This window comes from Manihot esculenta, chromosome 11 (genome assembly GCF_001659605.2).
Source record: "Manihot esculenta cultivar AM560-2 chromosome 11, M.esculenta_v8, whole genome shotgun sequence".
Classification (NCBI taxonomy): Eukaryota; Viridiplantae; Streptophyta; class Magnoliopsida; order Malpighiales; family Euphorbiaceae; genus Manihot; species Manihot esculenta.
In genome coordinates, this window is record NC_035171.2 from 20,860,530 (window position 1) to 20,932,618 (window position 72,089).

A 72,089-nucleotide genomic window follows, 5' to 3' on the forward strand; every position below is an offset into this window, starting at 1 on the left:
TAGAATGGGCCTCACTGGTCTTTCTCTTACATAATCATAACATAGCATAACATAACATTCCAACTGTGCCAGGGGCGTAGAATGGGCCTCACTGGTCTTTCTCTTACATAATCATAACATAGCATAACATAACATTCCAACTGTGCCAGGGGCGTAGAATGGGCCTCACTGGTCTTCCGTACCGTATCATCATCACATCATAACATATGAGGACTAAAGGATCATTCAACATTCATCCGCATCATCAACATATATTATGCAATGCAACATATTCGTGAGTTCTAATGCAAGCACCCTATTATATCTCATGGCATTCATGATGCGTGAATCATGCTAAAACTGGTTTATTTATTTAAAAGCATAAGAGTTATTCCACTCACCTCTGGCTGAAGCTCTACTAACTCAGAAGCAGCTGAACTCACTGCTGGGGTCCTCGGTTCCTCGGGTCCGAACCTACACAGGTGGACTCAAATGAGGGACCAAACAACTAGAACATAACTCTAAAAACATCCCCCAAAAACCCCCTAGAACATCATGAAACGATCATAGAAAATCATGCAAAAGAGGGCTGGACAGGGCACTTTCGGCGGCAGGTTCGGCGGCCGAAAGTCCCTCCAGAGCCGAAAGTCAGGCAGGTTCGGCGGCACCTTCGGCGGCCGAAACTCCCAGACAGAGGCGAAACTCATGCATGTTCGGCGGCACTTTCGGCGGCCGAAACTCCCAGACAGAGGCGAAAGTCCTCTTTCGAGGGCAAGCTTCGGCAGCCGAAGGCTGCTTCCACAAGCATGTTCGGCGGCCGAAAGTTCCTTCGGCTGCCAAACCTGGTTTCTCCCTTAGTGGCAGAAACCCAGCTCTCCTATGCATATACGCCTCCAAAACTTCCCAAATATGCATAAACCTATTCTACAACACATATACACAATCATACCAGCTCCTAGGGGCTTCAAACCATCCTAAGCCCCATCTACAACACATCAAACATGCATTGGCAAGCCACATTGCTCAAAAACACAACATAAACTCATAAACCTAACTATAAGCTAAACATGCATTCTACCCCATAGATCTTCATAAAACTTACTTAAAACATGCAATGAGCTTAAGATCGGCTCTTACCTCTTGAAGATCGAGAGAGAGACGACCTAATCTTGGAGATGGGAGATTTTCAACTTCCTTGGGTCTCCAAGCTCAAAACTTGCTCAAAACTTGAAAATCTTCAAAACAAAGCAAAAACTTGTGAAAATCGTGAAAGATTTGAAGGAAGAACTCAAATATTGGTGAGGGACGGCAGAGAGCTCACCTTGGCCGAAAATGGGGAGAAAAGCTCGCCCATTTCGGCTAAGGGACCCTTTTATAGTGGCTGGCCAGGCCACGTTCGGGGGCCGAACGTGCCTCCGCATGCATGCCATGTTCGGCGGCCGAACTTGAGGTTCGGCGGCCGAACCTGGACTTCCCTCACTTATGCCTTCGGGGGCCTAAGGCACACCCGAAATGCCTGCATGTTCGGCGGCCGAACTTGAGGTTCGGCGGCCGAACCTGGGTTTTCCTCCACGGTTATTTTCATGCAAAAACTCATTTTCTTTCATGCTTAAAACATAAAACACATTAAAACATTTTATGAAAACATGGTTTTACCCTTCTAGAGGTCTCCGACATCCGAGATTCCACCGGACGGTAGGAATTCCGATACCGGAGTCTAGCCGGGTATTACATTCTCCCCCCCTTAAGAACATTCGTCCCCTTATATTCCTCAACTAGCACATAGCATGGCATACAACATAACATACATACATAGCACATAAACACATAGAGATCTAACCTTAAAAGAGATGAGGGTACTGCTGGAGCATAGACTCCCGTGTCTCCCAGGTGTACTCTTCCATATTGTGGTGGTTCCAAAGGACTTTCACCATCGGGATTTCCTTGTTTCTCAGCTTTCTGATCTGGGTGTCTATGATCCGTACTGGCTGTTCAACATAGGTGAGATCCTCTTGGACCTCCACATCAGGCTCACTAAGAACCTTGCTCGGATCTGACACGAACTTCCTCAACATTGAAACATGGAAAACCGGATGGATCCTTTCCATTGAAGCAGGTAAATCCAGCTTGTACGACACATTCCCAATCTTTTGCAAGACTTCAAAGGGTCTGATGTACCGTGGAGCCAGTTTACCTTTCTTCCCAAAGCGAACCACTCCTTTCATTGGAGACACCTTGAGCAATACCAGATCCCCCTCCTGAAACTCTACTTGCCGTCTGCGGATGTCTGCATAACTCTTCTATCTGCTTGCAGCAGTCTTGATTCTTTCTCTGATTATGGGTACCACCCTACTGGTAATCTCTACTAGCTCAGGCCCTGCCAAGGCCTTCTCTCCAACTTCCTCCCAGCAAACAGGTGACCTGCACTTCCTTCCGTATAAAGCTTCATATGGAGCCATCTCGATGCTAGCATGATGGCTGTTATTGTAGGCAAACTCCACCAAAGGTAGATGCTGCCTCCAAGAACCGCCAAAATCTAGCACACACATCCTAAGCATATCCTCGATAGTCTGGATGGTCCTTTCTGACTGTCCATCAGTCTGGGGGTGGAAGGCAATACTGAAATCCAACCTAACAGACTCCGCCAAAACCTGGAGGTGAACTGGGGCCCTCTATCCGACACTATTGAAACAGGAACCCCATGCAGCCTGACGATCTCGTCAACATACACCTGCGCCAACTTGTCCACAGAATAGCCACTCCTGACAGGGATGAAGTGAGCAGATTTGGTGAGTCTGTCCACAATCACCCATATGGAGTCCAATCTATTGGACGCCGCCGGTAACCCCACTACGAAGTCCATAGCTATATTCTCCCATTTCCACTCTGGAATAGGTAGCGGGTTAAGCATTCCAGCCGGCTTCTGATGTTCCAGCTTCACCCTCTGACACACTTCGCAGGCTGACACGAACTGTGCCACTTCTCTCTTCATAGCTGGCCACCAATAAACTTTCTTCAAATCTTGGTACATCTTGGTGGCTCCTGGGTGAACGCTGTATCTTGCATTATGAGCCTCCCTCATAATGTCTCCTTTTAGACCTATGTCGTCTGGTACACACAATCGACTCCCATAGCGGAGGATCCCCTTGTTGTCAAATCTGAACTCACTATCTTTGCCTGACTGAACAGTCCTGGCAATCTTCACTAACTCTGGGTCCTCATGCTGTTTCTGAGCCACCTGCTCCAGAAACACGGGTGTCACTCTCATCTGGGCCACTAAAGCACCTGTACCAGACAACTCCAACTGTAGACCTTCATTAATGAGCTTGTAAAACTCCTTCACCACTGGTCTCCTCTCTGCCGTGATGTGGGACAGACTGCCTAGTGACTTCCGGCTTAGGGCGTCTGCCACAACATTCGCCTTACCCGGATGATACTGAATCTTGCAATCATAGTCACTCAGCAGCTCTACCCATCTTCTCTGTCTCAAGTTCAAATCTCTTTGACTCAGGATGTACTGCAGGCTCTTATGATCTGTGAAGATCTCACATTTTACCCCGTAAAGGTAGTGCCTCCACATCTTGAGTGCAAAGATTACTGCTGCCATCTCTAGGTCATGCGTGGGGTAATTTAACTCGTGCTTCTTCAGCTGTCTAGAAGCATAAGCAATCATCCTCTCATTCTGCATCAGCACACAACCCAGTCCCATACGGGATGCATCACAAAAGACTGTAAAGTCCTCATCACTAGATGGCAGAGCTAAAACTGGTGCTGAAGTCAACCTCTTCTTAAGCTTTTCAAAACTCTCTTCGCGCTGGTCGGTCCACACAAACTTCTGATTCTTCCTGGTTAGTCTGGTCAGAGGAGCTGCAACTTTTGAGAAGTCCTGGACGAACCTCCTGTAGTAACCTGCCAAACCCAAGAAACTCCTGATCTCTGTCACTGTGGTGGGTCTAGGCCAGTTAGCTACAGCTTCCACTTTCTTGGGGTCTACCTCGATTCCATTTTCTGACACCACATGCCCCAAGAAAGAGATGCTCCTCAGCCAGAACTCACACTTAGAGAACTTGGCATACAAGCCATGTTCCCTCAAGGTCTGCAAAACCAACCGCAGATGATGGGCATGCTCCTCTGCATTCCTGGAATACACTAAGATATCATCTATGAAGACAATAACGAAGTGATCCAGGTACTGGCTAAACACTCTGTTCATGAGATCCATGAATGCTGCAGGGGCGTTGGTTAACCCGAACGGCATTACAAGGAACTCATAATGCCCATATCTGGTCCTGAAGGCTGTCTTCGGCACATCCTCTTCCCTTATCCTTAGCTGATGGTACCCCGATCTCAGATCTATTTTGGAGAAACAACCTGCTCCGGCTAGCTGGTCAAATAGATCGTCGATCCTAGGCAACGGGTACTTATTCTTGGTAGTGACTTTGTTCAACTGTCTGTAGTCGATACAAAGCCTAAGGGATCCATCCTTCTTTCTCACAAACAAAACTGGTGCACCCTAAGGTGAGGTGCTCGGTCGGATGAAGCCCTTTTCTACCAGCTCTTGCAACTGTTCTTTCAATTCTTTCAACTCGGCTGGAGCCATCCTGTAGGGAGGGATAGAGATCGGTCGGGTTCCAGGCATCAGTTCTATCTCGAACTCTATCTCCCTAGCAGGTGGTAAACCTGGCAGCTCGTCTGGGAAGACGTCTAGAAACTCTCTAACCACTGGCACCGAGGCGGGTTCTCTGACCTGACTGCTAAGTTCTCTCACATGAGCCAAATACCCCTGACATCCCTTCCTAAGCAACCTACGAGCCCGAAGAGCTGATATCAGACCTCTAGGTGTACCCCTCCTGTCTCCCCTGAAGACAACCTCTGACCCATCCTGACCTCTGAACCTGACTACCTTGTCCCTGCGTCCAAGGTAGCACCATGGGTAGATAACCAGTCCATCCCTAGAATGACGTCAAAATCTGTCAAGTCTAGAACCACAAGGTCGGTGGAAAGGCATCTTCCCTCAACAAAGACTGGACTACACTGGCAGACTGACTCTGCCACTGATGGATCACACTTGGGTCCACTGACCCAGAGAGGACACTCTAACCCAGAGATCATCAACCCCAACCTCTGGACGGCTCTCGGAGCAATAAAAGAATGAGATGCACCAGGGTCCATCAAGGCATACACATCTGAACAACCAATGACTAAGTTACCTGCCACCACGGTGTTAGATGCATCTGCCTCCTGTTGAGTCATTGTGAAGATCCGTGCTGGAGCTGATGGACCTTCACCTCTGAAACCCGCTGAAGAAGAGGCTGCCCCTCTCCCTCTACCTCTGCCACTGGCCTGAGTCACGGCTGGAGCTGCTGGCTGAGCCACACTACCAGAAGCTGTTTGCTGAGACTGTGCTCCAAAAGCTGCCCTAGGACACTCCCGAGCCATGTGTCCCTCTTGCCCGAATCTGAAGCAGGCTGCTGTCCCAGCCCGGCAAACTCCCCTGTGTGGCCTACTACACTTTGCACAAACTGTATTATCCGCACCAGAGCTCGAGCCACTCCCTAGTCCCAGACTGGACTTGACCTTGTTCCAAAACTTGTTCTTCTTCGGCTTCTTGGTGGTACTGCTCCACCTCTTGCTACCTGAAGCTGCTGCACTAAAAGAAGAAGAGCCTGGGGTCTTAGAACCAGAAGGCTGTGCCACTGACTGCTTAACTGTCCCCTGAACGATGGCACTGGCCTCCATTTTCTGGGCCATATCCACTATGGCATGGAAGCTCTCCCTATCTGCTGACTGGATCAAGGAGGAATATCTGGAGTGGAGTTTCATGATATACCTCCTTGACCTTTTCTGGTCCGAGTCAAGATTTTGCCCTGCAAATGGCAACAGCTCCAAGAATCTGTCTGTGAACTCCTCTACACTCATCTCATCAGTCTACCTCAACTGCTCAAACTCTATCATCTTCAGCTCCCTTGAACTATCTGGGAAAGCCCATCCTGCAAACTCGTTTGCAAACTCCTCCCAAGACATGCTTTCCACTCTCGGGTTCACATAATTCTTGAACCACTCCCGTGCCTTCTTGCACTTAAGCGTGAACCCAGCCATCTGAATGGCTCTACTGTCATCAGCCCCAATCTCATCTGTTATCACCTTAACCCTTTCAAGATACACAAATGGGTCATCCCCTTTTTCATACTGAGGAGCACCCAGTTTCATGTAGTCGGTCATCTTGACCTTGCTCCCACTGGCTGAGCTAGGTCTAGGAGGTTGAGTAACTGGGGCTGCTGGTGCTGTAGGTGGTGGAGGTGGTGCAACATTTTCTGAAGTAGGGTTTGCTGGATTTGGATAGTAAGGTGGGGGTGGATATAACGGGTATTGTGAATATGGTGGGTAGTAGGGTGGGTACGGCATCTGTATGGGATAAGGGGTGAAGCTAGGGTAATCCGATGTACTTCCCATCGAATACCCGGGATTTTGTGAGAAGTGTGGGTAGTGGGGTGGCTGAACAAATCCCGAGGCCTGAGTGCCTCCTTGGAACTCTCCCATTCCCTCTTCTGACATGCTAACTCCCAGACTGTCATCCCTCCTCTGCTCTACATCCATATCATCCCCCATGTCTTCTGACATTCCTCCCTGAACTGTTCCCCTCACTGATCTGCTCCTACCCAGATCCAGAGACCTTCTAGGGTCTCTCACTGCTCTTTCTCTGTTAGACCTACTAGACATTGCCCTAGGCAATGTAGGAGGACGGGCACTCATGCCCTCATCCTCAGGTGGTACTCCAGTCAATCGTGCAGATCGACGAGTTCCTCTCATCCTGTTTTCTGAAAGGCAGCACATAACAGGCAAACATTAGCATCATATGGTTCATGTGGGCACACATGAACCCTCATCACATACATCACATATCATTAATGCACATGCATATAATCATGGCATTTCACATCATCACGCAAGACAGGACTCCACATCCTATCCTAGTGGATATGATCTTCCTATTGTGCTTGACCTTCTATAACATCTATGAGCTCGACACTCTAGGTCCGACCATATGAACCTAGGGCTCTGATACCATTCTGTAACGACCCGAAAATCAGACCGCTACCGGCGCTAGGATCCAGATCGACTTAAGGCCGCCGGGACCCGTAGCAAGACTGACATGCAACCTGTAAACCTGTTTAATCCCATACATGATCAACAACATACATAAAATTTAAAACTTTTCTTTCATTCATTTCTCATATACCAAACTCAACCTGTGCATGCACTATACATACATAATCATAAACATTGACCCCTCTATGGGATCTCATCAATGTCCCCAAAGGGTGACATAACATGTGTTGAGTTGGTTTACATAAACATCATAAAACATCTAAGATCATGTATTAAAGGGGATAACAACATCCAAAGGGTCAAGCACAACTTCTAATCCTCAATATCATTATACATAACATGACTATTCAAACTTTACATCATCTTACAATTTATCATGTCCACTTTCTATCTATTACAACACATGACTTTACTCTTCTTGACTTCTCTAACTAGCCCGTACCTGCAATCCTGGGGGATTAGGGAAAAGGGGTGAGCTACTAGAGCCCAGTGAGCAGAATAATAAAACATTTGAAACATATGATAACATGAAATGCATCACATCACAGCTAATCACATCAAGGATGAATTTGTCACCAATAGTCCTCTACATGGTCCAACTGTGCCAGGGGCATAGAATGGGCCTCACTGGTCTTTCTCTTACATAATCATAACATAGCATAACATAACATTCCAATTGTGCCAAGGGCGTAGAATGGGCCTCACTGGTCTTCCGTACCGTATCATCATCACATCATAACATATGAGGACTAAAGGATCATTCAACATTCATCCGCATCATCAACATATATTATGCAATGCAACATATTCATGAGTTCTAATGCAAGCACCCTATTATATCTCATGGCATTCATGATGCGTGAATCATGCTAAAACTGGTTTATTTATTTAAAAGCATAAGAGTTATTCCACTCACCTCTGGCTGAAGCTCTACTGACTCAGAAGCAGCTGAACTCACTGCTGGGGTCCTCGGTTCCTCGGGTCCGAACCTACACAGGTGGACTCAAATGAGGGACCAAACAACTAGAACATAACTCTAAAAACATCCCCCAAAACCCCCTAGAACATCATGAAACGATCATAGAAAATCATGCAAAAGAGGGCTGGACAGGGCACTTTCGGCGGCAGGTTCGGCGGCCGAAAGTCCCTCCAAAGCCGAAAGTTAGGCAGGTTCGGCGGCACCTTCGGCGGCCGAAACTCCCAGACAGAGACAAAACTCATGCATGTTCGGCGGCACTTTCGGCGGCCGAAACTCCCAGACAGAGGCGAAAGTCCTCTTTCGGGGGCAAGCTTCGGCAGCCGAAGGCTGCTTCCACAAGCATGTTCGGCTGCCGAAAGTTCCTTCGGCTGCCGAACCTGGTTTCTCCCTTAGTGGCAGAAACTCAGCTCTCCTATGCATATACGCCTCCAAAACTTTCCAAACATGCATAAACCTATTCTACAACACATATACACAATCATACCAGCTCCTAGGGGCTTCAAACCATCCTAAGCCCCATCTACAACACATCAAACATGCATTGGCAAGCCACATTGCTCAAAAACACAACATAAACTCATAAACCTAACTATAAGCTAAACATGCATTCTACCCCATAGATCTTCATAAAACTTACTTAAAACATGCAATGAGCTTAAGATCGGCTCTTACCTCTTGAAGATCGAGAGAGAGACGACCTAATCTTGGAGATGGGAGATTTTCAACTTCCTTGGGTCTCCAAGCTCAAAACTTGCTCAAAACTTGAAAATCTTCAAAACAAAGCAAAAACTTGTGAAAATCGTGAAAGATTTGAAGGAAGAACTCAAAGATTGGTGAGGGATGGCGGAGAGCTCACCTTGGCCGAAAATGGGGAGAAAAGCTCGCCCATTTCGGCTAAAGGACCCTTTTATAGTGGCTGGCCAGGCCACGTTCAGGGGCCGAACGTGCCTCCGCATGCATGCCATGTTCGGTGGCCGAACCTGGACTTCCCTCACTTATGCCTTCGGGGGCCTAAGGCACACTCGAAATGCCTGCATGTTCGGCGGCCGAACCTGGGTTTTCCTCCAAGGTTATTTTCATGCAAAAACTCATTTTCTTTCATGCTTAAAACATAAAACACATTAAAACATTTTATAAAAACATTGTTTTACCCTTCTAGAGGTCTCTGACATCCGAGATTCCACCGGATGGTAAGAATTCCGATACCAGAGTCTAGCCGGGTATTACAACACCAGCTATACCTCCTAGCATAGATGACCGTGATGACCTACATATTCCAAAGTTAGTTTCACAAGCTGTTAGAGGTAAGATCCGCGGTCATACTCAAGGTCGTAGACGCAATCAAGTGTAAGCAGCACGAGATGTTAGGGATGAGGATCCAGTACCTCTCCCGTTACAGTATCGCCAGTCTATGTCTGATCAGTGATTTCACAGTGATTTGTAATAACGTTATGACTTTATCACTATCACCATAGTTGGCAGGTGACTTCACAATGAATTGTAATCTTCTTATGTCTTTATCACTTGGAACAAAATTAATAAACGCAATGTGACTTCACAATGAATTTTCATCTTGTTATGTCTTTATCTCTTGCACCATAAGTAATAAATGGCATATTAACACACATAGATTTTTTATGTTGTTACTTATTACTTGCAATATATATGTGATCTAATGGCATTGTAATGACCTAATATATTACATTCAGTAATGAAGGGCCCACATGACAGCAGAGATTTCATCCCATATGACAGTAGAGATTTCATCCATCTAGGACCAGATGACACTTCATTGCTACGTTTATAGCATTCTCATAGGTCCCAAATGGTGTGGAATAAATCACAAGATACTAATGTGATTACATGTCGATGATCTGCTGGAGTAATTGAATGGTCATGTTATCGATGACAAACTCATCCCATATCTCTGTGCTAGTGGATTTTATGGAGCAATTCGACTAATTTTCTTCCAATTAGATCACCACCTTATTATAAATTTGGTTGAGAGATTGAGACCAGAGACCATACTTTCATGATGCCTCATGGAGCGTGTACTATTACATTGCAGGATATGGGATTGACATCTGAATAACCTATTGATGGCACCTCTATTACTGGGTCCACATGTAATAGCCCGGAAACCGAACTGCTATCGGCACTAGGATCCAGATCTAGTTAAGGTCGCCGGGGCCCGTAGTAAGCCTGCTATACTGTCTGTGTACCTGTGAAATCCCATACATGATCATACATTTTCTGTCAAAACATAAAACTTTTCTGTACTCCAGGGCTTCACCTGTGCATGCACTCTTTCTGGTCTATCAACTCATAATGTTAAGCCTGGTTTTCTCATATTCATTAACACTAAAAGAAACATACATAAACTGATCATGTGTCTACAACAAGGGATTACAACTCTTCTAAGTCAAGCACACGTCTATACACTGTACATCTCTTTCCAAGTACATGTCCACACTAGCTATTACATAACTCTTCTTCTTCTACACTCTGCTGGACTCCTTTCTGAACTCTGAACCTGCACAACTGGGATTAGGGGAGAGGGATGAGCTATACAAGCCCAATGAGCAGAACTATAAAACATAATCTGAAAAGCATGATCTCATGGCATGCACAACAACACATCATCTCAGGGATAGACATGACCACCAAAAATCCCAATACTAAAAGGATGCCTGGCCTAGCCAGGTCTTACAACCTCAATCTGCCTGGCCCAGCCAGGTCTTATCAACTCTGCCTGCCTGGCCCAGCCAGGTCTTACTATCTCTGCTGCCTGCTCTAGTCAGGTCTTACCTACAGATGGCTGCCTGGCCCGGCCAGGTCTTATAACAGAGCTTGGGCTATTGGAGTCGCCTTGGTCTATCCACAGCCTCATACGCATCGTATATGCAATGCAGCATATTCGTGAAACTAATGCAAGCATCCTACTAGACTCATTATGATGCATGATATATGCTCAAAGCAGTTTAGTTCTGAAAAGAGAAGTTCCACTCACCTCTGGCTGACTCTAAACTACTTCTGCAGGTTTTGAACTTGTGCTCACTGCTGACTTCCCTGATTCCTCTGGTCCGTTCCTACACAGGTGGACTCAAATGAGGGACCAAACGAACTCAACAACATCTCTAAGAAACTCCTCAAAAACCCTCTACAAGATCCCCAAACAATCACATAAAACATGCAAAAGAAAGCTAGACAGGGCACTTTCGGCGGCATGTTCGGCGGCCGAAACCCCTCTCCAGAGACGAAACTCATGCATGTTCGGCGGCACCTTCGGCAGCCGAAAGTCTCGTCCAGAGACGAAACTCAACCTTCGGCGGCACGTTCGGCGGCCGAACCTTGCCTCCAGAGACAAAAGTCCCAAGTTTCGGGGGCAAGCTTTGGCAACCAAAACTGCCTCCACAAGGGGTTCGGCAGCCGAACCTTCCTTCGGCGGTCGAACCTGGTTTTGCCCGCTGGGCAGAACCCTGCTCTGTTTCATGCAACTTACCCCAAAACTTACCCAACATGCATATCAACTACTCCCAACTAGCACATACCATAAAATAGGCATAAAAAGGCCTCAAACTCCCTTATAACCCAAAACAACACATCAAACAACACTTACACATGCTAAAATGCAAAACCTCAACCAAAACCCTATTCATGCATACTATCCATACAACTCCCATAAAACCTTCAAAAATCAGTAAAAGAGGTTCTGGATCTTGACTTACCTCTTCCAAACAAGAGATCAAGTGATCCTAACGTGGAGATATGAAGAAATCTCTTCCAAAGCTCCAAACGTCCAACCTTGCTATTTTTGCTCAAAACCTTCAAAACACACCAAAACACTTAAAACCCTTGAAAGATTTGGTGAAAAACATGAAAAACATGAAAGTCAACGTGGAGAGGCTTGAACACACCTTTGGCTGCAAGTGGAGGAGAAATATCCTCCTTCCACCGACCCTTGGCCCTTTTATAGGTGGCTGGCCAGACCACCTTCGGCAGCCGAACGTGAATTCGAAACCATGCAATGTTCGGCGGCCGAACCTTTGCATTTCTCCCTTGTTGCTTTTCTTTCAAAACTCCTTTTCGTTTTAACACTTAAACACATTTCAAACTCTTAAAAACACATGAAACCATATGTCTTACCCTTCTCGAGGGTTCCGACACCCGAAATTCCACCGAACTACAGGAATTCCGATGCCGGACTCAAGCCGGGTATTACATTCTCCCCCCCTTAAGAACATTCGTCCCCGAATGGTCCTTAAACAAACAAACACATATACACAAAGAAAAGGGGAAAACTAACTAACTAACTAACCTCAAAACAGATATGGGTATTGCTGGAGCATGGACCCCCGTGTCTCCCAGGTGCACTCTTCGAGGTTGTGGTGGTTCCACAGGACTTTCACCATTGGTATCTCCTTGTTCCGCAACTTTCTGATCTGGGTGTCCAAGATCCGTACTGGCTGCTCTACATATGTGAGATCTCCAAGGATCTCTACATCAGGGTCACTGAGAACCTTCTCTGGATCTAACACAAATTTCCTCAACATAGAAACATGGAATACCGGGTGAATTCTTTCCATCGAAGCAGGTAAATCCAGCTTATACGACACATTCCCAATCTTCTGCACGATCTCAAAGGGACCTATGTACCGTGGAGCTAATTTACCCTTCTTTCCAAAGCGAACCACTCCCTTCATTGGAGACACCTTTAGCAATACCATATCCCCCTCCTGGAACTCTATCTGCTTCCTACGGATGTCTGCATAGCTTTTCTGCCTGCTTACAGCTGTTCTGATCCTTTCTCTGATCACAGGCACCAACTTGCTAGTAATCTCAACTAACTCTGGCCCTGCAAGCGCCTTCTCTCCTACCTCTTCCCAGCAAACAGGTGTTCTGCACTTCCTCCCATACAGAGCTTCATAAGGAGCCATCCCTATGCTAGCATGATGGCTGTTGTTGTAGGCAAACTCCACCAGAGGTAGATGCTGCCTCCAAGAACCGCCAAAGTCTAACACACACATTCTTAGCATATCTTCTATGGTCTGGATGGTCCTTTCTGACTGACCGTCTGTCTGTGGATGGAAAGCAGTGCTGAAATCCAACCTCGTACCCATAGCAGTTTACAGACTCTGCCAAAACCTAGAGGTGAACTGCGGTCCTCTATCTGATACTATCGATACTGGAACTCCATGCAGCTTGACTATCTCTTCTACATAGACCTGCGCTAACTTGTCCACAGAATAGTTGCTCCTGACTGGAATAAAGTGAGCAGATTTCGTCAGTCTGTCCACAATCACCCATATGGAGTCTAGCCTGTTGGACGTCGCCGGTAACCCCACTACAAAATCCATAGCAATGTTTTCCCATTTCCATTATGGAATCGGCAGTGGGTTAAGCATTCCAGCCGGCTTTTGGTGTTCTAGCTTCACCCTTTGACATGTTTCGCAGGCTGACACGAACTGTGCCACTTCCCTCGTCATCGCTGGCCACCAATACACTCTTCTCAGATCTTGATACATCTTGGTGGCTCCAGGGTGAATGTTATACCTCGCATTATGAGCTTCTCTCATAATGTCTTCCTTTAAACTGCTGTCATCTGGTACACATAATCTCTTACCGTGCCGAAGAATCCCCTCACTATCAAATCTGAACTCTGCACTGTTGCCCGACTGAACAGTCCTGGCAATCTTCACTAACTCAGGGTCTTCGTGCTGTTTCAGAGCCACTTGCTCTAGAAACACTGGTGTAACTCTCATCTGTGCAATCAAAGCACCTGTACCAGATAACTGCAACTGCAGCCCTTCATCCATGAGTCTGTAAAAATCCTTCACCACCGGTCTTCTCTCTCCTACAATGTGGGATAAACTGCCAAGTGACTTCCGGCTTAAGGCATCAGCTACAACATTAGCCTTACCCGGATGATACTGGATCTTGCAATCGTAATCACTGAGTAATTCTACCCACCGTCTCTGCCTCAAGTTTAACTCTCTCTGACTCAAGATGTGCTGCAGGCTCTTATGATCCGTATAGATCTCACACTTTACCCCATAGAGGTAATGCCTCCACATCTTAAGTGCAAAGATAACAGCTGCCATCTCAAGATCGTGTGTCGGATAGTTCAGCTCGTGCTTCTTCAGCTGTCTAGAAGCATAAGCTATCACTTTGTCATTCTGCATTAACACACAACCTAATCCCACTCGGGATGCATCACAGAACACTGTGAAATCTTCATCACTGATCGGCAGAGCTAACACCAGTGCTGAAGTCAACCGTCTCTTCAACGCTTCAAAACTCTCATCACAATCCTCTGACCATACGAACTTCTGATTCTTCCTGGTCAGTCTGGTCATAGGAGCAGCTATCTTCGAAAAGTCCTGCACGAACCTCCGATAGTAGCCTGCCAAACCCAGAAAACTCTTGATCTCTGTCATAGTCGTGGGTGTAGGCCAATTGGCTACTGCCTCTACCTTCTTGGGATCTACTGCTATTCCTTCCTCTGATACTACATGTCCCAAAAAGGCAATGCTCCTTAGCCAGAACTCGCACTTGGAGAACTTGGCATACAAGCCATGCTCTCTCAAGGTTTGCAACACGATCCTCAGATGCTGGGCATGCTCCTCTGCATTCCTGGAGTATACCAAGATATCATCTATAAAGACGATCACAAAACGATCCAAGTACTCCCTGAAAACCCTGTTCATAAGATCCATAAATGCTGCAGGGGCGTTAGTCAACCCGAACGGCATCACTAGGAACTCATAATGCCCATATCTGGTCCTGAAAGCAGTCTTGGATACATCTCCTTCCCTGATCTTCAACTGGTGGTATCCGGATCTGAGATCTATTTTAGAAAAACAACCTGCTCCTGCCAGCTGGTCGAATAGATCATCGATCTTGGGTAAAGGATACTTGTTCTTGATAGTGACTTTGTTCAACTGTCTATAGTCGACACAAAGTCTAAGAGGTCCATCCTTCTTTCTGACAAATAAGACTGGAGCACCCCAGGGTGAGGTACTCGGGCGGATGAAACCCTTAGCTACCAAATCCTGTAACTGCTCTTTCAACTCTTTCAGCTCTGCTGGTGCCATCCTGTAAGGAGGAATAGAGATCGGTCTGGAACCAGGCATCAATTCTATCTCGAACTCTATTTCACTATCAGGTGGTAGTCCTGGAAGCTCTTCAGGAAACACATCTAGGAAGTCTCGAACAACTGGTACTGAGGACGGTTCCCTAACCCGATTGTCTAGCTCTCTCACATAAGCTAGGAACCCCTGACAACCCTTCCTCAACATCCTACGAGCCTGAAGGGCTGAGATCAAACCCCTAGGTGTCCCTCTCCTGTCTCCTCTGAAGACACACTCTGACCCATCCTGGTCTCTAAGACTCACTACCTTGTCCCTGCAGTGCAAGGTAGCACTATAGGTAGATAACCAATCCATCCCTAGAATGACATCAAAATCTGTCAACTCTAGAACCACAAGGTCAGCTGGAAGGCATCTATCCTCTATAAACACTGGACTGAACTGACAGACTGACTCTGCCAATGATGGGTCACATCTAGGTCCACTGACCCAGAGAGGACACGCTAACTCGGATACGATCAACCCAAATCTCTCTGCGGCTCTAGAAGAAATGAAAGAGTGAGAAGCACCGGGGTCCATCAAAGCATACACCTCTGAACACCTAATGAAGAGATTACCTGACACCACTGTGTTCGAAGTGTCTGCCTCCTGCTGAGTCATGGTGAAAATCCATGCTGGAGCTGACGGACCTGCACCTCGGGAACCCATCCCTGATGAAGAGGCTGCCCCTCTTCCTCTACCTCTGCCACTGCTTGGTGGTCGGGCTGAAGCTGCTGACTGTACAACACTGCCTGAGGTCATCTGCTGAGATGGTGCAACCAAAATCGCCTGAGGACATTCCCGTGCATAATGTCCCTCCTGCCCACATCTATAGCAGGCTATAGATCCCAACAAACAAGCTCCTTTGTGCGGTCTCCCACACCTATTGCAAACTGGAATCTCTGTGCCAGAGCTGGAGCCGCTACTCATTCCCAGACCCGACTTAATCCTGCTCCAGAACTTGCCTCTCTTTCCTCTGAATTTATCCCATCTCTTCTTGCTCGCACTTGCCATACTCTGTGAGGAGGAACCTGGTTTAGCACCAGAAGACTGTGCCTTTGATTGCTTGACTACTCCCTGACTAATGGCACTGGCCTCCATCTTTCTAGCAGCATCCACAATCGAGTGGAAACTCTCTTTCTCTGCATGGAGGATCAAGGAGAAATACCTGGGATGTAACCTCGTGGCATATCTCTTTGCCTTCTTTTGATCCGTATCATACGCCTGACCCACGTATGGTAACAATTCCAGGAACTTATCGGTATACTCATCAACACTCATCTCCTCCGTCTGTCTCAACTGTTCGAACTCCACAACCTTTAGCTCCCTAGAACTGTCAGGAAAAGCCCACCCAGCAAACTCATTGGCGAACTCTTCCCATGTCATGCTGTCTCTTCTGGGGTCCACATAGTTCTTGAACCACTGTCTGGCTTTCTTGCATTTCAACGTGAACCCTGCCATCTCAATGGCTCTACTATCATCTGCTCCCAACTCACTTGATATCATTCTGACTGCACTGAGATACTCAAAGGGATCATCTCCCGTGTTGAATTTAGGAGCATCCAACTTTAAGTACTCCGTCATCTTCACCTTACTTCCCCCTGACGAACTGGGTTGTGCTTCAACAACAGGGGCTACTGGTTCAGGTGGTGGTGGAGGTACTGTGTGTCTGGATTCAGGCGATGCTGAACTTGGATGAAAAGGTGGGGGTGGATACATATGATATGGTGGATAGAAGGAAGGATAGGGCATATATGGCATGTAGGGTGGATATGGGGCAAAGCTGGAGTAATCCGACGTGCCTCCCATCGGATACCCTGGGCCCTGTTGAAAGGGTGGATAGCCAAACCCCGAGGCCTGTACGCCTCCCTGGGACTCCCCCATACCTTCTTCTGACCTTCCTATACCCATACTTTCATCTCTACTCTGAGCCTCCTCCCTTGCCACTCTCTCTTCTTCTGCTCTTTCCCCTCTGCCTACTCCTCTTCTGCTCTCGTCAGAAGACCTTCTTGGATCTCTTGACGTTCCCTCCCTGCTTGACCTGTGAGTCCTTGCCCTTGGCAATGCAGGAGGACGAGCAGCTGTACCCTCACTTTCAGGTGGGACTCCAGTCAATCTCGCGGATCAAGGAGTTCCTCGCATCTTCACTCTCTCTCTGGAAAACAACACATAACAGATCACATTAGCGCACATCACACATCATATAAGGCACATGCATACATACTGGCAATTCACAGCATCAGATAGACAGGATGAACATCCTATCCTAGTGGACATGTTTTCCTATTGTGCTTGACCCACTAAACCTCTATGAGCCCAACTCTATCTCTATAGGTCCGATCATGTGAACTTAGGGCTCTGATACCAATCTGTAACAGCCCGAAAACCGAACTGCTACCGGCACTAGGATCCAGATCGACTTAAGGTCGCCGGGACCCGTAGTAAGCCTGCTATACTGTCTGTGTACCTGTGAAATCCCATACATGATCATACATTTTCTGTCAACACATAAAACTTTTCTGTACTCCAGGGCTTCACCTGTGCATGCACTCTTTCTGGTCTATCAACTCATAATGTTAAGCCTGGTTTTCTCATATTCATTAACACTAAAAGAAACATACATAAACTGATCATGTGTCTACAACAAGGGATTACAACTCTTCTAAGTCAAGCACACGTCTATACACTGTACATCTCTTTACAATTACATGTCCACACTAGCTATTACATAACTCTTCTTCTTCTACACTCTGCTGGACTCCTTTCTGAACTCTGAACCTGCACAACTGGGATTAGGGGAGAGGGATGAGCTATACAAGCCCAATGAGCAGAACTATAAAACATAATCTGAAAAGCATGATCTCATGGCATGCACAACAGCACATCATCTCAGGGATAGACATGACCACCAAAAATCCCAATACTAAAAGGATGTCTGGCCTAGCCAGGTCTTACAACCTCAATCTGCCTGGCCCAGCCAGGTCTTATCAACTCTGCCTGCCTGGCCCAGCCAGGTCTTACTATCTCTGCTGCCTGCTCTAGTCAGGTCTTACCTACAGATGGCTGCCTGGCCCGGCCAGGTCTTATAACAGAGCTTGGGCTATTGGAGTCACCTTGGTCTATCCACAGCCTCATACGCATCGTATATGCAATGCAGCATATTCGTGAAACTAATGCAAGCATCCTACTAGACTCATTATGATGCATGATATATGCTCAAAGCAGTTTAGTTTTGAAAAGAGAAGTTCCACTCACCTCTGGCTGACTCTAAACTACTTCTGTAGGTTCTGAACTTGTGCTCACTGCTGACTTCCCTGATTCCTCTGGTCCGTTCCTACACAGGTGGACTCAAATGAGGGACCAAACGAACTCAAGAACATCTCTAAGAAACTCCCCAAAAACCCTCTACAAGATCCCCAAACAATCACATAAAACATGCAAAAGAAAGCTGGACAAGGCACTTTCGGCGGCATGTTCGGCGGCCGAAACCCCTCTCCAGAGACGAAACTCATGCATGTTCGGCGGCACCTTCGGCAGCCGAAAGTCTCATCCAGAGACGAAACTCAACCTTCGGCGGCACGTTCGGCGGTCGAACCTTGCCTCTAGAGACGAAAGTCCCAAGTTTCGGGGGCAAGCTTTGGCAGCCGAAATTGCCTCCACAAGGGGTTCGGCGGCCGAACCTGGTTTTGCCCGCTGGGCAGAACCCTGCTCTGTTTCATGCAACTTACCCCAAAACTTACCCAACATGCATATCAACTACTCCCAACTAGCACATACCATAAAATAGGCATAAAAAGGCCTCAAACTCCCTTATAACCCAAAACAACACATCAAACAACACTTACACATGCTAAAATGCAAAACCTCAACCAAAACCCTATTCATGCATACTATCCATACAACTCCCATAAAACCTTCAAAAATCAGTAAAAGAGGTTCTGGATCTTGACTTACCTCTTCCAAACAAGAGATCAAGTGATCCTAACGTGGAGATATGAAGAAATCTCTTCCAAAGCACCGTGCTATTTTTACTCAAAACCTTCAAAACACACCAAAACACTTAAAACCCTTGAAAGATTTGGTGAAAAACATGAAAAACATGAAAGTCAATGTGGAGAGGCTTGAACACACCTCTGGCTGCAAGTGGAGGAGAAATATCCTCCTTCCACCGACCCTTGGCCCTTTTATAGGTGGCTGGCCAGACCACCTTCGGCAGCCGAACGTGAATCCGAAACCATGCAATGTTCGGCGGCCGAACCTTTGCATTTCTCCCTTGTTGCTTTTCTTTCAAAACTCCTTTTCCTTTTAACACTTAAACACATTTCAAACTCTTAAAAACACATGAAACCATATGTCTTACCCTTCTCGAGGGTTTCGACACCCGAAATTCCACCGAACTATAGGAATTCCGATGCCGAACTCAAGCCGGGTATTACACCACATGCCAGCCTTAGCAGATGTTGTGTCACAATTTGCTTGGGATTGTCCCAGATCGAGAAGTAATGAAGAGCAATTCAATTGCACTTAGCTGGTTGAGGGATAACTTAGACCACATTCCAACTTATGCCAATGATGTTACTATTCAGAGGTATGCTAGGACATTCATATTAAGGCTAATTGATGGATTACTATTTGTAGATAGATCTGCACACAGGGTCAATCTAATATTTTTGCACCTTTAACAAATTTAAATAGATGTAATCAATACAGTTGGAGTGTAGCATACCTTACTTAGCTATATAAGGAGCTATGCAAGGCCACATTACCACGGGTCCAACAAATGGGCGACACACTGCACATATTGCAAATTTGGGCATGAGACAGAATAAAAACAATAGCACCAAATATCGCCCAAGTAGATCCAGTGTTAGATACATCGATAGACTGTTACCCTAATTTGATATATCTTTGGCAACATACAACTGTTATCATAACCAAAATCATGTTATTAATTATATAAAATTTACTGTATAGGTGGAATAATACTAGAATAATTATCGAAGTTACAACGTATGTGCTAGTGCAACTTGAGTTTCAACTTGATCAGATAGAAGCCAAATGTAACGACCCGAAATCAGACCGCTACCGGCACTAGGATCCAGATCGACTTAAGGTCGCCGGGACCCGTAGCAAGCCTAACATACAACCTGTTATACCTGATAAATCCCATACATGATTATATATTTACATAAAAACTTTAAACTTTCCAAATACCAAGCTCGACCTGAGCATGCACTGAAACTTGATACATAAAACTCCCATACTAGAGCCCTCATCAAATGCTCTAGTTGGGTCAACATTACATTAATCAAGCTTGGTTTACATTTCTCAACACATTAATAAAAATATTTCATATTGATCATGTATCAAAAGGGATTAATCATAACTCTAGGGTCAAGCACAATACTAATCCTCAATACAAATCTGTACAATATCATACATTACATTTCATTACATTACATTATCTTTCATGTCCACAACTAAACTATTACATAAACTATGCCTCTACTCTTGCTGACCTCCCGATCTATTCTGAACCTGCAAGCCTGGAGGATTAAGGGAAAGGGGTGAGCTACTAGAGCCCAGTGAGCAGAATAGTAAAACAATATATTAAAATCTATGCTTTCATGAAATGCATCACATCACAAACAAATCACATCAAGGATGGACTTGTCACCAATAGCCCTCTACACATTCCAATGGTGCCAGGGGTGTAGAATGGGCCTCGCTGGTCTTTCTCTTAACATAACATAACATAACATTCCAATGTGCCAGGGGCGTAGAATGGGCCTCACTGGTCTTTCTCTTACTCTGTGCCAGGGGCGTAGAATGGGCCTCACTGGACTTTCGTACCGTATCATCGTCATCATATCATATCGAGGACTAATGGGTCATCCAACATCCATCCACATCAACATCATAGTATGCAATGCAACATATTCGTGAATTCTAATGCAAACAACCTAGTATATATATATCATGGCATTTGTGATGCATGAACATGCTCAAAATTTATTTGCTTTGAAACATAAAGATCCATTCTACTCACCTCAGGCTGACTCTGAACAGACTCTGAAGCAGCTATCTTACTGCTGGGGTCCTCGGTTCCTCGGGTTCGAACCTACACAGGTGGACTCAAATGAGGGCCAAACAAACTCTAACATGACTCTAAACATTTCCCCAAAAACTCCCTAAAACATTATAAAATAATCATAGAAAACATGCAAAGGAAGGCTGAACAGGGCACTTTCGGTGGCAGGTTCGGTGGCCGAAAGTCCCTCCAAAACCTAAAGTCAGGCACTTTCGGGGGCAGGGTTCGGCGGCCGAAAGTCTGTCCAGAGCCGAAAGTCACCAACCTTCGGCGGTAGGTTCGGCGGCCGAAACTCTCCTCCAGAGCCGAAAGTCCAAACTTTCGGGGGCAAGTTTAGGCGGCCAAACCACCTCCACAGGCAGGTTCGACGGCCGAACATGGTTTCGGCAGCCGAACCTGAGTTCTTCCAGAATGGCAGAACTCAAGCCTCTCACACACATTCAGCCAACCAAACCTCACAACTCAAACCAACTCATGCAAAAAATGCATAAACACATTCATAAGCATTTAGAGGCTTAAAACTAGCCTATACCCCAACCACATCAACATTTAGCATACAATAAACATACATTTTATCATTTAACTCACATAAACCCTAACATTTTACAACTAGTCTAATCATGCATCTTTACCCCATAACCATACATAACACTTGCTTAAAACATCAAAGACGGTGAGGATCAACGCTTACCTCTTGAAGATCGAGAGAAGGCGTGACCCAACTTGGAGATTTGGGAAAAACGAGTTCCGGAGGTCTCCAAGCTTTACAACTTCGATTTTGAGCTTAAAACTTCAAAACAAGATGAAAGCTTGTTAAAAGCTTGAAAGATTTGAAGGAAAACATCAAAACTAACCATGGAAGGGTATGGACTCACATTTGCCCGAAAATGGAGAAGAAAACTCGCTCATTTTCGGACATGGGGCCTTTTATAGGTGGCTGGTCAGACCACCTTCAGGGGCCAAAGGTGCTCCCTAAACTTCACCATGTTCGGCAGCCGAACATGAGGTTCGGCGGCCGAACCTGGCTTTCCTTCCTTGGTACTTTTCTTTCAAAAACTCAATTTCTTTCTTACTTAAAACCTTAAAACACATGAAAACATTTTAGAAAAATATATTTTACCCTTCTAGAGAGTTCCGACATCCGAGATTCCACTGGAAAGCAGGAATTCCGGTGCCGGGGTCTAGCCGGGTATTACACCAAAGAGGTAATTACTTTTATCCTCCTTATTTTTTATTTTTAATGCATGCCAATTCAATTTTTTTTATTTTAAAACTACTTAAAATATTTTAACTATGCAATTTATATTGGAGGCCTACTCTGATGATATAGTGGATGTTGCTAAATTATTGTATACAAGGAAGATAAATATGGTGATCAGTTATGCCACTAATTTGTTTTCATATTGTTGAGTTGCATCAGCCTGACAAAGTGTTGCGATAGTTCGGGTTAGCTCAATCCATTTCGCCACTACTATATCAAACAGATCATTTATATGAAATGAAATTAATATTTTCGACTACAAACTGGATGACTGAATATGAATATTGAATTACCATATGGAAATCCAAGCACCAGCAGATAGTCGGCAACATTTCTCTTACTAAACCATTATTGTAATACCTGGCTAGACTCCGGTATCGTAATTCCTACCGTCCGGTGGAATCTCGGATGTCGGAAACCTCTAGAAGGGTAAAATCATGTTTTCATAAAATGTTTTAATGTATTTTATGGTTTTAAGCAAGAAAAGAAATGAGTTTTGTATGAAAATAACCTTGGAGGAAGACCCAGGTTCGGCCGCCGAACCTCAAGTTCGGCTGCCGAACATGCATGAGCTTCGGGAGTGCTTTAGGCCCCCGAAGGCATAAGTGAGGGAAGTCCAGGGCCGCCGAACCTTATGTTCAGCCGCCGAACATGGCATGCATGCGGAGGCACGTTAGGCCCCCGAAAGTGGCCTGGCCAGCCACCTATAAAGGGGTCCCCATGTCCGAACGGGTGAGCTTTTCTCCCCGTTTGCGGCCAAGGTGAGTTCTCCGCCGTCCCTCATCGATTTTGAGCTTCTTCCTCCGAATCTTTATGATTTTCTTATGAGTTTTCACTTGGTTTGAAGATATTTGAGCAAAAGAGCAAGTTTTGAAGCTTGGAGACCAAAGAGTTGATTTCTCCCCATCTCCAAGCTAGGATCGTCTTTCCTCTCGATCTTCAAGAGGTAAGCTTAGATCCAACCTTCCTTGTATGTTTTAAACAAATTTTATGAAGATCTATGGGGTAGAAATGCATGATTAGGTTTATGTTGAGTTTTTGGTTTATGTTGTGTTTATGGACAATGTGGGTTGTTTATGCATGTTTGATGTGCTTTGGTTGGGGTTTAGGTTAGTTTGAGACCCCTTTATGCTTGTTGGCTTGAGTTTGCTTGTTGTAGAATAAGTAAATGCATGTTGAATGGATTGGGAGGTTTTTATGCATGAAAGAGGCTGAGTTCTGCCCTTGGGAAGAACTCAGGTTCGGCGGCCGAAGGCTCTTTCGGCCGCCGAACCTGCATGTGGAGGCCAGCCTTTGGCTGCCGAACCCTGCCCCCGAAAGTGGACTTTCGGCTCTGGAGGGGAGATTCGGCCGCCGAAGGTGCCGCCGAACATGCATGAGTTTCGTCTCTGGAGGGAACCTTCGGCCGCCGAAGGTGCATGAATTTCGACTCTGGAGGGCCTTTCGGCCGCCGAACCTGCCGCCGAAAGTGCCCTATTCAGCCCTCCTGTGCATGATTTCTATTATTGTTTTAAGGTGTTTTAGGGGGGTTTTTGGGGATTATTTTAGAGTCATGTTCTAGTATGTTAGGTCCCTCATTTAAATCCACCTGTGTAGGTTCGGACCCAAGGAACCGAGGCCCCAGCAGTGAGTCAGGTGCTTCAGAGTCTTGTCAGAGCTAGCCAAAGGTGAGTAGAATGACTCTTTATGTTTTTAAGCAAATAATGAAGGTTTTAGCATGATTCATGCATCATAATTGCCATGTTATATAATAGGTTGTTTGCACTAGAATTCACGAATATGTTGCATTGCATATGATTATGTTGGTGCGGATGGATATTGGATGATCCATAGCCCTCGATCTATGATGTGATGATATGATATGTACGGTACGGAATGAAAGACCAGTGGGACCCATTCTACGTCCGCTGGCATTATGTAAGAGAAAGACCAGGACCCATTCTACGTTCTGGCACTTTGGAATGTTATGTTTATGTGAAAGACCAGGACCCATTCTACGTTTTGGCACGATTGGATATGTAGAGGGCTATTGGTGACAAGTCCATCCTTGATATGATATGTTTGTGTTGTGATGCATTTCATGATAGCATGAACTTTTAATGTAATGTTTTATTATTCTGCTCACTGGACTCTAATAGCTCACCCCATTTCCCTAATCCCCCAGGTATGCAGGTTCGTGATAGGCCAGGAGGTCAAGAAGAGTAAAGTTATGTCTATGTAATAGTTAGATGTGGACATGATATATTGTAAAGTATTAAACAGTTATGTAATGTAATGATGAGTATTAAAGTTTAGAATTGTGCTTGACCCTAGTATGTTGTTAATCCTTTTTTGGTTACATGATCTTTTAATGAAATGTTTTATGATGTTTAAGTTTAACCAAACTTTTATGATATTATGTTACCCCATTGGAGCATTGAGGAGGACTCCAATGTGGGGTTGATGATTATGATCATTAGTTGTGCATGCACAGGTTAAGCTTGGTGAATGAATGAATGAATGAATAAATGAGAAAGTTTTAAATTTTTATGTAATTGTTGATCATGTATGGGATTAAACAGGTATATAGGATATATGTTAGGCTTGCTACGGGTCACGGCGGCCTTAAGCCGATCTGGATCCTAGCGCCGGTAGTGGTCTGATTTTTGGGTCGTTACAGATTGGTATCAGAGCCCTAGGTTCATATGATCGGACCTATAGAGAATGTCGGGCTCATAGATGTTATAGAAGGTCAAGCACAATAGGAAGATCATGTCCACTAGGATAGAATGTAGAGTCCTGTCTTGATTGATGATGTGAAATGCCATGATTATATGCATGTGCATTAATGATATGCTATGTATGTGATTTATGTGATGCGGGTTCATGTGTTTGCACATGAACCATTTGATGCTAATGTTTATGTGATGTGTGCTGTTTTTCAGTAAACAGGATGAGAAGAACTCGTCGATCTGCACGATTGACTGGAGTACCACCGGAGGATGAGGGCATGAGTGCCCGTCCCCCTGCATTGCCAAAGGCAATGTCTAGCAGGTCTAGCAGGGAAAGAGCAGTGAGAGACCCTAGAAGGTCTTTAGATATGAACAGAAGCAGATTAGTAAGGGGAACAGTTCAAGGAGGAATGTCAGAGGATATGGAAGTGAGTATATCGGAGGAAGGTATGGGATAGTCCCAAGGAGGCACTCAGGCCTCGGGATTTTTTCAGCCACCCCAATACCCACCCTTTTCTCAGAATCCCGGTTATTCGATGGGAGGTACATCGGATTACCCCAGCTTTAGCCCTTACCACTCACACATGCCATACCCACCATACCCACAGTACCCTATGTACCCACCCCCATCTTTCTACCCAGGTCCAGCAAACCCTACCCCAGGGGATGCTGCACCTCCTCCACCACCAGCAGAACCTATTGTCCCAGAAACCCAAATGCCTAAACCTAGCTCATCTGGAGGGAGCAAGGTCAAGATGACCGAATACATGAAACTGGGTGCTCCCCAGTTTGAAACAGGTGATGACCCGTTTGTGTACCTTGAGAGGGTTAAGATGATTACAGATGAGATAGGGGCTGATGATAGTAGAGCCATTCAGATGGCTGGGTTCACCCTAAAGTGCAAGAAGGCCCGAGAGTGGTTTAAGAACTATGTGAACCCGAGGTTGGACAGCCTATCATGGGAGGAGTTTGCAAATGAGTTTGCAGGATGAGCTTTCCCTGACAGTTCAAGGGAGTTGAAGATGATCGAATTTGAGCAGTTGAGGCAGTCAGATGAGATGAGTGTGGATGAGTATACAGACAGATTCTTGGAGCTGTTGCCATTTGCTGGGCAGAATCTGGATACAGATTAGAAGAAGTCAAGGAGGTATATCATGAGGCTCCATTCCAGGTACTCCTCCTTGATCCAGTCAGCGGAGAGGGAGAGTTTCCATGCCATAGTGGATATGGCTCGGAGGATGGAGGCTAGTGCAATAATCGAAGGGAAAGTCAAGCAGTTAGTGGCACAGCCTTTTGGTTCCAAGACCCCAGGTGGGGGAAAGTTAGACCCTTCTTCTTTGAGTGCAGCAGCTTCAGGCAGTAAGAGGTGGGGTAATACCACCAATAAGTCAAAGAAGAACAAGTTCTGGAACAAGATCAAGTCAGGTCTGGGATTAGGAAGTGGCTCGAGCTCAAGAGCAGATAATGCAGTATGTAGGAAGTGTGGGAAGCCGCACAAGGGTGTATGTCTGGATGGGACGACAGCCTGCTTCAGGTGTGGGCAGGAGGGACACATGGCTCGGGAGTGTCCTAGAGCAGCTTTTATGGCACAGTCCCAGCAGACAGCTTTTGGTAGTGTGGCTCAACCAGTAGCTCCAGCCGCGACTCAAGCTAGTGGCAGAGGCAGAGAAAGAGGGGCATCCTCTTCTTCAGCAGGTTTCAGGGGTGAAGGTCCAACAGCTCCAGCTCGGATCTTCACTATGACTCAGCAGGAGGCAAATGCATCAAACACAGTGGTGTCAGGTAATCTCATCATTGGTTGTTCTGATGTTTATGCCTTAATGGACCCTGGTGCATCTCATTCTTTCATTGCTCCGAGGGCCGTCGAGAGGTTGGGATTGATGGTCTCTAGGTTAGAGTGTCCCCTATGGGTCAGTGGACCCAAGTGTGACCCGTCAGTGGCAGAGTCAGTCTGCCAGTGTAGTCTAGTTTTTGTTGAGGGAAGATGCCTTTCTGCCGACCTTGTGATTCTAGATTTGACAGATTTTGACGTCATTCTAGGGATGGATTGGCTATCTACACATGGTGCAACCTTGGATTGCAGAGACAAGGTAGTCAGGTTCAGATATCAGGATGGGTTAGAGATTGTCTTCAGAGGAGACTGGAGGGGTACACCTAGAGGTTTGATATCAGCCCTACAGGCTCGTAGGTTCCTCAAGAAGGGTTGTCAGGGTTTTCTAGCTCATGTGAGAGAGCTGGATAGTCATGTCAGAGAGCCCGCCTCAGTGCCCGTGGTCAGTGAGTTCTTAGATGTGTTCCCAGACGAGCTGCCAGGTTTACCACCTGCTAGGGAGATAGAGTTCGAAATTGAGTTGACGCCTGGTGTAACGACCCGAAAATCGGTCCGCTACCGGCGCTAGGATCTAGATCGGCTTAAGGCCGCCGGGACCCGTAGCAAGCCTGATATATAGCCTGTAAACCTGTATAATCCCATACATGATCAACAACATGCATAAAAATTTTAAAACTTTTCCTTTAAACATCCAACTCAACCTGAACATACATGTACATAGTCATTAAACATAATCATGATCCCTCTGTGGGATCTCATCAAATGCCCAACGGGCGATACAACATGAGATGAGTTGGCTTTCATGAACATTATAAAACATTTCTATAGATCATGTATCAAAAGGGATAAAATACTCGTAGGGTCAAGCACATCTATAACCTCAATATACCTCATTACATAACATACTGAAATCTCTTACATTACATCATAGTACATTTGTCATGTCCACAATCTAACTATTACATAGACATACTTCAAAACTCTGGCTAACCTCCTGGTCTACTCTGTACCTGCACATCTGGGGTTAGGGGAGAGGGGTGAGCTACAAAGCCCAGTGAGCAGAATAGAGAAATCATATATTAAAATTTCATGCTTTCATGAAATGCAACACATCACAACAAATCACATCTCGGATGGTATTGTCACCTATAGTCCTCTACATAGTCCAACTGTGCCGGGACGTAGAATGGGTACAACCGGTCTTTCTCTTAACATAACATAACATATCATACAGTCCAACTGTGCCAGGGACGTAGAATGGGTACAACCTGGACTTCCTCTTACATCGTGCCAGGGACGTAGAATGGGTACAACCTGGACTTCCATACCATATCATGCCATCATCGTATCATATGAGGACTAAAGGATCATCCAATGACCAATCCACATCAACATCAACATCATAAATGCAATGCAACATATTCGTGAATACTAATGCAAACAACCTACTATATCTCATGGCATTCGTGATGCATGGATCATGCTCAAAATTCATATTTCATTTATTTTAAAACTTAAGGTTTATTCCACTCACCTCTGGCTAGCTCTGACAAATTCTGTAGCAGCTGGCTCACTGCTGGGGTCCTCGGTTCCTCGGGTCCGAACCTACACAGGTGGACTCCAATGAGGGGCCAAACACACATAAACATAACTCTAACATACTCCCCCAAAACCCCCTAAAACATCATGAAATCATCACATAAAAGCATGCAAGAAATGGCTGAACAGGGCACTTTCGGCGGCATGTTCGGCGGCCGAAAGTCCCTCCAGAGCCGAAAGTCAGGCAGGTTCGGCGGCACCTTCGGCGGCCGAAACTCCCAGACAGAGGCGAAACTCATGCATGTTCGGCGGCACCTTCGGCGGCCGAAAGTCCCAGACAGAGGCGAAACTCATGCATGTTCGGCGGCACCTTCGGCGGCCGAAAGTCCCAGACAGAGACGAAAGTCTCTTTTCGGGGGCAACTTCGGCAGCCGAAAGGCCTGCCTCCCCAGCCATGTTCGGCGGCCGAAAGTGCCTTCGGCTGCCGAACCTGGTTTCTGCCAAAGGGCAGAAACTTGGCTCCTTTTTGCACATTTGCCTCCCAACTCTCAAATCATGCATATACTTGTTCTAAAACATGCATACACACCATACATCACACCTAGGGGTCTCAAACTATCATATACCCCAACTACAACACTTCAAACACATAAAAATCAACATACATTGTTCATCAAAACATCAAAACCCATAAACTCATCAACAAGCCTAAACATGGATCTCTACCCATAAAACAACTTAGTACTAGTTTAAGACACATAACAAGGGTGGATCCGAGCTTACCTCTTGAAGAAACGAGAGGAAAGGCGATCCTAGCTTGGAGATGGAGAGATTGAGCTCTTTGAACCTCCAAGTACCCAAAACTTGCTCTTTACTCACAGATCTTCAAAACAGAAGTTAAAACCCGTGAAAATCATGGAAGATCTAAGGAAAACACTCAAGATCGAGGGAGGGGTGGCGGAGACTCACCTTGGCCGACAACGGGGAAGAAAAAGCTCGCCCGTGCAGACCTAAGGGACCCTTTTATAGGTGGCTGGCCAGGCCACGTTCGGGGGCCCGAAAGTGGCCTGGCCAGCCACCTATAAAGGGGTCCCTATGTCCGAACGGGTGAGCTTTTCTCCCTGTTTTCGGCCAATGTGAGTTCTCCGCCGTCCCTCATCGATTTTGAGCTGCTTCCTCCGAATCTTCATGATTTTCTTATGAGTTTTCACTTGGTTTGAAGATATTTGAGCAAAAGAGCAAGTTTTGAAGCTTAGAGACTAAAGAGTTGATTTCTCCCCATCTCTAAGCTAGGATCATTTTTCCTCTCGATCTTCAAGAGGTAAGCTTAGATCCGACCTTCCTTGTATGTTTTAAACAAATTTTATGAAGATCTAAGGGGTAGAAATGCATGATTAGGTTTATGTTGAGTTTTTGGTTTATGTTGTGTTTATGGACAATGTGGGTTGTTTATGCATGTTTGATGTGCTTTGGTTGGGGTTTAGGTTAGTTTGAGACCCCTTTATGCTTGTTGGCTTGAGTTTGCTTGTTGTAGAATAAGTAAATGCATGTGTGAATGGATTGGGAGGTTTTTATGCATGAAAGAGGCTGAGTTCTGCCCTTGGGAAGAACTCAGGTTTGGCAGCCGAAGGCTATTTCGGCCGCCGAACCTGCCTGTGGAGGTCAGCCTTTGGCTGCCGAACCCTGCCCCCGAAAGTGGACTTTCGGCTCTGGAGGGGAGATTCGGCCGCCGAAGGTGCCGCCGAACATGCATGAGTTTCGTCTCTGGAGGGAACCTTCGGCCGCCGAAAGTGCCGTCGAAGGTGCATGACTTTCGGCTCTGGAGGGCCTTTCGGCCGCCGAACCTGCCGCCGAAAGTGCCCTGTTCAGTCCTCCTTTGCATGATTTCTATGATTGTTTTAAGGTGTTTTAGGGGGGATTTTTGGGAATTATTTTAGAGTCATGTTCTAGTATGTTAGGTCTCTTATTTAAGTCCACCTGTGTAGGTTCGGACCCGAGGAACCGAGGCCCCCAGCAGTGAGTCAGCTGCTTTAGAGTCTTGTCAGAGCTAGCTAAAGGTGAGTAGAATGACTCTTTATGTTTTTAAGCAAATAATGAAGATTTTAGCATGATTCATGCATCATAATTGCCATGTTATATAATAGGTTGTTTGCACTAGAATTCACGAATATGTTGCATTGCATATGATTATGTTGGTGCGGATGGATATTGGATGATCCATAGCCCTCAATCTATGATGTGATGATATGATATGTACGGTACGGAATGAAAGACCAGTGGAACCCATTCTACGTTCGTTGGCACTATGTAAGAGAAAGACCAGGACCCATTCTACGTTTTGGCACTTTGGAATGTTATGTTTAAGTGAAAGACCAGGACTCATTCTACGTTTTGGCACGATTGGATATGTAGAGGGCTATTGGTGACAAGTCCATCCTTGATATGATATGTTTGTGTTGTGATGCATTTCATGATAGCATGAACTTTTAATGTAATGTTTTATTATTCTGCTCACTGGGCTCTAGTAGCTCACCCCATTTCCCTAATCCCCCAGGTATGCAGGTTCGTGATAGGCCAGGAGGTCAAGAAGAGTAAAGTTATGTCTATGTAATAGTTAGATGTGGACATGATATATTGTAAAGTATTAAACAGTTATGTAATGTAATGATGAGTATTAAGGTTTAGAATTGTGCTTGACCCTAGTATGTTGTTAATCCCTTTTTGGTTACATGATCTTTTACTGAAATGTTTTACGATGTTTAAGTTTAACCAAACTTTTATGATATTATGTTACCCCATTGGAGCATTGAGGAGGACTCCAATGTGGGGTTGATGATTATGATCATTAGTTGTGCATGCACAGGTTAAGCTTGGTGAATGAATGAATGAATGAATGAATAAATGAGAAAGTTTTAAATTTTTATGTAATTGTTGATCATGTATGGGATTAAACAGGTATATAGGATGTATGTTAGGCTTGCTACGGGTCCCAGCGGCCTTAAGCCGATCTGGATCCTAGCGCCGGTAGCGGTCCGATTTTCGGATCGTTACAATTACATTTTCATTCACAATATATAAAATGGTAAAGACAGATTGTACGTCGGTGGGTGTCAAAAGGGGACATCCATTGGAGCAAAGATAACTTTTATTTCTATATTCATTAAAAAATTAATTACAATAATTATTTTTTAATTTCACCTTTAATAAATATAATTTACAAGAGGATGGTATGGAGAACTGTCGCTTATGGAAGAGTGAAGTGCAACACCCAATAATGGATAAGATTGGAAATGCAATTAATTCAATGTTTTATGCATTAAAAATGTTTGATCGCATTTCTCAAAAACCACCTACATAGTCAGCATCACATTCCCAACTAATTCCGAATGACCTAGATGCTGAATCCCGGCCTCTAGAAATCCTCCAAGACATCGTCACCAAAGTACTAGGTTTTCAAGGGAGACAAAGATTTCTCGACCTACGCTCGACCTTGAAGTAATACAAATACCAGTGCCAATTGAATTCCATCCATACGGCTCGTATACAAAAGTGGGTCAATCTTCGCATATGCCTACTTATGGAGACAATTTTAAGAGTCAGTATATAGGATGAGTGCTAGAGCCTTCTTCTATGCCTTATTAATCATTTACTCCGACATCTTACACATACGATCAGACTGGCATGTTGTTCGACTTCTTTTCTCCGGCACAGACTCCATTATAGTTCATTTTTCTTAATTCCCTCGACAACCATTAAATGATCTATCAAGCCGACTAAACTTATTTAGTTCTTATTTTCTTGAGCTGTTTTCTTCAACACTTTATTCAGGTGATTTTGAATTTACAACTCAAGATTTTGTTGATGGAAAAAGTTTAAGGTTTTAATCTCAACCTTTTAACTTAAATCTATTTATTATGGACAATGAAGGTGCCATCATTTAACAGACGTCCTTACAACATAAGGAGTCATAAGGCGTTCTGAAGAGAGGTGACAAATGTCCTTGCAACACAAGGCGCTTTAAAGAGAGGAGATCACGACAGCATCAAACATGAGATATTTACATGATGCAGCCCATCCACAACAATGTTATTTTAAATTACCATTTATTGAACATAAATTGTCATTTATTTTCTCAATCAACACTAAAAGGGCGAGAAAAAAAACCTCACTTGGAGCTTTTTCTATTTTTGCCGAAACTTAGGAGCCAATTGAACTGGATTATCCAAGACTATGTCGTTTTGTGCAAACTGAAACGACCAATTCCTTGGGTTCCTTCCCAATCCCATCCTAAATCTGAAAATCCTAAATGCTTACTTCCCTGCATTCCATGCTTCAGCTCCAAGAAGTTCCGACGACTCCGACGATCGGACATTGAAGCTCCATTCACTCTCGTCCTCCACATTTGCTCTTGAATTCTGAAACCTCGCTCACTGATGAAAACGAAAGCAATAAAGAACACGTGAAAGGGGCTAAGTGAGAATTTAGTGGTCTGCTTTGGAATCCTTCTTTAGCCGGCGAAGTTTGGGGTGCGCTTCTGGTGTTCTTCTTCTCCAAATCTATTTTTCTTCTACCGGTAACTGCTTCTTGCTCTTTTTTTCGTACGTGTGCTTTTAGTTAGTAAATCTTTTCACTTTTGGCATCGACTTTCAGTTCAAAATTTCTGATGCTCATTTTTGTGATGATTTAATTAGTATATGATTCAAAATTTTGTTGTTTGATTCAATCTTGAGAAACATTTTGGAGCGGGTAGAAAGCATCTGGTGATGTTGCGTTAGATAATTTGTCATTAACATAAAAGGACATAATGTTAATTGACCTATCACAATGTTAATTCACCCATTTTTTTACTCTGGGATTTTTATTTGCTTGCTTGGTTGAGAGAGATTCAGTCAATACCCGATTCAAGAAGCTTCTAACCCTAACGTCTGCGTCGTCTGCGATTCTATTACACGCTGTGGCTAATGCTCCACTTCAGAGACTTCTTTGGTCGCTGAGGAAGTCTCTAGATACCAGATGTAAGCCAATTGATTTATAGGCAATTTTCTCCTTTCCTCTCATTGTTTCTTTAATTCTTAATCTGTTAGAGTATTTTCTTTTTGGAGTTTGGCAGTACTCAGTTGGTTCCTTTATCTTTTCATTATACTAATTTGGGTCGCTGATTTGTTATGCTTTAGTTATTTTAGTTAGAGATTGCAAAAGGTTAATTTGGTAGATTATTTTGGTAGGATTCAACATTGATAAGGCACTATTTGATTTACAATTTATAGATTTGTAAGCTTGATCTGTATCTGTATCTTTGTCCATTTTCTTACATATTCTGCATTTGCTTTTGCATTTGCATGTTGATATATTAAGCAGGTTTATTATGCTTAAATTTATTGTTCTGTTCAGAATAAGTGTCTAGTTTCAGTTGATACATGGTGGATTTGAGTGCTATTTAACTTGGCTAACTCATGGTTTTAGATAAATTAATTTAAATTTCATCCTCAATTTTACCTGGTGAATTTGATTCCATCCTCAGTTTTAACTGTCTTTGTTTTAAATTAAAATTTAAATTCAAGAGATAATTGTGCATTTAAAATCATTGCCAAAATCAATTATATTAAAAATGAGCATTACCTTTGTTGGATTGTGAACTCTTTAAGTTTGAGTCCACAACCACAGCCAGAGCCAGAGCCATATATATATGTATATAGCCAAAAGTCTTTTTAATTCCCTGCTTTTGCGCTCAAGCTAAGACATGGCTATTGTTGGTCGTTGAAGCACTGGCAGTCTTACTTCCCAATTTGGGTTTTGATTTTGATTTTGTACCCTCTGTCCTTCGGGCTATACTAGCATAGACGGCATAGCTGATGTGAAACACCCCCTTTCCATTTTGACCAAGTTCTCAGCCATCTAGCTCCAACAAAGATGACAGTCAGAAATTGATTCTTCATTGATTCAAGGTGTCGCTTTTTTTCCCCTTTGGAAATAGTATTACAAAGATTTTTCAATTCCGTCCCTCAAATGTATTTTTTATTTGTTTTGATTTTTCAGTTTTTATTCTTGATAACATTTTGCCAAGGCATGAGCAATAGATGAGGTGTGAGTACTGTTTGAGGCATAAAATTTGATGGTATTTCCCTCAGTAATTTTCATTCATAATTGGTACTTAGCATCTAATTGTATGAGAATAGTCAAAGGCCTCTACCTTCTAATAGTTTGAGCTTTGGATTACTGGTTAGGGTTATCATTTGAGGCTAAATACATATATTGATTGGCTGTTGAGCGTTGAGAGCAAACGAAACATAGAGGGTGAGGCTAATCTAAGATTATTTTGGAGATATGAGGTTTATGCAACTACTGTAGACTTTAACCCAAAACATAAATGAGCTGAGAGACTTGGAAAAACCCTATGCCAATCAACATTTTGTCAACCACAACTTCATGGGCAATTAACCGTATATTTGAAAGTAATGTTCTTTATAGGCGAAGAATTTTTGTTCTTCAAGACAATGGAGCCTAATTATAATTTTCAGACATCACTTTTCACTTTAAGTTTATATATTTTTGAAGTCATAGGCTATAACTCATAGCATCCTCTTGTAAAAGTGTGTCTCACATTTGCAAATGATATTTCATATTCACTTTTACTGGGGATGGAACTCCATGATGTCATTCAGGCTTCTAGCAGAATTTCATTGCTCCTCTACACTCCAATCTATATTACATTCATATGAATAGAATTAAAAGGGAAAGGATGCCATATGTTAAATGTATTTGAGATTTGAGAAAAGAAATATTATCAATAGATGATATTGCAAGCATAGTTCATAATTATTTTATTACCTTGGTTAGTTATATTAAGAGCTTCAAAACTCCTTAATATTATTTGGACAAGAAAAGTTTAGTGATAGCATCAGTTTAGCAAATTTAAACTATTTCACTTGTTGAGCCATCTCTGTATCTATATAAAACTTGCAGCACATGAAATGTCCTGTCTAAAACAACATCTTCCTAAATAAGACTGCTTTTTCAACTTGTTAATATAGTGCTCTTCCTCTTCTTCTTCTTCTTCTTCTTCCTCCTCTTCCTCTTTTTGTATCATCTCCTTTGTTAGTTTACTCCAAAGAATATGATGGTTGAATTTCAAAATTCATTAGTGGATTTAGTGATCTGCTCAAGCTGTAGTCCCTGCACCTAGGAGGAGGAGGAATTGGGAAGAGGGGACATCCTTTGTCCTAAGAAATAAGTAGATTCAACTTCAAATATTCTCTTTCGCCCCTCTCTTAAATTTAAATTGGTGAAATTGTTATTGAATATATATTTTTATTTTAATTGTAAATTTGATAATCTATGCTTTGCTTATATGATCTTATCTACCTTATATTGGTATCCATAAAGGGAAGAACATGGAACCAGAGGTGGTGAGAGCAGAGCTTGTGTTACCAACACATTTGAGCTTCAAGAGGATGCAGATGTATGAGAAGTACCCAAAAGGCCAAGCAAGAGGTCGCCATTGGAAACATCTCAAGCAAATTCTTCAGGCTGAGAATTTCCAAAACTACCCTCCTGATGAACCCAATTGTAATATTACTAAAACCAATCCAATCTATTTCTTTTTTTTTTTTTCTTCTCTTTTCTAGTTCTACTTTTTCCACAAGGTCAAAATTTTTTAAGATTTCTAGCATGTGATAGACTGGAAAAAAAAAACTTGAATATTAAGCCTTTTATGATCTTCTTCTCTCTTATCTTCATTGGTATATGTTGTTGAGTTCAATCGCTGCTTAATTTAGATTATTTGTCCATCCACACTGCAGATGTTAATATTGAGTCCCCACCGTCCATGCATCCATGCAAGAGAATCTGTGATATAACTGGATTTGAGGTATGTGGATGTGTCTATTGAGAAGCTGTATTGGAATTTGGAAGTCGGATGCTCTCTAGGATTATTTCTTGCATGCTCATGAATGATAAAACCAATAATATTGTTTCCATTGGTTTTGGCATTTTTCCATGGGTGAATTAAGGTGAACAACTGATGGAAATTCAGTGAATTAAAAGAGAATAAGTATGATTCAAATTTTATAAAATTCATGAGTTCCCTGTTTAATGCTAGAAGATGAACTATATTGTTCTGGTCCACTACCTACTTTCTGGTTTACAACCAACTTTGTGGTTTATGGTGGTCAATAAATGATCTGTTAATGATTATTCTACATATTTTAATGTACACTTTTTTACTTAATTGACAATGGCATTTTCTTTGGTTGGCATGGTGACTCTGTTTTGGTTTGAGGTTCAATAACTGGGATAGGAAAAAGAATTGAAGTCTAGAAATGTATCCATGATTTAACTTCCAAATCCTTCTAGAAGAAACTGATGTTATTCATTTTAAGTTTGAAGCATCCTAAAAGGCATCCTACAGTTCATTACTCTTTCGTATTGAAGCATTCATGACACAGAAAATATAGTTTCAGGTCCTGAGTCAAAAGATGACCTTTATTTGTTGATTGAGCTTGGTAATTGGTATCTGAGCTTGTGCTCATCTTATGTTGTTTGTTTGTTATATGGAACTGAAAGTAATGAGCCTATTTCTAACTCTTTTTGGTCATCTCAATTTCATTTGTGCCATGAAATAGACACAATAATGGTGCTATGATAAGCCATTCTAGTCCTGGGGGCTATTTAATCGGTGTATAATTGTGGAACTATTAATTTGCTTATGAAACCCTTTTCTTCATGTTTCCTTTTCAAGTTTAATCTTCTTCAGATTGTCTTTTTATTATTGTTTTGCAGGCACCTTATTCTGACCCAAGAACCAACCTCCGATATGCCGGTGCTGATGTCTTCAAGCTTGTAAGATCACTTCCAAATGAGTATGTGCAGAGGTATCTGGCACTGAGAAATGCAGCAGTTGTTCTGAAATGAATTATTCTCTGGACACAATGATGACTTCTTGTCTGTCAAGAGAGTCGGAGAATATGTTTTTTAACTCTTTTTCCACGCTCAATCAGCACATATTCATGCAAATTTCAATATACAATCATAAACTCCGAACCAATGAAAACTGTATGATCCATATATAGTAGAACAAGTATTAGGCGCTTAAGATTCTGCAATATCATGAAAGCAATCCTCTGTTTACCCTGCATTTGATTTCAATGTGCCTTTACTTAAGTTTCAAGCACTTCTAATGAATCTGCTGCCAAAAATCTTTAGAGGGTGTTCGGCAAACCAGAATAAGCTCTGAAATTTAATGATTTTTGTTTATAGCAATGTAACAAGCTTATAACAGTCTACAAACACAAAAAAAATAAGTTGGTTCCTTCCAGCTTTTTATTTTGGGGCTTATAAGCATCTATTTATAAATTAGTTTGACCAATTAAATTACATAGAATCTATATCAAAAATTTAAAATTACAATATATACCCTCATTTTAATGAAAAATAGCTAATGAGCTTCGTGAGTTGTTTTCGATCAAACATATTAACTTTTATCTATCACTTACAAGTGTTTAATACATCAGTTAGAAGTGTTTATAAGCGCAAAATAGTTTATAAGCATTTGATGTTTATAAACTAAATCATAAGTTAAGTTAAACACCTCTTAGAATGGTAAAACTTATGCCTGAGTAACATGTGCTATAATCATTTTTTCAACATTAAAAATAGAATCTTTTACATAGATATCGTTTCTAGTTGTAGTTGTACCACCAATTTTCTTGCTCATTTGGTGAAGGCCTGTTTTTTCATCCTGGGATTTCAAGTTGCCCATTACTAAAGGGTGGTTGCTATTATAAAGAGGCTAGGGCGTGATCGGGCGTGGGATTCATAACCTTGCTATTGCTTAAATGCCCGATCGTAAACTCCAGTAACTGATAATTTTATATATATATATATATATTCTTTAAAAAAAATATAATTAATTTTATGTTTGCTCTATGTTTGTTATCCATACCTGTGGTTGGGTGAAATATAAACTTTTCTCTATTCTTTTCTTTTTATATTTTTAGGAAGAAGCAAAATAAATTGAATAAATGTTTTCATTTTTTATTATCATTTGGTTTGATAAAGTAAATTGAATAGTTATATGAGTGAAAGAAAACTAACTTTCAAATTTACAGTAAAAAAATTGTCTCAGTTACGCTGTCTAAACAATTTCTAAAGAGAAATAAACATAAGAAGGCCTAGAAGAAGGACAAGTTCCACTGACCTAAATTGTTATCTTTTACTTACGAATGCAGCAAATTGTTATCTTTTACTTGCGACTGCAGCTTGATAATTCCATCGGTGTGATTTACTCGGGGTTGTATTTGGATTTAACAACTATCAGTAATTTATTTCAATACCTATTATTAATTTATTTCACTATGTTTTATTTCACTACGTTTAATTTTATAACTACGTACCTATAAAAGGATATTACAAAATATTCCTGTAGATCTTACAACATTTTCCTTGAAGTTGCAATGCAAATCTTCTCGTCTTTCTAACGTGATAGTTTTGATTTTTGTTAAAAAATGATTTGGGTTTCAAAATATTATTTTATTATATATCATTTTAAAAGGATATTGGTATATATATAAAAAAAATTTTTAATTTGAATTAATTTTAATGATTTAATCCAAATCTTTGTTTTTTTAGTAACACAGCCTAAATTTTCAAATATTTTAATAATTTTATTTAATTTCAAAATTAAAATTAAAAAGAATTTTATCGTACTGACATGATATATATTATTTTGTTAATATATTTTCTATCCAGATATTATATGGAATAACTTTTTTAAGTATATTTATTATTATAAAAAAATATCCAAATATTTATACTGTTTTACTAATTAATTCAAAACCTTAGTTATTAACATGACAAGCTAAATTTTTAAATATACTCACAAATTTAATTTAGTGATGAGTGCATCTGAGTAAATATGATAGATTTCAAGTTCTACTCTCTCGATTTTCAATTCTCAATTAAAAAAAAAAGCTAAAAATTTAAAAGTGTTAGATAACTTTATTTTTAATTTAAAAGATATTATCATAATTTTTCAAATTAAAAATGCCTAATCTTTTACTTTTTTTCGTTTCAAATACTTTTCCACTAAACTTTTTATAAAAAAATTCAAATAAGAAATAAAATAATATAATCTGAAATTTTCCACCAAAGATCATTAAATATTTACTTGTAATGGATCTAAAATTATAGATATTTGGCTCTATGAGAGGTATTCAAAAAGTTAATATAAGCTCTTATTGTATAAAGTCTTGCATTTCGATTTTGATTCGAAGAACACTCTGTAGTACAGTGAAATTTATATTTTAATAAAAAAATAATAGAGGAGATTAGAGTTTTAGGAAGGGTACACAAAAATTTCATGATCTATTGATTATGTTAAAGGATAAAAGGAAATTAATGTGTAAATTTTCTGGGAAAAATGTAAGTTGGGAATCAATTTTTTTTAATTTATGAATTATTAATCTAGAAAAATTATAAAAACACTATTTACTTTAAAATAAAATTATCAAAATATTTGATAATTTAGTTTATCGTTCCAACAATTAAAATTTTGAATTTACCTTAACTAATTTTCAGTCAAATAAACAAAGCCTACAACACAAACTATATAAAATGTGAAAAACATGAAAAAAAATATATAGTTTCAATACTTTGCTTTCTTTGCATATGCATCATTTCCTTAATTGTAATAATGCAATGGTGAAATACAGTGCAACTATAACAGAGCCAGACCTCTAAGGCTCCATCATTCCAATGCTTAACAACACTTTGCAATTCAAATTGAGATTTGTCCATTAAAATTTATTAAATACAGGACCGCGTGTCAGTCCTTCAAAATTTATTAAATATTGGACCGTATATCAGTTGAAAAATGAGCTTGCGACTCATAGGTAGTGGCATAAATTAAAATATAATTTTTTTTAATATAATTGGCCTCGATTAGATATTTAAATTTAAGATTATCCATTTTTCTAGAAAGTGTAAAACATATTTTTAGACTATTAAATAGCTCCACAAATCAGGCAATGATCTAGTTAAGGTTGTTATTTCTATTTTGGATTTGATCTCTTAAACAAGGTTTTGTGATGGATGATTTCAACCATGAGCTTTCTGTCTTTTCCTTTTGCTTCTTTATCAACACTTATCTCATTGCTCTTTAGAATGATGACTGGTCTGAAAGGTTGAATTCTTCCCAAAGTGTGAAATATGAAAGTTTTATTTTTAAACTTGAGGAATATGATTGAGTTACCTATGAGTTTCAGTTTACAGATCAATTGTAGAAAAAAAAAATATATGAGAAGGGTTTAGCTTAATGAAATTAGATCGTTTTAATTGGGAAAGTGCAAATAACAAAATAAATAGAAAACGATTATTTAGCTATCGAATTATAATTAAAATTTTCAATGTTATACATGTTATATTTTATACTTTTTTTATTAAGTGAATATTTAAGTGGATAGAGTCTAACATGTATATAATTTAGTAGAATCATAAAACTTATAAATTAATTCAAATTTTATTTTGTTGGGTGCATTAAACAAAAAACTTTGTAACTCATTCATTTCTACAATAGCGGTTTAGCTAATCTCTCTATTTAATAGCATAATACAATTCAAAATCCAGCACCAACTTTAATGTTTCTAAATATTATTATACACAACAAGTTTTAATAAACTATATTTAGATATATCTTCTGTGACTATCAGTCCATTATAGATCCATAAAATTTTAGTATTAATTATATTTAGGCCTATTCATCTAAAAAGACTCAGACTTTATGAGTTTTCACGTTTATAAACTAAATTTTTAATTTTAAATTAAAAAATCTCAATTTTTAAATTTATTATTTATTATCATTGTAACAATTTTTTAAATTAATTTTAATTAGATTTAAATTAACTTATACAATATGCTATATGTCATTGTTTTTATGACATAACAATTTAATTTACTGGAATTAAATCTTAATTAAGATTTTAAACTCTTAATTATATGAAATTCCTAAGTTATATAATTGAAATACTTAATTCTATTATAATTAAATAAAAATCTTAATTAAAAATTTTAGGTAATTAGGAGTTTAACTTCTTAATCAAAATTTAATTAAAATTAATCAAAATTACTTATATAGCAAAAATAATGACACATAGTTTGTAATGTTAGTTAATTTAAATCTGGTTAAAATTAATTTAAAAGTTACTATAGTTATAATAAATTTAAAAATTAAGATTTTTTTATCTAAAATTAAAAATTTAGTCTATAAATATGAAAATTCGTAAAGTTAAAGTCTTTTTATTTCATAATTTTCACATTCAATCTTTTAAGGTAGTAATTATAAGACAATTGAAAATTTTACCGTATCTCTTTCTCATTATAATTTTAAACAGATTTAGTTAAGTTAATAATTATTTTGCTTAAAAAAATAACAAAAACACAACAAAAATTTAAAGAAAAAAAAAAGTTTAGGGACCGTCCACTGCTCAAACCCCTTAGGTATTATGGGCCATAAGTAAAAATAGAAAATTTTTTTAATAAATAAACTAAATATGAGAAATATTAAATTTTACGAGAGATAAAATAATCTCTACATGTCAATTAGAAATAAACAATTTTGAGAGATATTAATTATTGGAAGTGTTTAGCTTGTTTGATTAGATTAATTTGGTATTGTATTTATAATTAATTACATTTTACATAAAATTATAATTTTATTTTAATTTTAATTTTAATTTTAAAATTTAAAATAATGAGAACTATATCAAATAAATTATATATATTGAATTAATTAATGCTTAGCGAAAATTTAAATTGTTAAAAATACTTGTATTACATTGTTAGTGGAAAAAAAATAACACACTTTATCTTTGTTATTTTTTTAAAAAAATTAAATTAAAAATTAAGAGAATAAAATCTAAAACCTCTTAGATTTACTTAAATGTATTTACTCACAAACTAAGTTTTTATTATTTGTCGTGCTAATTTCGATTAATATCTTTATTATTTTAATCTATAAATTAACTTGTGTCAAATTATTCATAGATTTATAGTTCTCATTGATGAAAATTATAATAAATCAATTATCCTATTTTTTTGCTTATGATATTACTTCTTGAATACTTAATCTAATTCTTAATGGTATTTTTTTTAATAAAGATAAAATAAAAGGTAAAATATTAACTTAAATAATAAATAATTAAACTTAAGGAAAAAAAAAGAGCAGATAAAATTAGAGAAATAAAAACTTGAAAATTTTATTAAATTTAAAAATAAATATTTGCCTTAGAACTTTCATTTTTTAAAAGTTTTCCTTAACAAATTCTTAAATTATCTGTTGTTTTTTTTTTTAAATAAATTCAAATTAAAGGCCTTGGGCTTATTAAAAAAAAAAAATTCAAAGATCTCTTAATTTTGTAATATTAATAGTTAAAACCTATTGATATATTTAACTTTTAAATCTAAAATAATTAATTCATATGATTCAAGCCAGAATAAAATTACTTTTTTGTGATAAATATAAGAGTGCAATTATGTATTTAATTTAAAATATATTAAATTTATATATTTATCAATAATTAAGTTGATAACTGCAATTTTTTTATTAAAAAAATCAAAGAAAATTAAATTAAATTTATATATTTATTAATAATTAAGTTGATGACTGTAATTTTTTTATTAAAAAATAAAAAAGATTAAAAAGACAATGTAAAGATTTCATTAAAGCGAATTTGGAAAATAAAAAATTTATTTTGTATAATGGATTAATTCTAAACAAATTATTTAGAATGAACTATTTTTTACAAAGAAGATTAATATTGTAAATTCAACCGACGCATGTAAAAAATAGAGATTGACCGAAAAGATTTAATTATATCTGACGAGTCGTTAATAATATCTTAATATTAAAGAAAGCAGGATTATTTTACATATTTAAATTGTTATAAGAGAATTCCTCTATAATAGAGAGCATGAGACTTCTGCATTTGCTTTTCTATAATTAATGCTTTCTAATTATAAGGAGTTATGTGATATCATGGTAAGGAATTATTTGAATTATAAAAATAAATCTCTCATGCAAGAAAGAAGTTTGAGTTTGATGCAAATGGCTAAAATATATTCTGTATTATATAATTATTAATCGAATAAAAAATTATTTTATGTTTTAGATTTGCATTTTACCTGATTTTATACAATTTTATAGTAACAAGAAAAAAAAAAAAAAAAAAAAAAAAAAGAGATTATCTAGGGCAAGCGGTTATCAATACCGAAACACCTGCAGCCTCATCTATCTGGCACATGTAATTTCTGATCTGAAGCATGACATTTCTTGATCCTAATAATGCTTTAATGACTACTTCTCGACAGGGTTCAGCCACCAGCTCAATCCACTGTTCATGCAATGTGTGGGTTGTCCCAAAATGAATATAGAAGTTTATAAAGCAATCTCACTGCTTATAAAATGATTAAAGACTAAATAAAAAAAGTTGAAGAAAAACTAAAACTTGATGGCATGAATCAACCAAACAGCAGAATCTTAGTCCCCCATCAACAGACTAGACAGGAGTAGTCATCTCATGGCAAGGGGCATGGATACTGAGAAATGGCACCAGATATTTGAATTTTTGGGAACTGAAAAATTGTAAATCTAAAAGACCTGTTGTTGCTAAAATTCAAGAAATGGGATATTAGTTCTGATCAAGTAGTTAACAATTAAACATCAACACTTGATGGGAAAAGTCAATATTTGAATTAATTTGTAATTTATCATAAAATAATTAGGTGCTATGAGCTTTTTTTACAAAGTACAAAATTTTATCAATCTTTTGGAGAGATTAAGACTTGTGTAGTTCCCAAATTTGAACAAAAAACTGAATATTGCTCCAGAATTTCAATATCATTAAACTTTTTCAATTTCATCGACCATACTGAAAATATCGAGTTTTTTTTCGATCCATACATAAAGAAGAAAAATTTTATAAATTCACATAGGATTTGAAAATATGTCAAAACTGAGTGTTCGGCCGTCGTATTGCCGAAAACTCTTGTTCGACACCAATAGTGTCAAATAAAAGACAGCTCAACACCATTAGTCATACTGCCGAACACTCTTGTTCACTAACCGGAGAAATTTTGTAGTGGAGGAGACTGATTGTTTCTTGGGATCTTTGACAGAAAGATACAAGGATTTTCACTAATTTTTTTATGGCAATTCAAGAAGGAAGAAAGAACAAAAAGAAATTTAACTAACTAAAATAGAGTGACAGTAGATGTAAACAACATTAAAAAATGACATAAACAAAAAGAAACTGATACAGACAGTACCTGAAATTTAACTAACTAAAATAGCAAGCGTACGTGGTTTTATTTGTGATGCTCAAGCTTTCCTTTACTACAGCGTAACCCTTTATGATGCTCAATGAAATACGCGAATTCTTCACTGGTTTGAGTGTTCTTTCTGATGGCAATTCAAGAAAGAAATATTAGCTTCAGTCATTTGCAGTGGAGGAGATAGATAGTTTCTTGGGATCTTTGACAGAAAGATTCAAGGCCTTTTATTATCTTTAGGGCTGTTCAAGAAAAAAAAAACTTTCAAGAAAGAAAAGAATTCTTTCTTTGACAACCCTCAACGAAATACATGAAAAACTCACCTCTGCTGCAGCGTATTTGGAATGCTAATTCTTTCGCTGGTTTGAGCACCCTAATGCCTTCTCCTTTCACTCTTTCTGATATCAATTCAAGAAAGAATAGCTTTAGTCAGTGGCGGAAACTGCTTGCTTCTTGGGATTTTTGATAGAGTGATTTATATACCTTTAGATGTAAATATCGTATTGTTAGTGGAAACAATATAAATATATTTGATCAATTCATTTCAATTAATATCTTTATTATTTTAATTTAAAAATTAACTTGTATAGGTAAATAATAAATAATAAAAATAAAATAAATGAACTCCACATAAATTTTCTTATAAAAATAAAATAGAAATGAAATACAAAAAATTAATCGTAAAAAGTTACAATTAAATGAAATATTAATTTAAATAATAAATAATTTAAATATTTATGAAAAAATGGTAAAACTAGAGATTTAAAAATTTGAGTAAATTTTCTATTTCAAAAAAAAATTTGAGTAAATTTTGTTAAATTTAAAAATAAATAATATTTTAAAAATAAATTTATATTCAACCTACCCTTATTTAAAAAATAAATTTGTAGGAGAAGTAATACTAAGCTGATATTTTATAATTAGAGAGAGAGCCATTAAATATACTTATGAAATAAGTAGCATTACCGTAAGTATTATTTCTCCGGTTAATAGGATTGCAGAGCTTTTCGAAACTTAATTTGATAACAACTTGATCGAATTCAACTTGTTTTTTAAATGAGCTAAATTCAAATTTAATTTTAGATTCATTTAGTAAACAAGCAGAATTGAACTTAATAATATTCAGTTTGTTAAAACTCGTGAGTTCAATTCATTTTCTAAAAAATTTGTGAGCAAACTCGTGAACAGACTCATTAAATAGGCTTATTTTTTAAACTCGTAAGTCAGCTTGTAAACATATTCAATAATAGGATCATTTATAAGTTTATTAATAACCTATTAGTTCAAAGAGATCCAAACTTTATGAGTTTTCACATTTATAGTTTAAACTTTTAATTTAGATAAAAAAAGCCTCAAATTTTAAATTTATTATAATTGTAACAACTTCTTAAATTAATTTTGACTAGATTTAAATTAGCTCACATGACACCCATGTATTATTATTTTTTATGATATAAGTAACTTGATTAATTTGAATTAAACTTTAATTAAGATCTTAAATTCCCTGATTACCTAAAATCCTTTACGATATAAGTAACTTAATTAATTTGAATTAAACTTTGATTAAGACCTTAAATTCCCTAATTATCTAAAATTTTTAATTAAAATTCTTATTTAATTACGAGAGAATTGAATATTTCAATTATATAATTTAGAAATTTCATGTATTTAAGAGTTTAGAATCTTAATTAAGATTTAATTCCAGTTAATCAAGTTGTTTATGTGATAAAAACAATGACATATATCATGAGTTAATTTAAGTCTGATTAAAATTAATTTAAAAAGTTACTATAATTATAATAAATTTAAAAGTTGAACTTTTTTTATCTAAAATTAAAAATTTAGACTATAACTGTAAACATTCAATGAAAATTTTTTTTGGCCAATAGACCTTTGTTAAATAAGATCATGATATGATTCACTTAAATATTTATATTAGTTTTATATTTTGTAAATTTAAAAATTATATTTATTTTAACTATGATATTTCTAACGATAATACTATTTAAATTTGGAAGTATAATTATTAGAAAATATAATTATTTATAATTTAATTTAAATTTATAATAAAAGTTTAAGTTAATGCTATTATTATGCAAAAAAAAAAGCATATTAGATAATAAATATATTAACTTAATATAAACTAATAAATATTAGATAATAAATATTAAGAAAGTTATAAATACTCTTTGATAAAAAAAAATTATAAATATTCTCATGATATAAACAATATTATCTTAAATATTTATTCAATTTTTAATGTATAATTATATTGTTTATTTTCTTTTCTATTTTTTAAACTTTAAAAGATTAAGTAATACTAAACTATATAACTATATATATATATATATATATATATATATATATATATATATTATTATTATTATTATTATTAGTACATTTTCGTTTTAGTTGAACAATTATATTATTACTCTATATATTTTCTTTCGCTATATATCTTTTTAAGTATATATATTTTTTATACATCTAAAAATATATTTCTTAAATCTCTCTTTCTTATTTAGTTATTATTATTCCATTATCATTGATGCCGCTACTTTTATGTTCATGTACTATGATTATTATCTCATATTTATTATTTTTATTTTTATTATATAAATATACCGGCATTGAAAAAAGTCCAATTGAATATATATATAAGAATAAGCATAGCTTGCCTCTCGTTACAACCAAATCTCCTAACCATAGAGTCTCAACAACCTGAATCAACACAAAAACTCTAATCCATCCATTGTTTCACAAAAAATCACTACGAGTAGATATTTTATAGAACAAGCAAGTAGAACCACCAAAAGCATAGAGTTTCAACAATATGAATCAACACAAGAGCTCTAATTCATCCATTGTTTCACAAAAAATCACTACGAGTAGATATTTTATAGAACAAGCAAGTAGAACCACCAAAAGTTTTACATGGCTGGAAGAACAACTCAAAAACAAAGGAAATCAAACGGTTAAATCAATTATTTATTTTAAACCGTCAAAGTACTTAAGAGGAGAAAATAGTTGTTGATAGAGTAAATTGACCTCCAATACTGTGCCAATGACACAAGAACTAAGTCTTCGAAAAAAGAAAATGAAAATCAACATGTAATCTCAAAGGAAGTTGAATTTTAGTACGAAAAAATACCAACAATAATTTACCGTTGGCTCCTGAATCCAAAACAATAAGAGAGAATCACTATGGCGATGGTAGACATAGCTCGATTAGTTATGGAGAATCGATTTATGCATCTTAATATTACAGACTTCATAGATCTCCTATAATTAAAAAGAGTAGAAATATCCATCATGAAATCTATATAAAATCTGTCCTAAATTATTAAGAAACCTTCTCTTAGACATTGATCTGGCCATTCTTCAAAAATAAAATTATATGTGTTCAACAATAGTGAGAAAGAGAGTGATCATTCGATAGCCAAGTAGAGTCAAAACATAGATCTATGAGCGAGGTAGCAAATTGAAGCCTAACAAAAGATGGTGAAAGGAAGATTTAAATTTTAAAGTTGGTCTCTAATAATTTTTAATAATGTAATATTCTATTATAATTTATAAGATACATAATTAAGCATTAAGAAAATTACATATTATATATAATTTTTTGTATACAATGGAAAGGGTGAGACCAAGAACAAAAATTAAACTAAAGACAATTGCACGAGGGCTATGCAGCCACTGTGATTAGTACACTAAAATATATATATATATATATTATTAATACACTAAATATAGTATTAATTAATTTTTAATTTTGAAAAAAATTAATATAATTTTGAAAAAAAATTAATTTAATTTTGTTGATACGAGTTAGATAATGCTAAAAGGGTGTGGACTAATATAATAAAAATAAAAAATAAGTTGAATTTGATATACACCCTAAGTACCTATCAGTTTTGACAGGCAGACACGCACTTAACTTGGTAGCAGCAGGGATTAGATCAACAGTGAAAACAAAGAAAAGAACAGTACTCTTCTCCTTCTACTTCGCCTCTGCAACAGCTGCAATTCCTACACGCCCACCAAAATCCGTGTCTAATAGGAGAGCTCAGAAATTGCATTAATGGCGACCACGGAGAGTGCCTCTTGGCAACCGCAGGAAGCTGGGTTGAAGGAGATCTGTGGGTTGCTGGAGCATCAGATTTCTCCTTCTTCTTCTGTTGATAAATCCCAGATTTGGCAGCAACTCCAGCACTACTCTCAATTCCCCGATTTCAACAATTACCTTGTTTTCATTCTAACTCGCGCCGAGGTACCTTGTGTTTTGATTGTTTGCTTCTCGAGAAAAGTTCAATTGGGAGTGTTTGATGGTGTTTTTGTTTGTGAGTTTTGATTGGATTGCTTGCTTGTTAGGAAACTGGGTGTTTACTTGGTGATTTTGTGATCGGATAGTTCGGTTTTGGAAGCTTGTTCACTGTTTGCGTAGGGTTTTAAGAAGTTGTCGAGTGGTAGGTGATTGACTTTAACAAAGTAATTAGGTGATTGACTTAAAAACGTTATTTATTATGTATTCTGAACTAGATGAGTAAAGATAGAATGCAAAGCAACCATTTTTTAATCACACACATGTTTCTCTGGAAATGAGAACAGTAAAACCATTTCCAGATGCAATACCTAAGTTTAAGATACTTTTTTTGTATACGAACCTGAGTATTCAATTTAAAATTTCTGATGTAAACCATCTTTGCGCTCATTATTCTCTGTGGAGCATTAACTTTGAATCTTACAGCTTTGTACTTATATTCTGAATGTGCTTAAGTACATGGAAAGTACAGATTCAGACATGACATCACCCAGCAAATGCTAAAAAAGAAAAAGACACGAAACTGCAGGTGCACATTCTGCAAACTATATGATTTCTCTAATTATAGATGTACACATTCATATATACAAGAAACTCAACATACATAATCAGAATTAGTCTTGTTCAAACTGAAAAATCACTGGCCAAGTTAACCATCAGTTAGTATGGTGCGGTAACTCAGGTATCACTAGTTGTAATATGCATTAAATATATTTTTGTTTAAACTAAAATGAAAGCTCGGTTTGTAAGGTCTTCCTATCAGGTATCTTCCAAAACAAAAGTGTATCAATTACTGTCCCATCAAAAAGACAAAAAGTTCCCACCTCAAAATATCGATTGGGAACTTGAATAACATATTCAACCACAGCTCATCATGTGGAGACACAAGTGTCCTTGCTGTGTCATGCCAGGACTAGCTCTCTCTCTCTCTCTCTCTTCAAAATTTTTAAGTATCTTAAACTCGGCTTAGACATGGTGTCCAATGTATGTCTGAGTGAGTATGCCTTTGACATATGTTTAAAAACAGATATGGCTGCAAAAATAGGTGTGTCTGAGGAGCTTTCTAGTTTTGGCTGGCTATTCCATGGAAATGTTTAACCATAATATGATGCTGACTTTTCATACTGATTGTTTGGAACTTCTACAGGGTAAATCTGTGGAAATTCGACAAGCTGCTGGTCTGCTGCTGAAAAACAACCTCAGAGTTGCATATAAATCGATGACTATGGCTCACCAACAATTTATTAAGTCAGAGTTGTTGCCTTGTTTGGGAGCAGAAGATAGGCATATAAGGTCAACGGTTGGGACCATTATTAGTGTTCTTGTTCAAATAGGCGGAATTTCAGGGTGGCCTGAGCTGTTGCAGGCCCTTGTAAATTGTTTGGATAGTAATAATCAAAATCACATGGAAGGTGCTATGGATGCTTTGTCAAAGGTGTGCATTACATTCAGTGACTTGTAGCTTACTGGTATTGGTTTTCCATTTTGTGATTAGCTGGCCACTTGTGAGGAGAGAAACAATGGCGTTAATTTTGTTTGCATAGCAGAAAGAAAATTACATGAATAGCTTGTTAGAATTGATGTTTATGTAAGTGCGTACTTGAATGTTGTCGTCATTTTCAATATCCTTTTTGCTGTTATTCAAATCAACATTGTGTAGTTGGTTATGGAGCTCTTGTTTTCATATACATAATGCACTTATAAATGTATTTATTTATAAATTTATTCTATAGCGGTATGTTTAGGAAAATGAGGAAAGTTCTGTTGGACTTGTGGACTGATGTTACTGTTCTTCATGATATCATGTATGTAATGATAAAGTACCATTGGTGATAGTTATAGCCTTGTAGGTTTATTGGATTCTTTGTATTCTATGAGCTACCTGTGAATGCTTCTGGTTGTCTCAACATCTTCTCAGGTTGATCCTGGTGACTCCAATAAACTAGTTTCACTTCCATAGAGGCTCTTTAGATCTTTTTCTGAAATTTCTATTTTTCTATCTACTGATTATCAGTACAGTGTTTTCTATATGGTTTTGTGGTGTACTATCTGCCTCCTATGGATACAATATTTACTGACTATGTAATATATTATCTACCAACTATAGAAGCCTTTATTTCTTTTCTGAAATTTCATGTGTTATGTACTGTGGATAGAGTATCTGCTACTACTACTTGTGGTTGTTTTTCCAGGGAATTTTTCACAGCTATGCTACATATTGGAATGTATATATGCTTTTTCTACTTTTTCTTATTTACCATATCAGGATTATATATGATGCAGATTTGTGAGGATATCCCACAAGTTTTGGATTCAGATGTACCTGGGTTATCTGATCGCCCCATCAAGATTTTCCTTCCTCGGTTTTACCATGTAAGATAAGTATAATTTTTTAGTAGAGCTCATAATAAAAGTTCAGCTGTAGCTAATCATTGTCAACGATTTCTCATTTATTGTATTAAAACTTTTAATTCTTTTTGTTTTCTAATTTTTTTCCCTGGAAGGAGAATTTCAACTTGGTTTTGCTATAAACAGTTTTTCCAGTCACCACACAGTTCGTTGAGAAAGCTTGCCTTGGCCTCTGTTAATCAGTACATTATGTTAATGCCTGCTGTAAGTATATACTTGATACATCCATCTATTTATTTTTTCAGTTCCCACCCATTTTTTTAATTCCGAATTTGGAGGAACTGGGTAATATTGTATGTTAATTTTTTTTTTCAGGCTTTATATGCATCTATGAGTCAATATCTTCAGGGTTTGTTCACACTTGCTCGCGATCCTGCTTCAGAAGTGCGGAAATTGGTGAATATTTTCTCATTATCTCATTATTATCATATTATAATTTATAAGCCATTCTGGCCATTAAATGTAGTCCTTTAGTAATTTGTTTTTACTTTTAATTATTTTTATATGACCATAAGCTTGGTTTGCTAAATGGCACTTGTCTTGGTTATTTATGGTTTTTAGTTGGGCTGCATTATCATATAAGGCTCTCCCTTTGTCTAGCTATAGAAAAAAATGGGTCTTGGGTCAGTCTTCTTGCTTCCTTCATGGCTTACAGGGACTTTATATTTTCATTGATAATAGCTCATGTTTCCATGATTTGTTGTGATTTTCTAATCTGTTGAATTAAAGAGATAATTTTAGGATTTAGGAACCAAATATTGAAATTAAGAAGCCATTATGGTAAGAAATTCTTAAGATCTTCTTATTAAATTGAAATGCATTGGGCTTTACTATTGTGCTTGGTGTTGTTTCGAAGAATATCTTTATTTAGCTGTGGCAATTTTTTTCCCAATTTCTGAATCTTGTGTTGCTTTGCAAAATTAATTTCCTCATATTCATTTCCGTGTTTGCACTACGTTGGTCCCTTGCAGAATACTCTTCTCTTTTATAAAGTTGTTTGCATTTTATTTTTTTAACAGGTTTGTGCAGCTTTTGTTCAGTTAATTGAAGTCCGTCCAGTTTTCTTAGAGGTGGGTATTTTGTTATATTTTACTCTCATGTCTCTGCTTGCATGCCAAACTATCTTTCATAATTTTATCTCTCTGTATCCCCTTTTTTCTTCCCTTTTGAGTCAAATTCGAGCTGTTCATTTTCACTGGGTCTGTACTGGTGTCATAGTTCAATAAGTTAGTCTTTGCTTAGTGTGCTTTACATTCTATTTGGCCATGCAATAGCCTTGGCTGAAAGCAGCTTCCTAAAATACCAGAAGATATTTTCGGATTTATTTTTTAACATTATTTTTTACACAATTTCTAATTTTTTGATCTTCTTGTAGACCCTCAACCTCAATCTATTGTTGGCCAAATGGTCTTTTAGACTTCCACTCTTTTTGTTTTTGTTTATTTTTGTTGATGTGAGTTTTGCTCAATTTCAGCCACATATTAGAGATGTTATTGAATATATTTTACAAGTCAACAAGGATGGTGATGATGAAGTGGCCCTTGAAGCATGTGAATTCTGGTAATGCTCCATTTTGTGAACTACTTATGTTGAATGTTATGTTGCTAACTTCCCTTCATGTGTTGGAGTTTTGGTTGCATCAACCTGGTACCAGGATAAGATGGGAATGGAGATTAATATTGAGTTAGCAATCTTTTGATTCTTTAGTGTTGCCTTAGTAGTTACATAGATCTAGGTTTTCCATTTCAAACCTTTTTGGCAATATGAAGATTACTACCCTTTGCCCCCCTTCTCCTTTGCCTCTTCTTCAAAGATGTAATTCCCAATATTTGTATAACAAAAGATGATTTTAAGTAGGAGCTGCATATACTTATTCGCTAGTGGACTATTTACGTTCATCACCTGTAAGACGATTTATACTTTTATCCTGTAGAATAATTATTTTGATTTTATCCTCAGACATTGTAAAGGCATTTTAGCTTGAAAAAGGAGCTAAAAATTGAGAAACTATCTATTAGTAGTTTTATTGTCTCATGCATTAAGTTGAAAATAAAATGCATGTATTTCAAAACAATAGGTAATTCAATGTAGGAACTTAAACCATTTTCACAAATAGAAGATAATTTGGCTTTCATATTTTAGTTTTGGTTACTATTGGTCAACTAACATCTTGATGGACGACTGTTAGTTCTATAAATAATTAAGAGCTTTAGCATCCAAAATAGGTTTTGCACCTAATTTTTCATAGATGACTTTTGATTTATCTATTTATTTTTTGTCGGTAGACAGAGACACACTCAGGCTCAGGGACAGATGTTTGATTTATTAATTTGTTTAGCTTTAATCAAGTAGTGTCAGATGGGAAAGCTTTTGTATCGGTGACATAATACTAATGCACAATAAACTGGCAACGATTTTAACAGAGAGAGAAGCAGAATTACTCTAGTTATGTTTTTGGTTTATAGTGATGATTGTTTTGATGTATTGAGATCATGAACACCAAAAATTATGTGCTTAATGCTGTCCATGAAATAAAAGGAGGGTCTTTTATATATTTCGTTAAATTTCTTGATAGCAGAAAAAATTGATGACTTTTTGGTCTCTGTTTGCAGCTTTGTGTTTGCTTTTCTTATATTGTTTCTGTTCTTCCTTCTTAATGTTGGTGATTGGCAGGTCTGCATACTGTGATGCTCAGTTACCACCTGAGAACTTGAGAGAATTCCTGCCCCGTCTAATTCCAGTAAAATTTCCCCTTCTCAACTTTCTTAATATGATTTTCCATTATTCATTTATTGTTTGAAGTCCTGTGGATTTTTTACGCATCTTTTCCCACTTTGCAGGTTTTGTTGTCAAACATGGTTTATGCTGATGATGATGAGTCGCTTGTTGATGCTGAGGTGAATATTTTTGGTTTTCAGATGGTTCTCAATAGAGATTATTTAATTTGAAACTTACCAGCATCAATCATTGTTTCAGGAGGATGAGTCTCTCCCAGATCGTGATCAGGTTCAATATATTTTAGTTCTTTCTTAATTCCTGGGTGCTTCAGATTCTTGTTTTTCATCCAACTATCATTTCTTTCTTGATGTGCTGAGTTCATCTGTAATAAATTCTTGCTCTATAGGATCTGAAACCACGTTTTCATTCATCACGAATTCATGGTTCAGATGGTGTGGATGACGATGTAAGTTTCCAAAGGCTCTCTATGTTTATTTTCATTTTTAAGTTTATGTTTCAGTAGACGTGACTAAATATCTGTGCTATATGAGTAGAAAGATGAGGGCAGTATATTAAACCTTCTCTGAATTATTATTTTGGGATAATTACAGGATGATGACATAGTTAATGTATGGAATTTAAGGAAATGCAGTGCAGCTGCTCTTGATGTTCTATCAAATGTGTTTGGAGATGAGATTCTTCCAACACTAATGCCTGTTGTTCAGGTAATTAAGCATTTGGTGTTAAATAAACCATCCTTTTTGTCGCCTTTTCTTTTAAATGTTCTTTGTGCATTAGAAGGGAAATCCCTGGAGTCCTATTTCCTTTTTCATCTCCCCTCTTTTACCGTCTTTTCCTGATTTTTTTTTCCAGAAGTAGCTATGCAGTATATTATTATGTTCAATTCAATGAATTCTGTATATTTAAGGAGATATTACGCTTCTAAACTTTGATTAAGAATTCTTCCATATTATTTGTTTATTTGAAATTGGAGAATATATAGCTTGTTCCAATAAGTTTGGTTTTAAGGTTTATTGTTCCACATCTACATGCTCCTGTTTTATATGCCTAATTTTCCTTCTCCTGCAGAGCAAGATGTCTGCCACTGGCGATGAAGCCTGGAAAGACAGGGAAGCAGCTGTCTTGGCTCTTGGTGCTGTAGCTGAGGGTTGTATTAATGGTCTTTATCCTCATCTGTCTCAGGTAAACCATTTACAGCTTTTCCAATTTTTGTTTGCTGAATTTATAAGCAGACTAACATATGATTTTATGCCGCCTTTAGAAATCTTCACTGGATAAGTTCAATGGTAGGCTTCTGTCTGCTCTTCATTTTGATTGTGATGGTTTATTAATTGTTTAACGTTCCATTTGGCCTCCACATTTTCTTTTTCTTATATCTCGCCTTTAAAAATTTATATTTAAGGAACACCTTGAATTTTTTTTAGTTGTATTTTTACTTATGAAAATGGATCCTCAAATTTCTATGATCTTTTTATTTTATCCCTTGTCCTTTTTCATGGAGCCGGTTTATTATTTGATATTGTTTTTGGAGGGGCTGGGGGCTGGGGCCTGGGGCCTAGAAGTGGGGTATGGTATGCCACTTTTTTTATGTTTCAGGATGTTTTATTTCCTCATATATGCAATACAATAGAAAGTAAGTAGTTTGTGCTTCAAGCTTGTGAGGAATGAAGAAAAAGATAATGTTTTATTTTCCTTATATTGTCGATTTTGTATTTCAATTATATCACATACAATTTGAAATTTTTTATGTATATGCAGATTGTGGAATTTCTTATTCCCTTATTGGATGATAAGTTCCCCCTCATACGGAGTATTTCTTGCTGGACACTTTCTAGATTCAGCAAATACATTGTTCAGGTATGGTTAAGTTTTTGTTCTATTAGTTGCTTCTCTGCAGCAAGTGTATTTGCCTCTGTTTGATGCACTGTGGTTGCGTGTTTGATACACACACACACACACACAGAGGCTGATTTCTTGTTCTTAGTTAGCTGCTGGTATTGCTTGTCTGAGTTTCACTCTGTTTCTGGAATTTGTAGTTGACCTCTCTCAACATATATTCTTTTTAATCTTAGGAAAGTGGCCATGAAAAAGGATTTCAACAATTTGACAAGGTCCTTATGGGTCTTTTACGGAGAATATTGGATACTAACAAGCGGGTCCAAGAGGCTGCTTGTTCAGCTTTTGCAACACTAGAAGAGGTCTTTCCGAGAAGTGAATTTTAGTTGTTTTAGTTTTTCCTGTTTTCAAATGTTCTTAATGGTGCTGTTATCTTGGCAGGAGGCTGCTGAAGAGTTGGCACCACGCTTAGAGATTATTCTACAGCACCTCATGTGTGCTTTTGGGAAATATCAGGTTCCTTCCTGCTTTTGACATTACTAAGCTTCTGCCACTGTTAAATATTATATGTCATGTATGTAGGTTTCTTTGTTAATTTTATAAATTTTTGTAGTTATGCTTTTGTATATTCTGTATGCTTTTACATATCCTGACCTCTTTCTCTATATACTTTATGTTGTATCATTTACTTTACCTCTATTATTTGATCTAGAGACGGAATCTCAGAATTGTATATGATGCTATTGGAACTCTTGCAGACGCTGTTGGAGCAGAACTGAATCAGGTCTCATATCATGCATTGCTCTCTTCCTTTCTGTTCTTTTCCTCTCTTCTTCTCTTGAGTGATGTGTACAGTTAGCTGTTTAACTGATCTAGTAATGATTTGCAGCCCACTTATCTTGAGATTCTGATGCCACCATTGATCGGGAAGTGGCAGCAGCTTTCAAATTCAGATAAAGATCTTTTTCCATTGCTTGAGTGCTTTACATCCATAGCACAGGTGTTGATTAGTGTTCTGTCTGGCTATGACCTGTAGTTTCTATTTTTTTTTTTCATTTTATGTCAATGCAATGTAAAGTAGGTATACTCTTCTAGTGATATTTCAGATTGTGTGGAAACTAATAGCTCAAACAATAGTGGGTGTGTTGTGTCAATTGATAATCTTCCTGTAAATCTATTTTGAACAATTAAACACTATTCTTTGTCTATAATGATGTGAGGCTGGCTGGTTCATCATGATAGAAGAGATCCATTATGATTTCCCCCTCCCTTTCTTTCTCCAGTACATTAATAAGCTTCCAGCATATTTTGTAATGATCATGGTGGAGCGAAAATTTACTTATGGAAACATTTGCTCTTTGATCACAAAAGTTTTGGTGTGCTGTATTCTATCGTGTATATGTGCTTTAACAAAGAAAGAGCTCTGTCCATTGAAAGGTCTGTGTTGTCAACTCTCTAGGCATATTCCTTTTGTGTTCTGATCATACTCTTCTTTTTGATCTCTCTTTGCCACTGTTATATGCTTTTTCTTCCTTAAAGGTGGAGACTTTAAGGTTTCTAATGCATTTTTTTCTTTTATGGGGAAAAAAATCCTTATGATGCACCATATACTTTGCAAAATCCTTTTGATTTTCCTTTTTTTTCCCCCTTTTTGTAGATAGATATTGAAGATATGCAATGAGAGTTCCAACAAAGATTCAATTTCAATCTCAATATCACCATTTAATATCAAATATGATGCTCATTAAACTGCTTTTTGGTTGCATGCTGGATATTGAATCTGAAATCTAAAGGATTTGATCTTTATTTTATTTTCTTTATTTTTTTAGTTCAAATTTCAAACTGTATGAATAATGATTTGGACTTGGAAAGGAGAGATTATCATCTAAAGCTCTTAACATGTTTTAATTCCATAAGGCGATCAACCAAGAAAAAAAGTTTGTTTTTAAGCCTTGTTCAAGTATTGAAATGAAAAATTCAATTACAGATCTCTTATTTTAAATTCCTGTAATGCCACTCAATTTATAACTTCAGATAACATTAAAGTGGGACCTCTAAAGTAACTTAGAATACAAATAATCATACCGTCCAAATTAAAAAAATATGGATTTAAGCTTATACGTAGTTAGTACGAATTCTTGGAAGATATTATTTGACACAATTCTGTGCTTAGAAGATATTATTTGTTTTGGCTGAATATATACTTACAGTCTTACACACTTATAAATTAAGATTAACCTATTAAACACCTAAACTAAAATTATAACCTATTCAACACCTAAACTTATAAAAATCATAACAAATTAAACACGAATGAGTCATATTATTGAAAATTTATTTTAAAAAAATAAAAATTAATCACATATTGTTGACTGCACTCTAAGTTTTGCTAAATGTGCTATGAATTTTTATAAGTGAACAAAGTTAAATGAGTATAATTTTATCATTTTAGAAAACTTTAGAGTTCAATTAGCAAAATTTTGAATACAGTTAGCAATATTTTAAACTATTTTTGACTTCTTTTTATAGATCATCAATTATATGGTTAATTGTGTTTAATTGTTACAATTTTTGTAAGTTTAGGTGTTCAATAGGTTATAATTTTAGTTGAGGTGTTAAATGGGCTAATATGAAATAGTACAGGTGTACAAGTATATTTTTGGCCTTTTTCTTTGTTTTATACATCTATCACTGCTTGCATTTTTTTTTTCCTGGATGAAAGTACAAGCAACAATTTGGAGTTGCTACAAGGAGAATAATTTCTTTATTTGTTTCAGGCACTGGGTCCAGGGTTCTCTCAATTTGCTGAGCCTGTGTTTCAGAGGTGTATAAATATCATCCAGAGCCAACATGTGGCAAAGGTTTGGCTGAATTTGATATGTTCATAATTCAGCAGGAATAATTCCTTTTTATGCTAAAACCCTTTTTTAATGCTTACTATGCAATTTTCTCTCCTTTTTTATTGTAATTTACACTCTATGCATATGATAGCATATGCACTGCTAACCAATTTTGGTATGTTGTCAACTATACTTATATATCATATTGGCATGTCCCTACTGACCACCTTAGTTGTGTGTGCTGTATTTTCTCATTATTGAGATGCTTAAGCAATATTCATTCATGTGTCCTACATGCCCATTTTTTACATGAACGTCATATGCTATGCTGAATAATTACTTTCTTTCAATCTATAGTGAAGACAAGGGAAAACAATTTTTTTCATGATTTCATTATCAATGCAGTTAATATAAATTTCCAACTTAATACAACTGTTGATTGACTGAAGTCTGAATGTCTAACTGCCTATATTGCATTCCCTTTCTCTTTAAAACCATTTGTTGTAACTTTTTTAAGACATCAAATGAAATTTAATTGCAGGTAGATCCTGTTTCAGCTGGAGTACCATATGATAAAGAGTTTATTGTCTGCTCTCTGGATCTACTCTCTGGACTTGCTGAAGGTCTTGGCAGTGGGATAGAGAGTTTGGTACTTCTTTTTCTTCGTGCTTCTGTTCTGTTTTGAATTACTTGTTTTATTCTTCTTTGTAGTTAAGCAGTGGATTCAACTGTTGCTGGACATCGCTGTTTGCTGATAGAATTTTGCATAGTAGTTGTCAGTGTTTTACCTGTTCTAACTTCTAAAATTCCTTTTAATGCAAAAAATTCTTAAGCTCAACAGATATGTGTTTGATTCCACCTATTTCTTAGCGCTGATATTTTAATTTAATCATCTGGTTATTTGTTTGGAATTTTATTCCTGATGGAACGGATTCCATGTATTTATTACTTGAATCTTGATCATAGATTGGAGTTATCCCTGCATGATGTGGATGTCCCAGACTTTGCAAGTAGGTGTTTCTTATATGATATGCATGCCAAATGAGCTTCTCTAATTTTGCCTGAAGGTTTCACAAAGTAGTTTGAGGGACCTGCTTCTGCAATGTTGCACAGATGATGCCTCTGATGTTCGACAAAGTGCCTTCGCACTCCTTGGGGACCTTGCAAGAGTACGTAGTAATTACAGTCACCAGCTGATCTTATTTACATTTTGCTCCCTCATGGGTGTCATTTTTTTTTTATGGGATTTCAATTTTTTTTTTGTTCTATATATATGAATGTAGATTGACCCCCTCAAATTGGACCTTAATTGGCATTGGATTTTACTTTCCATTAATTTATTTTTATCATTATCCCAAGTTTAAATTTTTATAGTTTCCTTCATAACTATAAGAAAATAGAATAATAAGTAACTTTCCCATATAATTGAAATATCCTTTACTGCTTTTGTAACTGTTGGAAACTTGGAATTGAGGAGATTTTCTCTTAATTCATTGGATTTAAGTCTTTGTTGAAGAATATCATGATTATGAGAAAATCTATTATTTGATCAGCAAAATCAATGGGTTAGGACTAAGGATGATTCATGATATATTGATATCATGCCATATGTATCATCTATCTTCCATTATAAATATGGACCCTTATGTAAAAACCACAAGTGAATGAAATATAACCCTTTGAAGTTTTATGGTTGTTGATGGAGGCTCTTGGCAGCTGAACCATGTAAATCCCTTTATTATTTTCTCATATCTTTTCTGTCATTCTAAATGTCAACATGGTATCAGAGCCTATGATATAAGTTCTGAAGCTTCTTTTTTTTTTCTTTTTTCTTTTTAATAATATTCACCTCCTTCATCTAGCCTAGGGTTTGAGTCCCAAAGCTATTTTTCTTCTAAGTTCTGCTTCTTCAGTTTAGCCAAGAGTCAAGACTTCTAAAGCTATTTTTCTCCTAAATTCTCCTTCATGGATCAGAGCTTGGGTATTCAGTTCCTTCTCTGAAAACTTTCTTTCCTTTTATTTTGTCCTCTGAAAGAAATAGAACTGGAAGTATACATATTCAAACCACTAATGCAGCACATCATTCAAGTTGCACTGTCCATCTAGGTAGGAGAACCAGCTGCAGGCAAGGTGACTGCCAGAAACCCATCACTAGATCCATGCCCTACACATCACTTCCGACCACTCTTTTCTTGCCAGATTTTTTCCTAACTGGGTCATGTGAGTTTGGCAACTCGCTGTGGCTAGTAACCTGCTTGAATCCTAACAGAAGAGAACCCCTTCTCCTTACAGTATCAGTTTCCCTGTCTGTTGAAAAGTTTCTGTTTGAAATTTACAGCCAGATTATTTTTTAAATAAAAAAGCAAATAAAAAGGTTTACAATGCATGTCTTGCGTCTTTTATAAATATGAACTCTTATGTATCATGTAAAAGACACAAGTGAATGAATGTAGACCTTTGTCTCTACACACATAGGCTTTCAGTAGTCGAATCACATAAATCCTTCTCTTATTATTTTCTCCTATCTTTTCTACCATTCGAAAATACGCCACTAACAAATTTCATAGTAATAGTAATTTATAAAAATTGAACAGAAAAAGTGATAATTGAGATGTCAAAATAATAAATTTATCCCAATTACAATTTTTTTTGACTTGTATACATTTTCTCAGGCTCTATCTATTATGTACTATTCATTTCTTATTTATTTTATTTAATATATTAGTTTTCATAAAAATAAATTACATTGAATATATTACAATCAATTTTGTTTTATAAATTAGTAATTAAATTTAAAAAATATAACTACTTTTGAGATTTTGATTTTAGATTGTTTTGAGTTTTATGATCAACTTACATTGAAAATAGTTCATATTATAAATGAAGAAAATTAATTTACATATTAATAAAGAAAAATAGAAAAATGATTAGAAGCATTTTTCATTTCATTTAAGCTAAGTAGTTAATAAATTAAAATGTTTATTAGTTCACCTTATTTTAATTTGTTCAAAATATTACCATTATTTATAACTATGAGCTGTTTTTTGTTTGGCTTCCCCCAAAGTCAATGGTCTAGCCTGCATCTGTGTTGGATGGAAGCTCAGTTGTGCTCATGGGTAGCTTTTCCTTTTCATTATAAATTTGATGCATGTGAATTCTTATTATGATTTTGGTCAGGTGTGTGCTGTTCATTTGCGCCCTCGACTGCCTGAATTTCTTGATGTCGCAGCCAAGCAACTGGTCAGTGAAATCCATGCATGATTTTGAGCATTGTGTTGTTTTGGTTATACATTAATATCATGTATGCTCCATGCAGAACACTCCCAAGCTCAAGGAAACTGTGTCAGTAGCAAATAATGCTTGTTGGGCAATTGGAGAATTAGCAGTCAAGGTATGTGTTGCTCAGCCTTCTACTTCTTCTTCCTGTTCCCCTTTTTTTTCCTTTTGTTTTAAATGTTTTTGTACTTGCAAGGATCTCAGAGCATGAATTGCTTCCAGATTTAATTTGATGTATTAGATACAACTACGAATAATTTCAGGTTCATCAAGAAATTTCTCCTGTTGTTATGACTGTCATGTCATGCTTAGTTCCAATCCTTCAACATTCAGAGGTAATTGTCTACGTTGTTAACTAATTATTTGTGAGTTTGCCAACTCGTGAATGTGAAACTGTGCAGTAATAGTGGCTTTATGATATTTGTAATTGCACATCTGGTTGGTAAGCAGGAGCTGAACAAATCCCTGATTGAAAATAGTGCAATCACACTTGGGAGGCTTGCATGGGTTTGTCCTGAGCTCGTATCACCACATATGGAGCATTTTATGCAATCATGGTGCATTGCTTTGTCTACGTAAGTAATCTTTCATCTGTTTCAATGTGAGACTGGTTTATTGATTTCATGGTCTATGGTATCATCACATGATAAATTATTTGGATTGATCCGTGGCAGGATTCGTGATGATATTGAAAAGGAGGATGCTTTCCGAGGTCTATGTGCAATGGTATGAACCTGCTTTCATCATTCTTCTTCAGGTTGAACCATAATTGAACCCTTTTGGTGGTCTCTGTGTTCTCAGGTTCGAGCAAATCCTTCGGGAGCTTTAAATTCACTTGTTTTCATGTGCAAAGCTATAGCAAGTTGGCATGTAAGAATGGCATTATTTTCTTCAGAAATGGTACTTTTAATTAAAAATGTCATTTTGACACAATACATACTCAGGAAATAAGGAGCGAAGAGCTGCACAATGAAGTTTGTCAGGTGTTGCATGGTTACAAACAGGTCAGCACTCAGCAGTCCTTTGATTTAACACTTGTACTTTGATATATTTTCCTAAAAGCTTGTTAACTACATTTTTATGCATGGCAAGTCAGCTTTTTAGGAATTAATACCTTGGTAAATTTGCATAGGTCAACTTAGTTTTTCTATTAAAAATAAAAGTATGATCACTTAGTTTTAAAATTTTCTACTAAATATTCCTTTGGATTTGTGAATCCCACATCGGTTGTGGAAAGGGGTAATGTGCCCCTTATATGGGTCATAGGTAGTCTTCCCCCTTGAGCTAGCTTTTGGAGTGAGTTAGGGCTGACCCAAATTTAATATGATATCAGAGCTTTCCCATCCGATATTGAGCCTTCCATAAATATATCACACACCAGTAAAATTCTGGGGAGGGGTGTGTTGAATCCCACATCGCTTGTGGAAAGGGGGTAATGTGTCCCTTATATGGGCCATAGGCAGTCCTCCCCCTTGAGCTAGCTTTTTGGGTGAGTTAGGCCTGACCCAAATTTAACGGGATTCATAGTTTTCTGCAAAGAATGGCTCTTGGAGCTTGCTAGGGCACTTTTGGCCGTAGAATGTAGGAACATTGATTTAGGATGAATTCAACTAATCTGCCTATGAACACTGTTGTGGGTGGGGTTTTGATTATTAAGGATTTTGAGATGAATTTTCAGTTCTATAATTGAATTAATATTTGGGCATGTATTTGATAAAATTAAAATAAAAAAAGAGAAGTAGAAATGTCAACATTGTCAAGGGCATGCTGCAGTATCAAGTCGCATAGGGAGCCAGTCTAGCACCTTTAACTATGAATGGTGGGTGATTTCTTTCAGGTGCAGAGGAAAATGTATAAGAAAAGGGTTGGGTAAGCACTGTAATTGGAGGGAAAAGTTGTTATAGTTATAACTGCTGAAGTAGTTCGAACAATTATTTTAGGAGAGAAATCTTATGAAAAGGGGCTGAAACTATGTACAGAGGCATTGAGAATTCTTGAAGAGTCATTAATAATTCTCTCCTTCGTTCTCTCTCTCTCTCTCTCTCTCTCTCATTTCCTTATCTCCTCTTTGTTCTTATTCTTCTATCTCTCCTTCTATTTTCTATTCTTACAATATTCTGAGTTAGGGTTTCTACCTAACACTGGTATCAGAGCAGGTTCAAAGGTGGGCATCGATTGCAAACTGGTTTTTTGAAGATCGCAAGAATGGCGCGATCAGTAGTGGTAGGGCCGAATGCCGTCAAATTGGCAGAATTGGAAGATGTCAAAATTCTCCACGGAGATTCTCGCGAAACACGAAAAGATGTAGAAAGAGTAAGAGTGGATCTTAAAGAATTGCAGGAGGAAGTTGGTAGAGTTAGCAAGAATATTGCATAATCAAGGCAATCCATCGTGGAAGAATTGACTGCTGTTATGGCAAAAATGTGGACTACTCAGGGTAAAGAAAGCAGTTCTGTTGAGAAAGAATCAATGAGAAGTGGGGAAATAACGATCTTGGAAGTAAAGATTCCACGGGGATCTTGGGGAAGGGAATATTACTAGTTCCAAAGGAATCGGGGGTTGGTCGGGATGGAGGTGCCAGCAGCTCCACTTCTGTGGAGAATTTGAAACTCGAAAGGATGCTGCCAAAGATTGAGTTGATTACTTTTGAAGGGGGTGACCCAAAGGGTTGGCTTAGCAAATACTTTGAAGTTTATGAGGTGCCAAATAAAAAAAAGGTCAGCATAGCAAGCCTTTATTTGATGGGTAAGGGCTGATTCTTGGTACCATAACTGGGTTAGAGGAAGAAGTAATCATCTTGGGAAAAATTTCTATGTAGAAGGTTCGGAGAGAAAGGATTTGAAGATGTTGAAGAATTTATGAAAATGAGACAAGAAGGGTCCGTGGAGGATTACCAAGATAAGTTTGAGGATATAAGTGTGAGGATGGAAAGATTTGCACCTGCTTTGCAGGAAAATTACTTCTTGTCAGGATTCATTGGAGGCGTTGGGGTTGAAATTAGACCTATGGTAAGAATGTTGAGACCTACCAATCTTGCTCATGCATTTGAGATTGCAAGGTTGCAAGAGTAGCTGCTGCACAGCAATAGAAAAGCCTTAGCCTCGAAACCCATATTCACCTTCTATAAAAATACTTTCAATACCATTAACCCTCAGTCGTTGACTTATAAAACTGCTCAGTTACACCATAATTTTCCCTATACCACCAAACCCCCAAATGAGAGCACAATCTCCAAAAGTGCCTCAAATGTCCCTACTAAACCTTACTCCACGACTAGTACTAACTCCGTGAACCAAACCTCCACCAAACCAAGCAATACGAATCTTGTAAACACTATCAAGCCATCAAGACCTTGCTATAGATGTGGGGATAAATTTTTTCCAGGGCACCAATGCAAGGCTAGAGCAACATGGCATTGCTAATAGAAGAGCAAGGTAAGGAAAGTAGTGATGAGTATATGGAGGAAGGGTTAATAGAAGAAGTACTAGAAATGGGAAAGACAGAAGCTGAAATGACATTGTCTGTCCATGCCATTAAAGGTAGCTAGGGAGAGGACACCATTAAAGTCCTCAGAAGGTATAAGGATAGACAATTAGTGATTTTAGTGGATAGTGGAAGCACTAATACTTTCTTGGATAAAAGGGTTGTCCAAGAATTAAAGATTCCTCTAGTACAAATTTCTCCTGCTGTGGTTAAAGTTGCTAATGGGAGGCAAATAATGAGTTCCACTATGTGTACTGAATTTCAATGGTAGGCACAACAACACTTATTCTCTTTTCCTATGAGAATATTGGATTTGGAGGGTTTTGACATGATATTGGGGGTAGATTGGATGAAGAGTGTCAATTCAGTATTATTTGATTTTGAAGGGCTACAAATATCATTTCAAAAAAGAGGGAGAAGAGCCCCTTTAAAAGGGGTTAAGGAGGATTCTAATGCTGGTAAAGTTCGGGAATGCAGCAGTCTTGACAAGCTTTTTCACAAGCAAGGGCGGGATTTTCAATCTCCAATATTTAGGGTGAAGTCACAGAAATCAGACCATGCAAATTACCCTACAGTATGCTCTACCTCCAAAGGTAACCTTCATTTGCTCTTACGACAGTTGCTGCACAAATATAGTATTGTGTTTGAAGAACCTCAGTCCCTACCGCCCTGGAGATCACTCAATCACTCAATACCATTGCTGCCCAATACCAAGCCTATCAATGTTAGGCCTTATAGATACCCCTATTACCAGAAAACAGAAATAGAAAAACTGGTGAATGAAATGCTAGCCTCTAAAGTAAGCCAACCAAGTTCCAACCCTTACTCTTCCCAAGTGCTGTTAGTCAAAAAGAAGGATGACACTTGGAGATTTTGCATTGATTATAGAACGCTAAATGACAGCATTATTAAAAATAAATTTCCGATCTCTATGATTGACGATTTATTAGATGAGTTCCATGGCGCTAGGGTGTTTTCTAAAATTGATTTAAGAGCTGGATATCATCAAATAAGAATGAGGAAGGAGGACATCCCTAAGACTGCTTTCAAAACTCACCATGGTCATTATGAATTCACAGTAATGCCCTTTGGGTCCAACATAGAAATCACAGCCGCTCCTTAGTTATGACAAAGATGCTAAGGCTACTAAGTTGATAACACAACTTTCCCTAGATCCTAAAGCCTATGATAAGTACCAATTGAAGCAAGGATTGTTGTACCATGCAGGAAAGTTGTATGTGGGAAGTACAAGGAAACTGAGGCAAATGCTGGTGGATCAATACCATAATAGTGTTTTTGGGGGGCATTCAGGCATCAATAACACTTATGTGAGGCTTCAGAGGCACTTCTTTTGGCCTGGCATGCACTCAACAGTATTAAAATGGGTGCAGCAGTGTGCAACTTGTGCTCAATGTAAAGGAGAAACAATAGCCAGCCCTGGACTTTTACAGCCCTTACCAATTCCCAATCAAAGTTGGCATCTCACAATGGACTTTATAGAAAAACTCCCTAAATCTAGTGGCAAGGATACGTTAATGGTAGTAGTCTGTAGATATACCAAGTATGCCCACTTCCTTGCTCTGTCACATCCATTCACGGCTGCCTGGATAACATTTACAAGTTGCATGGAGCCCCATTGTCCATAGTTTCTGATAGAGATAAAGTTTTTACAAGTTGCTTTTGGAAGGAATTTTTCAAGGGCTTAGGCACTTCATTAACTTACAGCAGTGCCTACCACCCTCAAATAGATGGCCAAATAGAGAGACTAAACCACTGCGTAGAAGCATATTTGAGGTGCATGTGTCATCAGCAACCTAAGCATTGGATTAAGTGGGTACCTATGGCAGAATGGTGGTATAATTCTTCCTATCATAGTGCCATCAGAATGACACCATTTGAGGCTTTATATGGATATTATCCTCCTGCTCTGCCGGCTGTCCTACCAGCAGAATCTCCAGTGCAAATAGTAGCTGAGTTCTTCACTCAAAGGCAGCACATACATGATCTGCTTAAATCCAACTTGGAGCAGGCCAGGAATAGGAAGGATGAAACAACAAGCTGATAAGAGAAGAAGTGAGAAGGAATTCCAAGAAGGAGATTGGGTATACCTCAAATTGCAACTGTATAGACAAACCTCCTTGGCACTGAGAAAGAATTTAAAGTTGGCTGCCAAGTATTATGGGCCTTACCAGGTGTTGAAAAGAGTGGGAAAAGTAGCATACCAGCTTCAATTGCCGGAAAACACTTCCATACACCATGTATTCCATGTATCCTTACTCAAGAGGAAATTGGGAGATATCGTAGTACCTCAAACTCAATTACTTACAATGGTGGAGGAAGAAGTACTGGTGGCTCCTGCTGCTGTACTCAAGACAAGGACTTTTGAAAGAGATGGTCAATTTGTTAATCAAAACCTAATTCAATGGACCAATCTTACTGCCGAGGAAGCCATGTGGGAAGACAGGGCCTTCATCCAAGCTCAATTCCCTGAGTTTCAGCATCCTTGGGGACAAGAATGCCTTAATGGAGGGAGTATTGTTACTAATTAGAGGAAAAGGTATTAGAATAGGGCTGGGTAAGCACTATAATTGGAGGGAAAAGTTGTTAGAGATAGTTATAACTGCTGATGTAGTTAGAGCAGTTATTTTAGGAGAGAAATCTTATATAAAAAGGGGGCTGAAACTATGTACAGAGGCATTGAGAATTCTTGAAGAGTCATTAATAATTCTCTCCTTCGTTCTCTCTCTCTCTCTCTCTCATTTCCTTATCTTCTCTCTGTTCTTATTCTTCTATCTCTCCTTCTATTTTCTATTCTCACAATATTCTGAGTTAGGGTTTCTACCTAACATTGCTTTCTTCTAGGCACAAGCCTAGGTGGTGAATTCCATATTTAATTTGTATATTTTGATCAACTTTGAATTGATACTTGAAAATCGTTTATTCATTTAGTTGCATTAAGAATTCCACATCTAATGAAAACACCAAGGATAAAGGGTATGTAAGGGTGAAAGGCCAACTAACTAGTTGATTAGTCCTAATATTTTAGCAACCGTTGATCCATGCCTCCCTTCAATTCAAAATTTCAATTCTTGGTGTTGCAATAGTTGGTCCAAGTCCAAGTAAGCCCAAATTTCATCGTGCATGGGTTCTAGTATTCATACCCTTCATTCAAAAGTTCTTGTAAGGTTAAATAGAGGTAACATATTGGTCTTAGTATGAATATTTGATTTTAATTTTTAATTGAATTTTAACTTTTTTGTGCCTCGTGTCACTTGGCATCAGCATTCACCTTGTGCCTAGGTTCCAAGAACCCTTTGCACTTAGTGTGCCTTGCTCCTTTACCAACTATGAGTGTCAAGAACGAAGAGATCAAATCCCAACATCTAATCCCTAACAAAAGATGCATAGAAAATAACTTGGTGTACATGCATGAAGACAAGTTTTTCATTGTTCCAAGAGGGTTACAACTTCTATTATCTTGTATAGGAAATTATAATTTTGCTAATTAGGACAGATATAAAATCCTGGAATAAAAGCGTCCAATTGAATGAAATTCCTGAATTGCTAATATCATTAAATAATAAAATAGTAAATTCATGGAACAAAAGATTTCCTATTGAATAAAATTCCCAAATAACTTTCCATGTCATTGAGTGAGCAAGGAAAGACTGTCAAGCTTTTTCAATTTGCTCTTTTCCCAATTTGGAGAGGAAATAGTAGAGTGGGATGGGGAGGTGGGAACATTGTAAATCATATGACAAAATTGAATTACTACCTACAAGGCTAGCACAAGATTTTTGTTGACACTGTTCTTTCAATTCAGTGTCACATGCTAGATTATTGATTGGGCTAAGGCATCGGTTGGGTGGGGTTTATACTATATAGGTTAGACCCTGGGGCCTGGAGTGCTTCTTTTGACAGAGTGTAATCCATAAAAATAAAATAATAACAAGCATACATAATTTATTTGAGAAAAATACAAAATAGTATCCTGAGGTTTGTCAGATTGACAATTAGGAGCTAGTCGTTCAATTTTTTACAATAATTTATTGAGCTTTACTGAGTTACACTTTAAGGAGAATTTCTCATTCACCATTAGTTGTGCTGACATTGCAGTGTTACCATCAATAAAATAATTCTTCCCTTCTGTAAAATTGCTAATTCCATTTGTTTTTTGATTTTTCATATTCTATGTGACCTAATACATTTTTTAAAAATGTTATGTACTTACATTGCCACATCAGCAAATCAATGGCATTACAACATTTGTCCTTGAATTTAATGAAGTAAAGCTCAGGGTATAGTTTTGTAAAAAATTAAAGCACATACTCCAACGTATCAAAATGTGAACACTTCCGTATGTGGTAGCTGTAGCTATCAGTAATGGTGACAAATGATTCATTTATCAATGAGTTTGTTTACTAGTATGTATATTATTGCAGATGCTTAGAAATGGAGCATGGGACGAGTATATGTCTGCTCTGGAGCCTCCAGTGAAGGAAAAGCTGTCAAAATATCAAGTATAATAGAATTCAAGTTATGCTTGCTGGAACTTGTTGCATAGTGTTTGGGTATTCTCTTCTGGATTTTTTTATCACCTGTGACAGTTGTTTTGTGCTTTGGCCAATATTGTTGGCCACAAGTCATTGGGCACAGACGTGGGTTTGGTCACTATTTTTTCGAGCAAAGCATTGGTATTACCATAATTCCATGAAGCTTGAAGGTAATGTGCACCTCTTCAAAACATTCAACGAATTTGTTGTTTCGACTGCTTATGGTTTTGGAAAAAAAAAATGTAGAAATGGTGAGTAGAGGTGCAGCTTCCAAGCTTTGGAGAGCATTTTTCTTATTGATGATTTGTGCTAGGATGGCCAATAATTATCTCATTCAAGCTTCCAATTCTTTTTGGGTGTGGGTTTTTTTTTTCCCTCTAGTTGCTAGGTTCTGTGTGATTTCCACAGATTTTTATACAACAGGTTTTGAGAGTGATTTGATTATTACTAGTTTTTTTTTTTTTTTTTTTTTCATGTCTTTATTATTCAAGGTTTGTAACTAATAGACTAGCATGAATTCAGCATCTTGTTTCATAGGAGACTGAGGTTGGGGTTTTGCAAACAATCATGTATCAATTAACTTTGTATCTCATAGTATTTATTCAGGTAGTATTTTGTTTGGATTTAAATCTTAAAATTTTCTTTTAGAGCCTTCATTATATTAGAGTAGCTGCTTTATTTTCTTGTTCCTCCTCCCAATTGCAAAGCTTCCCAAGTGTGCATATTGCTATTGCCTTCGTGGGATATTGGCCAAAATGCTGTTGAGATTGTTTTATTTTAACAATTGGTTTTGATTGGGTTCAATCTCCAGACTTTATAGACATGGAGACTACTCTAATACCAATGGACTCCAATGAACTTAGAGTCCATTGTTTCTGGCTTTTGAGCTTTAGCGCAAGAAAGGATGGAGGGTTGGAAGTCGAGGAAATACTTCCATCAGTATTCTGTGACTGGGCATTTGCTTTGACGATGTGCTGATCTTTAAATTTTTAAAATTATATTATATAAAATTACGAAGTATCACATTACTTTTTAGTATTTATATTAGATTATTGATATCAAATAATAAATAAAAACACATCAATTAAATAGTATTACTATGTTTGTGAAAATTATTCAAATAATTTAGTGTTTAATATTAAAAATGTTTAAAAAATTTTTTATTGTTAAATTGTTGCTTGAAAGATTTATAAACAAAATGGATGACTATATATGAAAAGTATTAAACATTTTTTTAACTGTTATGTATAAATAATACAAATTATAATAAACATATAAACTTGCTATTCAAATTTGAAGCCTTTTCGGCAGACAACAAATCAATTGCGATGATATTAATCATAAAAAAAAAGCTCATAATTTAAGTAATTAAGCATCTTTTTGTTTATATTTATATTTATAAAATGACAAAATAAGAATAGATATTGCATTACTGAGTTATTACATCATACATTTAATAAAATAAAAATAAAAAAAATAAAAGATAATAAGAACTAACAGAAAATTTCATCAATTGTTTAGAACAAGAATGATTATCAAATGCACAGGAGAGTTGAATACATTGGTGGCAAAAAGTAGCCATACTATGTCCTCCATAAGCAATGTTCATTCTATTACAACAAAATTAGTTTTGCACTTTTCCATGCATGAAATTGAAGCCTCCATAAGCAATGTTCATTATATT

General features: G+C 37.9%; 2 protein-coding genes across 11 annotated transcripts; both read left to right on the forward strand.

Moving 5' to 3' along the window:
• The first annotated feature begins 32,781 nt into the window (after window positions 1–32,781).
• On the forward strand, window positions 32,782–37,761 carry LOC110627024 (chromatin-remodeling complex subunit ies6). 6 transcript variants are annotated; one of them, XM_043962135.1, is made up of 6 exons: window positions 32,783–33,201; window positions 33,518–33,643; window positions 34,464–34,573; window positions 36,017–36,194; window positions 36,428–36,495; window positions 37,407–37,761. In XM_043962135.1, the coding sequence occupies exons 4-6, from the start codon at window positions 36,020–36,022 to the stop codon at window positions 37,536–37,538; spliced, it is 375 nt and encodes a 124-aa protein (XP_043818070.1). In that variant the 5' UTR covers window positions 32,783–33,201; window positions 33,518–33,643; window positions 34,464–34,573; window positions 36,017–36,019; the 3' UTR covers window positions 37,539–37,761. The 6 variants fall into 6 exon arrangements, with proteins under 6 accessions (XP_021628937.1, XP_043818070.1, XP_021628934.1 ...); XM_021773242.2 differs by lacking the exon at window positions 34,464–34,573 and having other exon boundaries at window positions 36,012–36,194; XM_021773243.2 differs by lacking the exon at window positions 34,464–34,573.
• An 11,083-nt stretch (window positions 37,762–48,844) lies between these two features.
• LOC110626322 (transportin-1) lies at window positions 48,845–71,034 on the forward strand. Of its 5 annotated transcripts, none has more exons than XR_002489701.2 (30): window positions 48,846–49,218; window positions 50,417–50,704; window positions 51,553–51,642; window positions 51,805–51,882; window positions 51,994–52,074; window positions 52,698–52,748; window positions 53,153–53,238; window positions 54,352–54,418; window positions 54,519–54,575; window positions 54,655–54,684; window positions 54,803–54,862; window positions 55,008–55,121; window positions 55,486–55,599; window positions 56,176–56,274; window positions 56,490–56,615; window positions 56,695–56,769; window positions 56,966–57,037; window positions 57,143–57,253; window positions 59,031–59,114; window positions 59,635–59,742; window positions 60,161–60,262; window positions 62,271–62,333; window positions 62,410–62,484; window positions 62,633–62,704; window positions 62,820–62,944; window positions 63,044–63,095; window positions 63,171–63,239; window positions 63,314–63,373; window positions 70,295–70,575; window positions 70,652–71,034. XR_002489701.2 is itself a non-coding variant. In XM_021772147.2 (30 exons), the coding sequence occupies exons 3-30, from the start codon at window positions 50,489–50,491 to the stop codon at window positions 70,376–70,378; spliced, it is 2,421 nt and encodes an 806-aa protein (XP_021627839.1). In that variant the 5' UTR covers window positions 49,079–49,218; window positions 49,696–49,798; window positions 50,417–50,488; the 3' UTR covers window positions 70,379–71,034. The 5 variants fall into 5 exon arrangements, 3 of the variants coding, with proteins under 3 accessions (XP_021627838.1, XP_021627839.1, XP_021627840.1); XM_021772147.2 differs by adding an exon at window positions 49,696–49,798 and having other exon boundaries at window positions 49,079–49,218; window positions 70,295–71,034; XM_021772148.2 differs by adding an exon at window positions 49,726–49,798 and having other exon boundaries at window positions 49,080–49,218; window positions 70,295–71,034.
• The last annotated feature ends 1,055 nt before the right edge of the window (window positions 71,035–72,089 follow it).

Bases quoted from the DNA above. Each gene is read 5' to 3' on its own strand.
- LOC110627024 (XM_021773245.2), top strand. From the start codon at position 36,020: ATGGAACCAGAGGTGGTGAGAGCAGAGCTTGTGTTACCAACACATTTG. The intron at 36,195-36,427 runs GTAATATTACTA...TCCACACTGCAG, and splicing joins CCCTCCTGATGAACCCAATT to ATGTTAATATTGAGTCCCCA. The intron at 36,496-37,406 runs GTATGTGGATGT...ATTGTTTTGCAG, and splicing joins GTGATATAACTGGATTTGAG to GCACCTTATTCTGACCCAAG.
- LOC110626322 (XM_021772146.2), top strand. From the start codon at position 49,030: ATGGCGACCACGGAGAGTGCCTCTTGGCAACCGCAGGAAGCTGGGTTG. The intron at 54,863-55,007 runs GTAAGTTTCCAA...GGATAATTACAG, and splicing joins CAGATGGTGTGGATGACGAT to GATGATGACATAGTTAATGT. The intron at 62,485-62,632 runs GTATGTGTTGCT...GAATAATTTCAG, and splicing joins TTGGAGAATTAGCAGTCAAG to GTTCATCAAGAAATTTCTCC.